This window comes from Ruditapes philippinarum, unplaced genomic scaffold (genome assembly GCF_026571515.1).
Source record: "Ruditapes philippinarum isolate M1 unplaced genomic scaffold, ASM2657151v2 ctg375_1_1_1_1, whole genome shotgun sequence".
Taxonomy (NCBI): Eukaryota; Metazoa; Mollusca; class Bivalvia; order Venerida; family Veneridae; genus Ruditapes; species Ruditapes philippinarum.
In genome coordinates this window covers 258,552-317,043 of record NW_026858123.1, presented here as the reverse complement: position 1 = coordinate 317,043, position 58,492 = coordinate 258,552, and the positions used below count along the sequence as shown (strand labels likewise).

The 58,492-nt window shown below is 32.1% G+C and overlaps 3 protein-coding genes across 5 annotated transcripts; 2 read left to right on the top strand and 1 right to left on the bottom strand.

The window, feature by feature from the left end:
• Positions 1-753: 753 nt before the first annotated feature.
• On the bottom strand, positions 754-4,765 carry LOC132752191 (uncharacterized). Its single transcript, XM_060742494.1, has 4 exons — positions 4,500-4,765; positions 3,746-3,841; positions 2,948-3,054; positions 754-1,555 (listed from the first exon to the last, which is right to left on the bottom strand). Exons 1-4 carry the CDS (start codon positions 4,576-4,578, stop codon positions 1,325-1,327), a joined length of 513 nt encoding a protein of 170 aa, XP_060598477.1. The 5' UTR covers positions 4,579-4,765; the 3' UTR covers positions 754-1,324.
• Positions 4,766-7,135: 2,370 nt separating this feature from the next.
• LOC132752190 (actin-related protein 8-like) lies at positions 7,136-21,889 on the top strand. Its single transcript, XM_060742493.1, has 13 exons — positions 7,136-7,272; positions 8,759-8,929; positions 10,254-10,364; positions 10,989-11,093; positions 11,397-11,570; positions 12,331-12,441; positions 12,634-12,749; positions 16,217-16,367; positions 16,918-17,056; positions 18,706-18,803; positions 19,499-19,757; positions 20,462-20,625; positions 21,671-21,889. Exons 1-13 carry the CDS (start codon positions 7,213-7,215, stop codon positions 21,812-21,814), a joined length of 1,803 nt encoding a protein of 600 aa, XP_060598476.1. The 5' UTR covers positions 7,136-7,212; the 3' UTR covers positions 21,815-21,889.
• Positions 21,890-32,929: 11,040 nt separating this feature from the next.
• LOC132752189 (orexin receptor type 2-like) lies at positions 32,930-57,806 on the top strand. 3 transcript variants are annotated; one of them, XM_060742490.1, is made up of 3 exons: positions 32,930-33,161; positions 53,534-54,824; positions 57,155-57,806. In XM_060742490.1, exons 1-3 carry the CDS (start codon positions 33,127-33,129, stop codon positions 57,254-57,256), a joined length of 1,428 nt encoding a protein of 475 aa, XP_060598473.1. In that variant the 5' UTR covers positions 32,930-33,126; the 3' UTR covers positions 57,257-57,806. The 3 variants fall into 3 exon arrangements, with proteins under 3 accessions (XP_060598473.1, XP_060598475.1, XP_060598474.1); XM_060742492.1 differs by lacking the exon at positions 32,930-33,161 and adding an exon at positions 47,863-48,437; XM_060742491.1 differs by lacking the exon at positions 32,930-33,161 and adding an exon at positions 51,669-51,813.
• The last annotated feature ends 686 nt before the right edge of the window (positions 57,807-58,492 follow it).

The following is a 58,492-nucleotide window of genomic DNA, read 5'->3' as shown; positions in this document are numbered from 1 at the left end:
TTCCGATATGTAGCAGCGTAGTTTGTTCAAAGTATTGTAATTTTACAAGTTTGTACATAAGCGGTACTACATTAAAGCAGCATGCCTCCAGATTCATGCTAATTATTTTCACGAAAATCTTGAAAATGCATATAAAAGTTAAATAATGTGAAGTGAACAAAGAAAGTAATTTACACATTGCAAATTTCACTTACAATTCACGTATATAACCAAAATGAGGTCAAAATATGCAAAAATAGCCCTTAATTACAGCGTTAGTCACACAGTAAAATAGATTGTGATAAATACTGCTCAAGCAGTCATTTATCGCAAAAAAACATATAAATTATTACTTGAATATTGAACTTTTTTGTCTTAAACTCGTAAAAAAATTTTCCAAGTTTGTCTTTCTCGAATTTTTTTTGGTTCATCTGAATGCATGCAACTTTAAAGCTCTATTTAAACATTCAGATACCCAAGTGAGATTCTGTTAAATACCCGATGATACTAAAATATCAGTTTTTGCCACATGTTGATATAAGCTTCGTTTAAGATTTTGTAATACTTGTGTTAAAGCAAATATAAAATATATGAACAACATTTATTAAGCATTAAATACATGCATAATACATTAAACAAATACAAAATGTATATGGCAAAATGTATATGGCAGGTGTAAATTTAACAATATTTTTATAGTTCACGATTTTATGTAAATGTATATAATATATATTCATTCTTTTTTCTCCGCTACGATATTATACATACATTCTGTTTAAAAAATCAACATGCATTGTTTTAGTTTATTTCTGCATTAAAACCAACATAGGTCACACATTTGAAAAAAGGATGTTGGAATTTGTTAAATTATTCAAAGTTAGTTGAATCTAAATACAAATACACTGTACTTTAAACTCTGATTAAAATACAAATGTAGATGTCTCCTTACAAACAGAGGTTAAATCTCATTGTGTTTAGTCACGTGATCAAGCAATAATATCTGTTTATTTATATTGTGTAAGAAGTGATTATACAAATGTAAAAGAAACGAAATTGTCTTTTTGAAAATAGATATGTTTTGTACCTAGGACGAATTTAGATTAGTCTATGCCTATTCCAAACAAATCAAAATATTCTTCATCCAATAACAGGTGTCCATGCCATACACACAAATACAAATTTACATATACTGCTTAAATGTTGTGTAATTCGTGGGTTTACCTCAAAACTGTTGTCTGTTTATTACATACAAGTTACAGCAGTTTTGCGGTCAACCCTCGATATACATGTATATTTTAAAGTTGTTAACATATATGAATGGCACATTTCTTAAAACGATCTATAGCTAATGTTTTTTGCCTTTATATTGATCGTGATCACTCTCGTGCCTACAAATTAGGACAGGCACGTGCGCGTGATGTAGCACGTAATCGCTAACGCTGCCCAAGAACGTGCGCCTCAGCGTCCCCATCCCACGTGTGCCGACAATCGCTAGTGACGCACCGGTTTCCTCGATTCCTTTACACAAACCTTCCCCTGGAGATTCAGCGTGAATACTCTTCACAGTGCCATCAATCTGGAAAATGATTATTATTTATGTAAACCAGATTTAATATCTACATGAATGTAGTAAATATTATTCAATCACAAATGAGCCGTGTCACGACAAAACCAACAACGTGCGTTTGCGACCAGCATAGATCCATGCAGACCAGCCTGCGCATCCGTGCAGTCTGATCAGGATCCATGCTGTTCGCTATCAGTTTCTCTACTTGTAATAGGGTTGGTAAGCGAACAGCATGGATCCTGATCAGACTGCGCAGATGGCTCAAATGCTTTCTCTTCATATTGCACAAACAGCAGGATTTTTAACAGGAGTTTAACATTACTTTTGACATAAATACATTGGTTTTCAGCGATGCATCCATACAGAGGCATCCATACAGAGAACGACTGCGTTTTGACGGTATTAATATGAATCGAATATTTTATACAAAAACCAAAAGTTGAAAATGCCTAAATAAAACTATAATGTTAAGATTATACACTTCAACTATTCCGTAAACGATTTTCAAAGTAAATGAAAATAAGTAAAGAAACACCCCAATCTCACATTGCCGACGACGCACAAATTCAAATGCATTTCTGACAAAATGGACAGAGGTGATTAATGTTTAGTCTAATATAACAGAAGCCTATAAAAGTCAGTCCTCTTCTCAATGGAAATTTTCTTTAAAATCATGCTGTGATCTCAAAAATCTGAGCTTACACTAGCGGTTTAACTTCCCAAATTAAAACTTTTAGTGATAATTCTTCCCAAAATCAAGAGACAAAGACCTCTTTTCAATCAAATGAGAAAAAAAAAAACACTGTCCGGTAACTAATTGCCATTCTATCACATGCTTGTATCTGACAAAATATTGATCATTATGTATACAATTCAACCTTAATATGAAAGTCCTTTCCAACATGAATCTATTCACATTCCATGTCAATTCAACAGCTGTCACAGTGAACATATGAAGTTTTCTTTCATTGACAAGTATACACAATCATCAAATACAGTACTGTTTATACAAAGCATTTTCTAATAAGGTTAAAAAAATAATAATACAAATCCGCCTGCAATGTATATTCTTACAGGGTTTTTTAAGTACAACAATATAATAATAATAAGTTAATAACTTTTATCCATCCTAAATTCAAAATCGTAAAACAAAAGTCTAAAAACAGAAGTCTTTATTTCTTTTAAGCATGTTGTTTGAAAAAAATAATTTTCTACATAAAAATAGTTATAGTTAATAAATTTTCTTGGTAATATATACTTTGCTTCTTATGCAAAACAAACCCTTAAAATTCGCAAAAAATTTGGCAACGTCATCATCTTTAAAAGTTTTCCAAGAAATATAACATACATGTATCTTCATATGTACTACAAAAGAAAATGAAAATCTAAAGAAGTAGTTACCCCTGCATCTTTTAGGAGCACTGCAAACTTCTCTAATTTCTTTTTAATTCTTTCTTTTTCCTCATCAAGTAATTTTATAAGCATGTCTCTATCGAAAGAGTAGGGTGCTGAAGAAACAAAACAAATAGATTTTTTTTAAATATTTATCACCGTCATACAGAAATTATTCATACATTGTGTTGTGTATGATAAAGACTGTTGTAGCTTTCTGGATACGCACGCACACACGCACAAACACGTTCATGCACGTATCATTATAAACAATGCATACTATTTTATTTCTGTACTCTGTGTGGGTGCCAAGCCACCAAGAAAAAAATCTCACTTGATCATTAGCCGCATCAGATTGTACCCATGTGACTAGTGCAGATCAATCCGTGCCATCTGATCATGGTCGGTACTGTTTGCTTTTCAGTCAGTTTATATTTTGAAATTTTCTCCAAAAAAATAAATTTATATAAACGTTAATGTCTAGATTGAACGATGGGCGAGTCCATTTGATAAATCTAGCTTAATATGGGTAAAGATTCTTCTAGTACGGACCACTTTATTTCTAGGTTGGAGATATTGAATGTACTAAGTTGTCTTTATTTTGTAATACTAAAATATGTAGACTGTATAGCTTGTGTTACCTATATACCTTCATTTCGAGACTCTCAATATTGGAATCAAGTTAATTTTTATTGTATCATTTAAGACTTGTTTTGATCAGAGTTTCTCCAAATTGTCATTCTTAATGTCTTAATTATGACAGACATATTTAATTAAACACAAATGTACGATTTATACATTACTTACAATTGTACCATTGTGTTGAATGAAGGACGTGGTTGATTTCTACAGCGTATATAAGGTATACTTTATCCCCTTCTTGTCTTACGTTTGTAAGATAAACTGAAAAAAATTAGAAGAAAAAACAACATTTTGAATCGCAAAAATTTGTAAAACAGTTATATACAATTTTAAACATGCTCAATGGGTCTGCTTTATAAAGATTTTATCTGTTCTTTCAATTGAAGCATAACTTGCAGGTATGTATATAGATTAACATGCAAATACTATATAAATGTTTATGATGCACCCATATAGGTTACACACATTTTAACTTACTTTAGAAGTACAAGACAAACTAGCTATGCTTTTGATCAAAATATCATTATTTAATAAATGACCACAGTGTAAAGTCTTAAGTTGATTCAACCACCTTCATTAGGTAGAGACGTTATATCAGCTTATACATGTATTTAGATAGAATATTCAAGTGTTTATGAATGCTAATGAATGTACATGTATATATGTATACATGATTGGCATTTGATTCGGGTGTTTGACCTGTGGATTTAAACAAGAACTTTTCCTAGCACGGTTCTGACCATAATAGAACCCTCCTTTCCTGGACCAATAGATATATCTGTAAGTAAATAGATAGGACAAACGTAAATTGTGCAGGTTTACAGCTTCAGGTGGTTCCGCTGCTGTGAATCAAATATACCCGACGCGACGTGGCTGTAAATATTAACTCTTTAAGTTTATAAGAACGTATTTTACTTACAATTAAAAGCTGCTTTCGCATTATCACTTCCATCTACACCAATAGCTACTATTCTCTTTGGTTCCGTGTTTTCTGCCATGTTGATGTCCAAAATAAAAGCTCTTTTTTAATTTAATTATAAAATGTAGGTTAAACAAGTAAACATCCAATCTCACGTATACTTTCGTTATACAAGTATAGTGAAGTTCATATAGTCAGTTCCATCTAAACAGTATGGTTAATCAATTACGTGTGTTTTCGAATTATACAAAAGTAAACTTTTCTTTAAAGCGGAATGATGTTTTGAAAGCCTTAGTCTGGAATAAATTTAAATACCGAACTTGCGTAGTCTAGATAAGTGTAAATAAGTTTAGATAAGTGTGAATTTCAACTATATACTTGGTTGATATGATAATTTGTACATGTATGTTAATCTAATCGAATTAACATTGCAGTCATGCATACAAATGTACTGCAAAGTTATTGACAACGCATGTGATCATAATATAATTACTATTTACAATCAGGCGGTTTTGATTATGTTACTTTACTCACGATGAATGTTCGAATTTGACCTAAATGTTAATAAGTTAGTGATCATAAGATGCGCAGCTATACACAAAAAGTGACTTAATTACTCTGTCTATAGCAACTATATATTAATTAAATTTCTTTCTTTCAATTACATTATTCATTTAATATTATCTTGTATGTTTTTATATAAGTTTTAAAAACCGAGTTTGATTAGAATATTTTCTTGAAATTGATGATGAATTAATGCACCAATTTTGGATGAAGTGAGAAACTGACTAAAAATGACATATCGAAACATCTACATGTTTGAAAGATGACTGTGACCTTGACTTTCCAATCTGCATCTGTCTGCTGTGTCATAACTTTCATTATACGAGCTAACTATTGATTGTTTATGTATTGTAATTTCTATCTTGAATACATATACGTTGAGGCATACACCGCATAATATTTTAATAATTATACTGTTCTAATTATCTATTCTTCACAAGTTTAAAGGTCAGTGCACAATATTTAGCTTAACACATGGGCTTTTGGCCTTGTTCTTGAATAATTTGATATTTACATAATGTTTTGTTAGTGTAATTATTAATAGTACCCACAGTAAAAGTAAACTACTTATGCGTTTACATTTAAACGCCATTTTTTTAGAATATTCAAAACTTCAGGTATAGACCTTTAATACATGTTAGTGTTGTTAGTTAAACATTTTATTTAGGCTCAATTTTGAGAGAAAAATAGGTTGACGCTATTAAAACGCTTTAAGTCCTTTTGTTGGAACTAACCACTATTGATGTTATACCAAGAAACATTCATGGATGTGACCAAGAGCTCGAATCCATGGTACCTATACTGAGAGGTAGGCACCCTATTAACAACTAGGCCAAATTAACTCTGCATTTAATGTATTAATTCTCTTGCACATCACATGTCGATGTTTCTTTTTGTAATTTAAATAACACTAGAATTAAAAGTTTGCCGTGCACAGGATAAAAATTTCAGGTGATAAAGTTATGATCCTGTATGTTGTGATCAAAGTGGTAAACCACACCGAGTGGAATTATATATATATATATATATATATATATATATATATATATATATATATATATATATATATATATATATATATATATATATATATATATATATATATATATATATATATATATATATATATATGTACATAATTATGCAAATAAAACAATTTTCAAACATCGAATAATATGTAAAATATGAACTGCAAATATTTGTACATATTTTATGTAATCATTAAAATATAAGCATTCATTTCTTATTGTATAATTTGGCTTAAACTTTATAGCTTTATAGAAAATAATTTTTATTACCTCCCTTTATTTACATGAAATGTTAAATTCGGTAATATCTTTATAAATAATGCTTTTTGGAACCTACAATATTGATAAATCTTAATTTGAGCATCATATTTATGATTTAAACCCATAAAAATTGTGTTACGGGATATATTATAATACATATACATTAATTACAACCATATCAAAATATGTCAAACGGAAATGTTTATCTTTATTTAAGACATTAGATCGATATACATGCAGTAAGGCCAATAAAGGAAAACAAAGAAAGAATTAACCATACAACTTATTGTAACCATTCGATCATTAATTCAAAAATAGTTCTTAATGTAACACGTATTTATAAACTTAATTTACAAAATTAATGTAGTTTACATAAAATTTTGTTTTTCTGCAAACAAGACCATTCATTTAGAAATGACGTTAAATTGTGTCGGACGTGCAATGATTTTTGACGGACTATTGAGACTATATATTGAGATCTTTAGCAGAATGAGTAAAATATTGCTTACTAATTTAAATACTGCAGTAAAGTTATTTTGCATGAAATCTTCGTTGTTTAGGTTTACCACTTTAGAAGGATCAACATTGACCAACATGTATAAAGTAAGGTTACATGCAAACATGTCATTTAAGTAAGTCTTAATCTTTAATAATGCTTTACATTATTTTATGTCATCAGGCCAGGGGCTTTCAAATAGACTATAATGCCTATACCACGTCTTTTGTATCATATTTAATCCCTCATATTTAGCTACGTTCAACCTAAATATTGAATTTAGTACCACTCAACAAAATTGTACACACAGATTGATGACGTTTTACACAGCCGATGGATATTTTATTAGGAAAATAATTTAAAAATGCCAGTTAACACTTCAAAACGTCTTTATACACAGGTAGCTTCCGAATGTATCCACGAGGTAAATAATTTCATTTATTTTGCACATGTGGTTTTAAGTAAACCTTTTATTGACACTTCTAATTTTGATTTTATCATGTGTTTTCGCGACATTTTTTTTTACAAGCTTTTTTGGTCAAATGACGCTATTGATTTTCAGTAGAGTCTTTGCTCCCAATTAAAGTCACTGTCAGTCTTACTGGCTCGGAAGTATTCATGTAGATGTAAACAACAAGGTATTACTATTCTAGGTTTGGTTGTCATATGTTAGGATTTTTTCTGAACAGAAATTGGGGAAAAAGAAGTGTTAAAGTTTACAGTTACAACTGTATGTCATATATTGAAAGTATGGAATTCTGGTCCGTACATGTCTTACTAATGAATAAAAACAACCAAATATATCAGTCATTCTGAAAAGTGCTGGTCCAACGGACCTGACCAGTAAAATTACGTTCCGACCAGGAAAAATTCCGTCCAAGTCGGTCGTCTGTCCGGTAACAATCTTAAGATTTTACAGTCAACTTCTACATAAACCATCTTCAAGATAATATTTAGAATTTAAATAAACATAGTAAATATCAGTATTACATATTCCAAATCAAAAACTGAATCGCTCCAGTGATTCTTCCAAGATTGCTGTACCGAATGTCCAGTAATGTCAAATTACTTTTCGGAATGTCTGATATATTATTATTGATTACATCCTTCAATATACTCCCCCAGTTTCATAAATGGCATTCAATATTTAATACACGAAATGAATTATATAATTTATAGCATTTTGCATTAATAAAAACAACCAATTATATTATAATTATAATTGGTTACACCCTACGACATGTACACAATACACCAATAAACAGTTTCCAAACTTAAGCAGACAAAAGCCTATCTAATCTTTAAATATCAGTTGTTTTTTTAAGTAAAGATAACTTACTGCTATAGTTACCTTTCTGTTGTCTGTATAAATTGTTTGCAATGTGTCTGACAGGTGGTAAGTTTAACAGTGAATGTAAGTACAGTCATACTCAAAACTCAAAATATACCGTATGGCAAAGTTTATATTGATAAGATGCTAAGACAGTTTAAAGACCACTAGTTTTACATTGGTGTAAGAATTTTGAAAATCAGACAGTAAATTGCAATAACCTAGCAGTTTTAAAACGGCGTCATTTCGACTTATTTGTATTGTTCTCAATTTTACTCGCAACTCAGGATAGATAACACTTGATTTTCATTCGGTATTCATTTATGTACTTCATTTAGGCACTGTTTATCTGGATTTGGAATGGGGCATTATATTTTGCCCTGGTGATAAGGAGAAAATGCACAAGTTTGCTTTTATGTTTGTTTGAAACTGACAGGGAATACTAAGACGTCTCATCTTACCATGTCAAACACCACTATATTTTGGTTAGGGCAATGATCGCAACAGAAGTTACTTCTTGAATGTAGAATCTTTGTAAGCTTAGCTTAATAAAATGAAAAAAATTGTTTTTACTTTTCAGCCAGTTCAAGTGAACACAGTAGTAGTCATTCATCCTGGGTCACTAAATCTACGAATAGGTAGAGCATCAGACACTTTTCCTGTCACCATTCCACACTGTATTGCTAGGAAAAGGAAAGACAACTCTATCCCAGAGTACAGAACTCCATGGATGATCAGAAAAGAAAAAGAGGTTATTTTTATTTTTAAAACCTATGAAAGCATAAATACTCCACAACAATTATAGTAACAATACTTTAACAATGATTTTTCATGAAATTAATAATTTTTTATGAAATAAAAAAATTTTCATGAAAAAAAAAATGTTCATGAAAATATTATAGAGGAATTTGTGAAATCAGATAATCAGACAAATAAATACTTTAATACTAAAGGCTGATGCATTCAACCTTCTTGTTTAGCCAAAAGTTTTCATAACAACAGACACTTCATTTTTGAGAAAATTATCTGTTTAGGTGTTTACAAATATGCATGCAGTTATTCAGAACACTCATGCTGTTTAACAAGTGAAAATAGCGCCATAGAAGAAGTATTTGTCACATGCAATTTCATTTCTAATACTGTTTCAGGGCTCTCGATTGACACGGGGATCCGGGTTTTGACTCGTGAAAATTGGGAAATGCACAAATTTGACACGTGATAAAAACTGCTCAAGAGTCAATTTGCCACATGGGATTTTCAGCTATTCAATAATAATTACCTTTAATCCACCCCTAATTACCTATCAAATCCTACATATGTTCAAATGACACTCATTAAAAATGTCAACAGGCAGTATAAGCCGTGTATTAAATGCTTTACACACCACAATTGTTTATACCCTGTGCACTGAAGCGCGACAATTCAGTGGCTGCAATTTGACAGTGCTAAAAATAGCTCTACACAACTGATAAGAATAACATACTTGAGGTGTCTATTAATGATTGCTTTTAAAGGTTTATAATATGTCTTTGATTTACTTGGAGTACCTGTGCATTTGTTATTTCTTTTTCCATTAAATATTCCTGGTACATTTTGGTATTTAAAATTAATATGATATATAGCATACCAGTAAAGATATTTTTTTTTATATATTTTATACATTTAATCAGAAAAGCTGCTGCTTATTTTATTCTTTCACAGCAATTAATTTTTTTGTTTTATTTGTTGTTTGTTTGTTTTTTTTTAGGGGGATATAGACATAAATAATTATGGATTTTTTTTTGTCAATTTAGACTTTGGAATCTCCAAAAATGACCTCCAATACAGTCATTTTTGTAATATAAAAATGATTCATGTAGTCAAATGACACTAGAAAAAAATGATTTGACTCATGAAAATTTTGGCCAAAGAGTCTTTGACTCGTGAAATTCTGACCCTACTGAGAGCCCTGCTGTTTTCATGAGTTAAGACCTTGTTTAAAAAGGTCACAAGAGGTTTAATGACTTTAATGATGACAAATATATTCCAGTGTCTTTAGATCCATATTAATTGTTTTGCTTTTTCATGAAAACTAGCATTCAGGTGCAAGGAAACAAAGAGATCAAGGTCTGAAGGCAGCAAATGAATCCCTGGAAGGAAAGCCAATGGACTCTGGTGAATATAGGCCACCTTCCTCAGTAAAACAGGTATTGGCAATGTTAAGACCAGTAAGTTGATGATATTGATATGATAAAGTTAGACTTAAATGTAGACGGGACGCACTTTGAGTTTGACTCTGATTCTAGATTCAATGCTCTTGCTTCCATCTTTGGCAATTACTATTATATTGAATCATTTAAGAATGATTAAGCAGTTAATGAATAGTTAAAATTTTATATAAAATAGAGTTTTATGAATGCCAAAATGGAGAGTTATAGTTATACAAATCTGTTTGATTTTTAATATTTTTAGATCTGAGAAGTTATTGACTAAAATAATTTTATATTTATTTGAGAAGTGAGGATATCAATCAATATAGCCCCACTAAATAACTTAAAGTTAAATAGACTTGTCCAACTTTTATTCTGTACCAAAATATTTTAGGGAAAGTTTCAAAATAAGTACTGATTGAAAAGAGATCAGTGCAGGCAATGATCAGACAGCACAGTGAGGATGTATGAATCCACATTGTGTTGACTGCCTGGTTATGCTTGACCAATAAGTTTTCTTTCATAATTCATGGTCATGACTTTAAGGAATCTTTATGATTTTAAACATGCATTAGAATGTTTGGTAATTTGTAAAAGGATCATGCTTTTATCTATTTACAGCTACATAGTAACAACGTTAGAGTTAGAGGTCAAAGAACAGATGTGCCGTCTCCATTTAAATGGACAAACACTGACAGAAATCCACAGTTTGTGATTGGAGATGAAGTATGCATTGATATGTACTTTTTATTAAGTTTACTTATTCTTCAAATTTTCTGCAATGCCCTTTTTTTCATACCAGATTTGATTAAGTTTTAAAGGAAGTAGTTTTAGTTGTGCATTTAGAAAAGTGGAGACAATCTTGTTATCACAATTGAAAAAATTTGTCAGAAGTCAAAGTTTCAAAAAATAATTTGGTGAAAAAAAGTGTTGTGTTAATTTTCATTTGTTTAAAAGTAATTGATGCATGTTGTCATTAATGAAACTTTTTCTTCTTATGACCCTCCCTCTTTCTCTGCTGTTTTATAGGCTATGTATATTAAACCTGGGACAGGTTACAGTATAAATTGGCCAGTCAGAAGAGGCCGGCTAAATTTACATGATGGTCCAGGTGGAACAGTGAATGCAGTCATGGCTGACATAGAATCTATCTGGGGCACAGCATTAGAGACATTTTTAGATATACCTGTTAAAGATTTGAAGGTATGCAGTGATTTTCTATCTTTTCTTTACTTACTATCTCCAAATATGGGCTGTACATAGGTTAGAATCTGTTTTTCTTGAATGGGGCGTCAGTGGTCAAGTGGTTAAGGTAATTGACTTCAAACCACTTGCCCTTTACTGCTGTGGGTACAAATACCGACAGGGACTTTGGACTCTTTCATGTGAGAAAGTTATCCAGCTAGCTTAAGTAACATAGGTGGTTCTACTCAGGTGCCCATTTGTACCTAAAATAATGCATCGAAGGGCACCTGAAGTCTTCCTCCACCAGTAAAGCTATGTTGCCATATGACCTATACTGTGTTGGTATGACGTAAAACCCAATCAAACAAACTGTTTTCTTGAATTTTGATTTTAGTACTACTATAAGAGGTCAAATAATTCAATAAAGTGGAAATTATATTATTTATAGGTATTTTTCAAAGATAAGCAAGATTTAATACATGTTTTGTTTTGTAATTTATTTTACATAAATCATATAAGAGCATAAACATGTGTATAAATTCTAACAAGAGTTATTTTGTTGCAGTGGAATAACAATTTTGAATATTTCCAAATGAACTGTTTAAGTTCATTATATAGAAACATGGAATAGTGTTACTTTACCCCTAGAAATATCATAAGTTTTCTAAATACACTCAGTTAGGAAGTTTTTCAATACTTTGTCTATTAATTTTTTTTTTGATTTCAGAAAAAAATCTTTTTTAATACATGTAATAATGTTTTGTTCTATGTCTTGCAGTATTACAAAGCGCTGTTGTTGATACCAGATGTGTATACACATATGCATATACGAGAAATGATGAACGTGTTGTTAAACAGACTGGGTTTTGGTGCTGCAATAGTTCACCAAGTAAGTTGAAATATACATATCATTCCTTAATTGAACAAAGTGAAGCAAAACCTCTCTAAGCTTTTTTACACAATTTATACTTGTTTGACAATCACAGTAAAAGAGGATACTTGAAAACTCTGGAATCTTAAAACAGGTGATGGGATAGTTCATCTGAAAGATCTTGTTGAATATAAATGTATGTTTTTGCAGGAGTCGGTGTGTGGGGCGTTCGGTGCAGGTGTACCCACAGGTTGTATAGTAGATGTAGGCGATCAAAAAACCAGTGTATGCTGTGTGGAAGATGGAATATCACAAAGAAAAACAAGGTTGGTATTGTTAGCTCGACTATTCGATAAGAATAAGTAGAGCTATTGCAGTCACCCGAGCGTCGGCGTCAGCGTAACCACTTATGTTAAAGTTTTTGTAATAGTTCAAATATTTTCAAAGTCCATTGACATATGGCTTTGAAACTTTGCACACTTGTTCACCATCTTGACCCCAACCTGTAGACAGGAGGAGGTAACTCTATCAAGCATTTTGACAGAATTATGCCCCTTTTTCGACTTAGAATTTACGTTAAAGTTTTTGTAATAGTTCAAATATTTTCAAAGTCCATTGACATATGGCTTTGAAACTTTGCACACTTGTTCACCATCATGACCCCAACCCGTAGACAGGAGGAGGTAACTCTATCAAGCATTTTGACAGAATTATGCCCCTTTTTCGACTTAGAATTTACGTTAAAGTTTTTGTAATAGTTCAAATATTTTCAAAGTCCATTGACATATGGCTTTGAAACCTTGCACACTTGTTCACCATCATGACCCCAACCTGTAAACAGGAGGAGGTAACTGTATCAAGCATTTTTAGCTCGACTATTCGATAAGAATAAGTAGAGCTATTGCAGTCACCTGAGCGTCGGCGTCCGCATCGGCGTCGGCGTAACCACTTATGTTAAAGTTTTTGTAATAGTTCAAATATTTTCAAAGTCCATAGACATATGGCTTTGAAACTTTGCACACTTGTTCACCATCATGACCCCAACCTGTAGACAGGAGGAGGTAACTCTATCAAGCATTTTGACAGAATTATGCCCCTTTTTCGACTTAGAATTTACGTTAAAGTTTTTGTAATAGTTCAAATATTTTCAAAGTCCATTGACATATGGCTTTGAAACTTTGCACACTTGTTCACCATCATGACCCAAACCTGTAGACAAGAGGAGGTAACTCTATCAAGCATTTTGACAGAATTATGCCCCTTTTTCGACTTAGAATTTACGTTTAAGTTTTTGTAATAGTTCAAATATTTTCAAAGTCCATTGACATATGGCTTTGAAACTTTGCACACTTGTTCACCATCATGACCCCAACCTGTAAACAGGAGGAGGTAACTGTATCAAGCATTTTGACAGAATTATGCCCCTTTTTCGACTTAGAATTTACGTTAAAGTTTTTGTAATAGTTCAAATATTTTCAAAGTCCATTGACATATGGCTTTGAAACTTTGCACACTTGTTCACCATCATGACCCCAACCTGTAAACAGGAGGAGGTAACTGTATCAAGCATTTTTTTTACTATCAAGCACCAAGAATAGTCGAGCGTTGCTGTCCTACCGACAGCTCTTGTTTTTACTATCAAGCACTAAGAATAGTCGAGCGTTGCTGTCCTACCGACAGCTCTTGTTTTGGGAATTACGCTCATGATATTTGTTCTGTAAACTTATGAGGTTGTAGTTGATTTCTCCTCTCTAAGCAGTTTTAGTGCTGAATATTGAAAACAGCCTTAGTCAGGACAAGGGAGCATGAGAGAAAGGACCAAATATAACCTTGTCCATTGTCAAATACTTATTTCTGTCTTCATAACCTTCTTTCATTACATGCCCAAAGAATGTTCATAACTGATAATGTGATATGCAGACCTTCTTTACCTGGAATTTTTTTCATAATAACTCTTTAAAGGACTTCATTGGTTGTGTTTATATTTGGTTTGCAAGTATATAATATAAAGGTCAATTTTCGGTACATAAACATATGAAAAACTTTGCTAATTAATATATTATTTGTTCTCAGGCATATATTGCTATGTCTCGGTATCACCTTTGGTTATTAATACGTGAAAAGTTTTAGATGAAGATGGGTTATTGAATGTCGTCCTTTCTTGTTATCCCCCGCTGAAAGGCGGTGGGGGATATAGAAATAGTCTCCATCCTTTCGTCTGTCCTTCGTCCCACATTTTTGTCCGGAGCATATCTCAAAAAGTATTTGAGGTATCAACTTACAATGTTCATAGGTGGATAGATCATATTTAGGAGTTGTGCAATGCACAAGAATGATAACTCTACCCTGCATAATTTTTCTGTTATTGCCCTTTGTTATTTTTCAAACTTAATTTTTTGTCCAGAGCATATCTCAAAAAGCCTTTGAGGTATCAACTTACAATGTTCATACATTCATACATCAACATGAACCTTCATAGGTGGGTAGATCTTGCTGTGCACAAGAATTCGTCTGTCCTGCGTCCCACATTTTTGTCCGGAGCATATCTCAAAAAGTATTTGAGGTATCAACTTACAATGTTCATAGGTGGATAGATCTCACTCAGGAGGTGTGCAGTGCACAAGAATGATAACTGTACATTTCATAATGTTTGAGTTATTGCCCTTTGTTATTTTTCATACTTAATTTTTCACCTGATTGGAGCATAACTCAAAAAGTCTTTGCGATGTCAACATGAAACTTCATAGGTGGGTAGATCTTATTAAGATAGAATGTTGTGCACAAGAATGATAACTCTACCCTTTATAATTTTTGAGTAATTGCCCTTTGTTATTTTTCAAACTTGATTTTTGTCCAGAGCATAACTCAAAAAGTCTTTGAGATATCAACATGAAACTTCTTAGGTGAATATATCTCACTCAGGAGATATGCAGTGCACAAGAGTAATAAGTCTACTTATAATAATTTTTGAGATATTGCCCTTTGTTATTTTTCATACTTAATTGTTCACCTGAGTGGAGCATAACTCAAAAAGTCTTTGAATGCTGCCTTTCCTTGTTGATCTTGTGTATCATATTGTTTGAGATGTCAACATGAAACTTCATAGGTGGATTTATCATATTGAAAAGGAATGCTGTGGGCTAAAGATAACTACCCTTTATAATTTTTGAGTTATTGCCCTCTGTTATTTTTCATACCTTTTCTCAAAAGTGTTAGCGGTGTCAACTTGAAACTTCATAGGTGGATAGATCTCATTATGGAGGAGTGCAGCACACAAGAATAACCTACCCTGCATTATTTTTAAGTTATTGCCCTTTGTTATTTTCAGCCATCAGTATTCACATAGGTTTGAAATCTGTAATCACTTCAGCCATCCGTTTTCAGTACCAAAAGACCTCTTAAAATTGAATTATCCTGCTCTACTACATATATGTTCTTCCAATGAGCAAACACATTCGGCGGGGGATGGCCATGTTAACATGGCTCTTGTTTAACTTTTGTTTTCATATTTCATTATTGATATTTAAATCACACTTGTTTATTGTTTAAACTTCAAAACTATTATTTGCTTGCCCCTCTCTACTATAGGGAAACTAATCCTTTCATGTGAGGAAGCTATCCAGCCTGAAATAGAGCATAAAGAGACACCCAAGTTTTCCCTCGACTAGTAAGCTGGAAAGTAGCCATAGGATTTTTGCTTTACTAATGTGAATAAACACACAAGAAGTTAATAAACTTTTGATTATTAGTCCTAACTTGTCATGAATGTAATTTAACATTTATATATCTGCAGATTAACAATGGAAACTGGAGGTAGTGATATATCGAGGATGTTTCTAGAAATGTTGAACACTCTAGGCTTCAACCCAGCCCTAGATCTAAGATTTAATCCAGATTCTCTACTTATACAAGAATTAAAAGAAAAATTATGTCATTTAGATCATGTAAGTATATTAAATAATTAATCATTTATTCTTTTCTGTCTTTTCTCAGGGTTCCTTTATTAAACTGTTAAAAGTGCATATGGTAACTTTAAAATTCCAGTATAGAGCCAGGCTATCAAATTAGTATGTTCTGATTAAAAAATGCAAATTATGGAGTTATTATTTAGTGGTTAAGACTTGGTTGCTCCTGGCCATTATGTGCTGATTGCTTGAAGATGTACATAATGGCCCGAGGGCTGCAGGATCTTAACAGATGAGGCGAGTAAACTCAATGACCAGGGTGTTCACTAGCCATGAAATCCTGAGGGTCATTTTGACTAAGTTTTACCAACTACAAGGTCAAATCCCCATGATTTTAACAAAATGTGACCCTCCAGTTAAAATACTGAGGGTCGAATCAGGCCTTTTGGAAATTTGGAGGGTCAAAGAGTCATTTCAAGGGTCAAACGGACACCCTGATGACAGCCAAACCACATGTAACACCCTGTAGATCTTATTACTATGACAACGCTTTCATATTTAATATTAAGAGCTCTTCATATATTTACAGAATAGATATGGTTATTTAGAAGAATCTATACAGATAAAGCGACCAGGAGAGAATATTATCAAATATCTTATACAGATAGGAGATGAGCTGGTCCTTGCTCCACTCAGCCTTTTCTTCCCAGATATGCTAGCTTTACAAGGTATCCTATTCTATAATTAGACACTATTCCCAGATATGCTAGCTTTACAAGGTATACTATTCTATAATTAGACACTATTCCCGGATATGCTAGCTTTACAAGGTGTCCTATTCTATAATTAGACACTATTCCCGGATATGCTAGCTTTACAAGGTGTAATATTCTATAATTAGACACTATTCCCAGATATGCTAGCTTTACAAGGTATACTATTCTATAATTAGATACTATTCCCCGCTATGCTAGCTTAACAAGGTATACTGTTCTATAATTAGACACTGTTCCCAGATATGCTAGCTTTACAAGGTATATTATTCTATAATTAGACACTATTCCCCGATATGCTAGCTTTACAAGGTATACTGTTCTATAATTAGACACTATTCCCCGATATGCTAGCTTTACAAGGTATATTATTCTATAATTAGACACTATTCCCCGATATGCTAGCTTAACAAGGTATAGTATTCTTTAATTAGACACTATTCCCAGATATGCTAGCTTTACAAGGTATATTATTCTATAATTAGACACTATTCCCCAATATGCTAGCTTTACAAGGTATACTGTTCTATAATTAGACACTATTCCCCGATATGCTAGCTTAACAAGGTATACTGTTCTATAATGAGACACTATTCCCCGATATGCTAGCTCTACAAGGTATACTGTTCTATAATTAGACACTATTCCCCGATATGCTAGCTCTACAAGGTATACTGTTCTATAATTAGACACTATTCCCCGATATGCTAGCTCTACAAGGTATACTGTTCTATAATTAGACATTATTCCCCGATATGCTAGCTTAACAAGGTATACTATTCTATAATTCAACAGAAATGTTTTCAAAATTATATTTTTCGAAGGTGCAGTTTAGATTGCCAATGTACAATTTCTCTTGTTTAAGTAATTATTCCCCACCGATGGAATGGGGGGGGTATTGTTATGTCATTGTCCGTCCGTCAGTTTGTCAGAATTTCAGTCTTTTTCTTTTCTTCCTATGTTGAAAATTCTGGTTGCTATGGCAACACAAAGACTGAAAATATGGCAAATTTTACACATAAACTGAATCCAGTGATAACTGAAAAAGTACTGGAAATATTTTTATGAAACTTGACATATGGGTAGATGGCAGTCTGGAGATTATGCTTGTCTTATCTTTTCTTCCTATTTTGAAAAAATGTTGGTTGCCTTGTCAACAAATAGGCTTAAAACATGACAAATATAACAATATTTGTGATTAGTCAAAAAGAGCTGAAATTTTTTTATGAAATTGCATCTTTAATTTAAGAGTTATCTCCTTTTTAAGAATTTTTCTTTTAAAAATGTTATATATTTGGATGTTTCAAATATTAACTATAGAGTGTCCTTCAGTCTGTCTGTCTGTCTGTTCATAAAAACTGTTTCCTGTGATCACTTTTAAAGAACTTTTCCAACAAATTTACTTAAAATAGAGAAAAATTGAAACATTAATGAATGGCCAATGGCCCTTCAGAATGTTGATGGGGTTCTAACCCGTAGGGGACTTATGGATTGCTTGCAATACTATGATAATTGCTTGTTAAGTCATTAGATGAATGGCTTCATGAAGAATACTCCTTGCATAACAGCTGCTATTATTTTTCTAAATAATTATATTTATAAAGGTGAGAATCTATGTAGACTACAGAAACGTAATGAAGGAGACCCAGCTGACCCCCATGATGATTTCTACTTGAAACAAGTTCAGACCAGACAAGATCCAGTAAGTTTATTAAGACTTTACATTATAAATTTTAATTACCAATGATGAAATTGTAATTATACCTTTGCTATAGAGGTATGTTCACTTACTGCAGTAAAACTAAGTGTCTTACCCGCTCTATGACGAATTGCCTTTGCAAAATTTGAAAGAAAAACCTGTTTCACTTGCTTAATACACTTGCATGATAGTATTATGTTTGATGGAGTAGATTTTACTTGTTAATTTTCAAGTGTTTAGATAATTTATAAAACATTTAACAATAGGTCTTATTTTATTACTGGTTCAAACCTTACAAGAAGATAGTAATTACTATATATGAGCGTATTAGTGCTTCACCAATCATGCTGAAAAGGAATTTTATAGCTTCCCCCACCATTTACCCTTAAGTGATTAACTTTTGCCACCAATATAGACCAGACTCTATACTGTTGGTAACTCAGTTTTTGTATGTTGATATGAAAATCCCTCAATTTTCAAATGGACTGTCCTCAATACAAAGCAGGGTAAATCCAGTAGACAAATTCAGCAAGTAAAGGTTAAAGCTTTTCATTTGACCTTATAATCAAACAAGAAAAACATCACTAGGGTATTTACAAAGGCTTACATCATGATTTCAAAATTATTTGATGTTTAAAAGCCACTAAAATGCCTAAGAGTATTTACAGATGATATTTTAATTATTTGATGTGTTAAAGGCTACTAAAATGTCCAAGAAGAAGGATAATCAAGACACTACAAGAGAAGGTCCAGACCTTACATTAGATGAGTCTGGCCTCAATGTGCTACAAGATGAAGACTCTAATGATATGCCTGAATCAATGGCAATGACTGATACCACAAAAACTAGGCGAGGGGAGGGGGAAGAAGAAATGGAGGAGGAGTCTACAGTTGAACAAGTGACTCCGCCTCTAATGGGGTTGGATGAGGCTGTTCTTTATAGTATTGATAAATGTGGTAAGTTCAGTGTCCAAACAAATAGACTGATTTGTTAGTAATATAACAGGTCATACCTTGTTACCTTTTATAAAATATAGGTTTTTCTTGTAGAAAGCAGTTTTTGTTTTGTATTTACATTGTATGTATAAAGAATATGGGATATTAGTTGAATCTAAATATCTTAGACTAATAGTTATATATATTCTTGATATTCAACATATGGGTAAATCACTAGTTTTTAATATGTTGTGAAGAGTGCATATACAAATTGAACCACACAGTGTAAAACAAATCAAGTTTATGACTGCATAAAAAATTTAAACGCTCATAAGTGTGGAGAAAAAACAGGTGATGCCAGTAATCTGTATATAGCTTTGACAGCCTGTTCAAATAAACAGTCAGACCTGAAAACTACAGGTTACATTTACTACAAAATTCCCCTTTTATAAAAATTTGAAATCGCTTAAACCATAAATGGATTGCTCTAAATTCAAATAGTTAAATGTCCATTACACAAAATTAGCAAAACAAGGATTAATAATATTATTAAAACATGTAAATCAAGAAATTATGAACAGGCCCAAGTCTTCACCAAGCTTGGTGCTAAACTGTTTTAACTCATTCTACCTAAAAAAAGATTATAACTGTTCACATCAAGTCTTCCATTTGAAATATACACCAAGGTTTTTGGTAGTAGAAGGTAAAATAAATTTACCTTACAGATTCTGATGATATGAAGAAGAAGATGTACAGCTGTATAGTTGTGGTAGGAGGCGGGTTTAATTTTGAGAGTACGCAACCATGGTTACAGTATTGTATATGGAAGAATATGCCAGGATATTTCCGACCATTGCTTGAAACTATGGATGTCATTACAAGACCAAAGGTAATAAAAGGTTATATTCCTGGAATCATACATGTTGTGGGTGTATTATATTTGTCCTGTCCGTTTTCTTATTTTTTTTGTCTGCCCATAGGACCATAGACAACTTTGACCTAGGTATCTTTAAAGAGGCCTTCAGCTTTTATTTTCTGTTAGAAAAACAGTTCAGTGTTGTTTCAAATTAACTATTGCAGTAACTTTATCTTCGAAATGTGCATTATATCACATTAAGCCTTTTTCAAAACAGTGTCCTGAGAGTTGTTTATGGCATGTCAGTGACATTATTTCTAAAAATAGAAGATCAGGAAACAAATCATCCGCTTAACTTAATTACATTTTACAATTTACATTTAGAGTGGACCGGTAGATTAGAGGTATCGAGGGGTTTTCTTACTGTTTAAGTATTTAAATGACAGCAAATTTTATTTTCCACTTTAATTCTTTTGATTTGACAATGATATGAAACGATTTAATAAAAAATATTTTTTTCACCTTTAGAAACGCTGAAATCTGCGTTAATTAAACATGTACAAGCCAAAATCTTAATTATAAAGACACAACATACATGTTCCAATGTATAATCTTTTCTAATAGTTTTGACATATTAAGATAATTATGACCTTGACACCCAAATGACCTTAATCTTTGAGGTCAAATATTTATAATTACAATGTTCATAAATTTGACTCTTTTATAGATTTTTCCAACATAGCATGCATTACCTCCCCTTGTTGCCAATTTTAGGGTCATTCCCTATATAACATATGATTAAGAATAGAAAAAAATCCCTCAAAATCAATAATCTGTAACAGTATGTAAAATGGTGAAAATCTTTTACCCTTTACAACATTTTTTCGTTACATTTATAAAAGAACAGTTCACTTAAATCATTTGTTTTCTTTGATTACTTTTTTCTTCAATTATATAAAAATAAATAGTGATCTCAAAAAGGTCTTGCACTTTAATAATATTGTTAAAATAAGGAATAATATATTGTTCAATACACATTTTGAGGGTTGTTGCTTTAATAAAATATCTTTTCTTCTAGGAGTTAGACCCACAAATTGTGGCGTGGAAAGGTGCAGCTATCCTGGCTTGTTTAGATACTACACAAGAACTGTGGATAAAACAGAAAGAATGGCATCAGTTTGATGTGAGAATGTTACGAGAAAGAGCTCCCTTTGTTTGGTAAACACTGTTTAATATGCAAAGGATCCATTTTGACAATGAACCTTTTCAGGGAAAAATGCAGCTTGAATATGGTGATCATACTGACATAAAGAAAGCTCAGTTTGCATAGTTTGTTTGGCAGTCAAACTTAAAAAAGAGTTTAAGTATTGTTATGACAATATTGTTATTGAATATATCAGTATGCAAAGGGAGGGTAACAAAGAAAAACATAGATTACATAAGAGCTCAGTCATTATGGTGGACATACTGCAATAAAAAAAATGTATGGTTAACATACTTCATGAAGGAGCTGCATTTTATGCTAAAATGAATGGGCTTTCCTTGAAAATATAGAGAAATGAAAGGATGTTGTGTTCATAGTAGACAGATAGAAAGAAAATGCATTATGAATATCATAGACTATCACAATCCAAGAACTCTGAAGACAACATTTCTGCTGATTTTTTGGTTTCTGTTCAGATTAAGTACCAGACTGAAAACTCTATCAATTCTAAGGGAGGTAATAATGTCACCATTTTGATTGATATGTGGGAAAGAGTTATCTGTTACAGCATCGGGTACAACTGTGTTTTATAGTTTGGATAGTTAAAGGCTGTGCTATCAGACAGTGAGACTGATTGTTTGTATGAAAGTAGTCCGCGTACTCTTTGCCGCTGGCAAAAACTTTGAAGGAGGCATTTTTACTCTGCTGTGTTTTAGTGGAAAGTAGCAGGAAAGGTCATAAATATAGAAGTCAGTTACAAGACATTTTCCCTCATATATGACCAATGATAGTCAAACCTGTTTTAAAGAGCACCTCCAAATAAAGAACACTGTAAACAAAGACCATTTTTCGATAACCCTCCATTGATTAGATAGAATATAGTAACCTCCAAATAAAGGCCATACTCAGTTTGTCCTTTTGGGTGGCATGGTCATCGGGTTTGACTGTATGTTGAATAAGTATATGTTAATGATATTTGTTTATATGTTAATGATATTTGTTTAAAAAATCAAATAAATCTATTAACTGACATTTTGGGTGATTTTGTTTTTATGCCACCGCAGCATCTGCGATGCGGTGGCATATAGCGATTCACCTGTGTGTTTGTGTGTGTGTGTGTTATATAGATTATATAGTGAACTTAAAAAATTTTCTTGTGTAAAACCACTAGTCCAATTTCAACCAAACTTGGCAGGATTGTTCCTTGGGTGAAGGGCTTCCAAAGTTGTTCAAAGAATTTCATTCCATGCAGAAATTTGGTTGCCATGGCAACCAAAAGGAATTATAAGAATAAATTTAAAAAATCTTCTTGTAGAGACCCAAAAGGCCTAGACCTTAGATATTTTGCATAAGGCATTGTCTGGTAGACCTCTAACAAGATTTTTCAAAATATAGCCCTGGGGTCAAAATTGGCCCTGCCCCGGGGGTCATTGATTTTCACTATGTACATATAGTAAAAACTTAAAATACCTTCTTGTAAAAACCCAAAAGGCCTAGAGCTTAGATATTTTGCATAAGGCATCATCTGGTAGACCCTTACCAAGATTGTTCAAATTATAGCCCTTGGGTCAAAATCGGCCCGCCCCGGGGTCATTGATTTTCGCTATATGTACATATAGCAAAAACTTAAAATACCTTCTTGTAAAGACCCAAAAGGCCTAGAGCTTAGATATTTTGCATAAGGCATTGTCTGGTAGACCTCTACCCAGATTGTTCAAATTATAGCTCTGGGGTCAAAATCGGCCCACCCAGGGGTCATTGGTTTTCCTTATATGTATATAGAGAAAACTTAAAAAAAATTCTTCTAGCAATTGACAAATGCTAGAGGTTAGATATTTTGCATGAAACATTGTGTTGTAAACCCTAGCAAGATTGTTCAAATTATAGCCCTGGGGTCAAAATTGCCCCCCCCCCCCGGGGGTCTTTGATCAATATATACATATAGTAAAAAATAAAAAAATCTTATTGTCTGAAGGTACAAGGCTTAGAGCTTTAATATTTGTTAAATAATATCATCTAAAGGTACTCTACCAAAGTTGTTCAAATTTTGCCTCTTGTGTCAAAATTAGCCCCGCCCCTGGGAGCCATAGGTTTATCTTATATGTATATAGTTAAAACTTAAAAAATCATCTTCTCTAAATTTACAAAGGATAGAGTTAAGATATTTTGCAGGAAACATTGTGTAGTGAACCTCTAGCAAGATTGTTCAAATTATTGCCCTGGGGGTCATTGATTTTCATTATGCACATATAGTGAAAAAAAAATTTTGTCTGAAGGTTCAAGGCATAGAGCTTTGATGTTTGATATATAAATATCATCTATAGGTCCTCTACCAAAGTTGTTCAAATGTCAAAAATTGACCCTGCCTGGGGGCTCATTCTCATTATGTACACATAGTAAAAGCAGAAAATAAAACAAATGTTTTCTGAATGGGAGAAAGCTATAGCTTAGATATTTGACTTGAAATGTTGTTTGGTCGACCTGTATCAAGATTGTTATTAAACCCTTGGGTCGAAATAATGCCTTGCCCAAAAGGAAAGTGACCTACTTTCTTGTCCTTTGATGTACAGCAATGACATTTTGACCATGTGCACAGTTTTAGTTGTAAAATTGAACTTTGACCAAGATTTTGATGATGTGACCTACTTTCTTGTCCTTTGATGTACAGCTATGAAATTTGAACCATGCGGTGGCATAGCATTTTTCTCATTTTAATTTGTCTTTGAAAAAATCATTTCGCATGAACAGGGCTATTGTAAGTAATATCCAAATTAAGTTTGGAAGCTCAATATGAACTATTTACGATTTTTTTGTCCGATATAAAAAAAATGGTAAAACTATTGGTGAAAGATGGATTGTGTTCAAATTGTAACCCTGGGGTCAAAATTACTCTTGCTTTGGGTGGGGGTGATACTTTTTTATGACTTTGTATAATAGAAAATCTTATGAAGGGAGCACTTGGGCTAGAATTTAGATATTTGGCATTAAACTTCAACCTGTGGACCTTTACCACAGTTTCTGATTTGACAACCCTTAAGACGAAATAGACCTGTCCGGGGGGGGTATAGGTTTATATACAGTTAAACTTTCGAAAACTTTTTTTGTGAATAAAAGCATTTATCATCTTAAAGAGAATATTTTAGAATAATTACTGACTGAAAAGCGGACACCGAGATCATGATCGGACAGCTTTGATGTACAAACTGATCTTGGTATGCAGTTAGATGGGTAGATTCAATTGTCGCCAGTAGGCCAAGAGTTGAGACACCTCTGCTTAATTTCATTTGAGCCGCGTCACGACAAAAACCAACATAGTGGGTTTGCGACCAGCATGGATCCAGACCAGCCTGCGCATCCGCGCAGTCTGATCAGGATTCATGCTGTTCGCTTACCAACCCTATTACAAGTAGCAAAACTGATAGCGAACAGCATGGATCCTGATCAGACTGCGCGGATGCGCAGGCTGGTCTGGATCCATGCTGGTCGCAAACCAACTATGTTGGTTTTGTCATGACGCGGCTCATTTTATGTTTTCCCCCGACTGTCGATATCATGTTCGGTATTCAAGCATATTACGTAACCACTTGACAAAGGTTTATGACTGTATCTGTTATCTTTATATTTCTAGGTTACAATATCTTTCTTATTAGTAATCATTCAAGCTTTACTACTTCAGTGAGGAAAAGTAATTGAATAATAACTTTATAAGTATTTAGTTGAAGGGTCTAGTCGGTCTACTAAAGAAGACACCTTTAAGCAGTTACTAAAAACATACAAAAAAAAACTATTCTTTAAATATACCAAACAGCTAGAGCTTATATATATAGAATGAAACATCTTCTAGTAGGTGTCTACCAAGGTTATTTAAATAAAAGCCCTGGGGTCAAAAGGGGGTTATCGATTGTCCTTATATGTATATAGTAAAACTTAAACGTTTTCTTTTAAAAAACCCAGAGCTTAGATATGTAGCATGAAACATCTTCTAGTTAAGTTTGTTCAAATAAAAATTCAGGGTCGCTCGGGGGGGGGGTCATATGTATATATACATATTTTGGAACTGTTTTCCTAACCTGAAATGTTTTTACAGATGCACTAGTTCATATGAACTTTGTAATATCAGTTTAATATTTAGATTTTATATTTTCATTTGTTTATAGTTTACAATATTACTTGTTCCTTGTCATTGACAGTTTTTATATTCAGGTGAGCGATTTCAGGGCCATCATAGCTCTCTTATTTATCTCTTAACCCGATATTTCTAATGGATTTGTCCAGCATTCTGTTTTTGGAACTGTCAATTATTAAGTACGGGGTTATCAAGATGAAAAGTTATAGAGTGGTCAGACTGCACGGACGTTAACGCTGGCATGGCTCTATACATGTACTTGTAGCAAATGCTAATTCACTTGCGGTTCCCGCACAGTTGTTGTATAACAACAGCAATGTACGTTTGTGTGGTAAGATTGCTAATAATAAGATTACCTGCCCAAAGTTATGATTCCTTACACTGTATATTGAAAAAAAAAATCAGGATATCTTCTGAAACTGGATTCCTCTTAGTATTATACATGCACATGTATGTACTTATTGTAGTAAAGGTTATTAAACAAATAACATAACTATCCGCACTTCTATCCGGTAATTTTACCACTCTTTCATTCTAGAATTATAACAATAAGTCGCAATGTGGAGGATACATGTTGAGACATTTATCAATGATTTTCACATTATAAAGGGTTCTTAAATAAGCATTTGCTTGTCTAAAACTGGGATATTTTATGCGAAAAGTGCAAAAAATCAAAGCATATAACACGACCTATCCTTTGTGTCCAAATTTATCCTTTTTTCGGTCATGCATAGGAAAATAATCTTTTTTAAGGGTCAACTCGGTACATTCTTGAATGAACATTTGAAAGGAAACACACACTTCTTTAAAAACTCTTGACATTTTCAAATCGAGTATAGGTATTTACAAACCTTATCCCCCCTTCCCATCACTCTCACAATGTATAAACACTGAGTAAGTGCATATGTTATTTTTTGGTCCATATCTGAACGAGTATCTAAAGTGCCCGGTCAAGTGGATAGAGAATAATTCTTTTTTGTTACTATGGGAAATAGGAAAGAGAAATATTTGATTGAAGTTGACAGAAAACTGAAGGAGGCTGACATCTGTGACATAATCAATATGCCGTATTTATTATAATCTAGGCATTAATGAAAAGTACTATTTTTCGTGCCACAAGTAACGTTTGCAGAAGCACAACAGCACATTTAAAGCCCGAACCCGCCAAAACGCTATATTGTAATCAACGCCCCCGAAATTTGTCCCCTTTTTCGCCTAGTGAGTATACTGAAAAGTGGCAGTAATGGCCCGCGTGCTCGCGTGATTTTATCCGTCTGCTGCAATAATGTGTCACCCGTGCGCCACAGATTAATGCAAGAATAGTGAAGATAAAAGTGCTGAAAAATTTCATCGTCTTACCAAAATGACGACCATCTCTCGTGTAATGAGTAGTTTCACGACGTGAGTTTATATCAAATTGACACGACGTAATATTAAACACGGTAACATTTTGGTGATATTTCGGCTTCCTACTGCCGGAGATTTAAGCAAATCTGTTAATCATTTCAGGCATGAGAGAAATGTTTTATTAAACTTCATTTAACCTGATAACTTTTGTTGTAAATGTTTATAGCATAACTGGAAAGAATCCGGAAGCATAATAATGCGTAATTTCGTTTTTCTCGACATTCCTTGAAAAACAATACTGTATGCATATAACATACTTAGCTTATTTAAAATAGATTCAATTTGAAGTAAAATGGATCAGAAAGTTTATGTTTTTTGATGCATAACGCTTATAAACTCTACACATGTCAACGTTTTGTTACATCTATGGAATAGGAGTCTGTCTTGCAGTCGAAATAATGAGACTACTGTAGGAGGCAATGCAATTTTTGGTCTTAGTTAGACTCAGTCAATGGCACGATCATGATTTTTAACAAAGTTAAAAGAGTGTCCCAAAATAGCATTTTAATTTTGATTATAAATATACGAAAAGACGTTTAGTTTTTCCCCCATAGTTTTGGTGTTTATCACAAATATTTACTCATATTAACATCAGGATAATAAGATTCTTGTAAAGGTCAAATTCTTGTAAAGGTCAAACAAATTCTCTAATAGATCAAACATTAAACAGAAAGCTCGTGATCAGAGTTATTGATTGAGGATCTCTATATGTCACTATTTTTTTCTTTAAAACATTACTTCATGTTTTTAGAAATGTTAACTTCCGGAAATTGTGTGTAATTGTCGGAAATTTGGAGAGCAAAAACAAAACTTTTCCGGCCTCACTTGTTATTGAAAAAAAATGTGCGTGTATATTGAACAAACCATTCAGTTGTCAATAACCAACAGGTACGATTTATTGTTGATATTGTTAAAGTACCACATGTATTATTCTTAAGTTTTTGGTTTGTATCTCTCAACATGAAGTCTGTTTGATTGAAAACAAAACCTGTTCTAGGTACACAAGCACAGAAAAAAGTTGCTATATCTTTCCAATGCGCCCGTAAATCATTGCAATACATTATACTTGGCTTGTTCTAACGTGTATAATTGCCAATTATTACAAAATTATTTGGCAAATTAATAATCATGTAATTTATTTCAAAATTTTTATTTTCAAGTTCCAGGATGTGATATAAAGAATATGGTCTCATTTGTTAAGATACTTGGCGATAGAAATTCCAATAAAAAGAAGACGAAATGTGAAAAAGTTGTTAATTTATGAATAAAAAAAACGATTGACAACTAAACCTAAATTAACACTGTACGTTTGATATAAGATGCTATATTTGGAACTTGTAGCCAATTTCCCATACATAATTTGACAGAGGGCCGACAAGGTTTATAAGATACATGTAAATTGAACTCATATGCCTTAGAAAAAAAATGTATGTTCAAATCAATAACAACTCATTCAAGACACATTAATTTTCGTCATTTCATTATTTAGTACAGTAAATATGGACGGTTAGTACGTAAAACTCTGTGGCCTGTTTTTTGTAATAAAGCACCCGAAAATACGGAATCTAATTGAGAAAAATGTTTTCTTCCATTACTAAATACCTATAAATATTTTATACGGCGTATATACATGCACATAACTATCTCAGTAAAACAAAATAAACATAGGTGTGAATTTCATTCACAGTAAACTACTACGAGGTTATTTAGTTTGATTTCTTGCATCAAATTATAATGATGTATGGCCTATTAACTGATACACAAAATATAAATAAAGGCAAGGTGCAGAATCGGAAAAAATCCTGATACTTTTACCATTGGATAATTATTCCGGAAAAGAACAACACATCCGTGATAATAAACAACGAGAAAATACGATGGAATTTAGTCAGATAATCATCGTTTTACGATGTGAGAATATTTGCATAGATATTGACTTCCTATTGATTTGACTTAAAACATATTGACCATTTAATAGTACTGTTTTAATACCACTTCAACTGTAAGTTATTACTCATGACGTGTAATATTATTGCAAATAGTAAATCAAAACCGTCAAACGACAGTGACATATTATAATTAATGTTAATTCATAATTTTACTTTGTTCTTTGAAGTGGTCCTTTTAAAATGAAAAAAGAGCATCATTAAGTATAGCAAGTAAAACAGCAGTTTATGAAATAAATTTGTTTAGTGTTTCTTCGCTTAAAACAATTAAAGCTTTGCACTTGATCCTAAGTCTTCTGGAACCAAAAGTCACCATTAAAGGGCCATGCTAGCCCACACGTCCATGCAGTCTACTGTTTGCTTCTTATTTTTTTGTATGTTAATAATACAATCCCTTATACTTGTAATGGACTGTTTAAAATATAAATCTGGACAATTCCATGACAAAACTTCAGCAAGTTTGTAACAGGGTTCGTCTGAACGAAATTTCCGGCCATGTTTTTTTTTCTCTTTCTCTCTGTCTCTCTCTTTTTACCATGACATTGATTTGTCAAAAAAGAGAATTTAGGTCACTATTGGAAACTGAGCAGTTATTATATTCAAATGCAAATCATTTTCAAATGATCACTATTAACGATACATTTTGTCTCAGAAACGAATAAATATATATTTTTTATTAGTTTCGTAACGTTTAAATAATAATTTTAAGGCTTATTAGACGCCTAATGTAGCGCCGAATGTTAAATTATTGGTCATAAAAATAGCAAAAGAAATTTGACTTCCTTACAAAATACTAAATAACTGTAAAAATTGCCAAAAATTAGAAAAGTAAGAAAAATATGGTTCAGGTAATTGGCCAATGAGTAACTTTTTGGAAACTATAGCATAAAATAAAAATATTTTGTAAAAAAAAAAAAATGAAAAAAAAAGCATTTCTGAGGTAAAATGAGCTTTAATAAAGTAATGCATTTTTTCCACATACTAAATCATATTATATAACATGATAAAAACAATAGTAAGTATTTGACAGTCCCACTGTATTACATCACAGTAAATTATTCGCTAAGTTCATTGGCCGAGAAAAACACCGCTTTATCTTAGTTCCGTGATTCGATTGTTTCTTTTAATTTACTATTGATGAGATATTGCCACTCCAAGATCCAGCCGTACCACAAACACGTTAAAAATATTTTTGGATTCTTTGGAGAACATCCAGGGACAACAAATAATATGAACTTAACTCACCTAGGCAGTACTAAATAATACCAGGCGTCCTGCGGTGTCTGTGCTTTTCAAATTATATTTCCACAGTTTAATTAAAGGATTGACGCCGTTTAATTTTATAAGTTCAATTTTTTTTCAAAATATGGAAATAATATGAAAAAAGAAGAGCTCAACCAGTTTCTATATTTATGTATTCTCAATGTAGTTCAAACGAGAATTGTAAAATCGTATGCCATATACATATAAACAATAATTTTATGTTTCTCCATTAAACTTTGGACCAATATTTAAATATATGAAATATATGTTTAGTATCTCGTGGAATTGGAAGGAATAGTTTATATATCTTTGTCTACATGTATATGATAAGTAACTTAAGGTGAATGTACTTCTTTAAACAGCTTAGTAATTTCAACACCTGTCGAATGTTTTGTCAAAGCTTTCACCGAGATTCTGAAAATGAAGTAACTTTTCAAAGCTTCCATAATTAAATTATTTTTGTACTACGTGAAGGGTTGTTCTAATGGCCGAAATCACTTATTAAAAAAATCTCTTAAAATTGTGTCTGAAATTGAAAATAATTATGAAATAATTTCTTTCAGCGATTAAACGATGTTACCGATAAATCAACGTCATGTTTTCTTTTATGACGTCAACAGCGTGCATAACGTCATGATTTGGATATGGTCATTCATACAGGTGTGTCTGTATTTTTAGAAAGAATGTTTTAAACATAACATAATTATTTAAACCGTAAATAAATGTACTCGGGAAGGTACTGCCGAAAATAAGTAAATAATAGACATATTTTAGTTTTGTAATTGTGTTCCCTTTGAAAATACTGCGTCGGATGTTTATTTACATGCCGCTCCAATAATTTAATTATTTTTCCCCGTTAAATAGCATAATACTATAATAACATAGGCACCTTGATTATTTAAGATTTCCTTTGTACAAAATGCAAGTCATAAAACAATGACGTTGTTTATTTCTTTAAAGAACATATAATTATATTATTATAATTATATATAGTGTAATTATAAAGGTACATTTTTAGCATTTTTTTTCTAAATTTGGGACAGTGGTTTTATTGACGCTCGGGGTTCAGAGGAAGACTAATGAAGCGTAAATATCGCGAGTTTTCGATTTATTATCGTCAAATTTTTATGCAATTCATTATTATTTGCAACTTCAACACTTTTTTCAATTTTGCTGAATATTGATATTAGTCAGAATTTGATTTACACGAAGCTTACAAAAAAGTGTTCTTAAAAAGGTAGTTCCATTTAAGTCTTCCTAGTTCTGGTCAACTCTTTTATATTTTTTTATATTATCTTTGAAATATAATTTGAAAGACCCGGATGTCAAGCATTTAGTCTTGAACATTGAATGACACAAGAAGAAATTTTCAGATTATACATTTTTTTTTTCTTCATAATATGCCATCTTTTTTGCTGTGATTAATGCAACCTTTTTATTTAATGACGCGGGTGTCGGCCACTGGAGTTTCCAAAGAAGAACTTTTTTCTACAGTTTTTCACATTTACTTTGGGTAGTCCCTATTTTATTTCGATTGAATAACCACGTCAGAAGAGACGTTTTCATTCGTAAATAACCTTGCATGTTTTCATATGTTATAATATAAATTCAGCTTGCTTTTAATTAAACAGTTTATTTCAAAGAAATAAATGATGTAAGAACAGTGCGTATGATTTAAAAAGTAAAGCATGCCACAGGCATTCGCGTAGGCAAACTTCCTGCATGTCTCCGCCTAGTTAAGTGATGGGGATGGCATTTAATAGGTTCAGATCGGTTCATCGATTTGCCTTATACCTAGTTTAATCGGTAGATAAGTCGCTACACAATACATTACAGAGGAATGACTGAATCAAATTAGCCGAAAACATTAAAGTACTTCCGGATTAAGAATTTTACGTTTTTTTGCCTACAAAAATCAGAAATTTTAAAGAGGTCAATTCCATACAAATATGACTCCTAAATTTCTTTTTTTTTTCAAGGAGTGTCTGATGCCATGCCAAGGACCGCACTTCTATGCTAGTTCGTCTTTACCAAAAAGAACAAACATACTATAGTAAGATCATAGAATAATGATATGCTTTAAACACATCTCTCCCAGAAATATCGTGTTCGAAAAAGAATCCTAAATTAAAAACTTAGATGTCCCGCTGATGTTAGTTAAGGAACGAATCGAAATGCTTAATTAGCAAATATTAGAATCGGTTCTAAGTACATATCAATTATTGTTCACGCGCTAAATCCCATCCCAAAATGCCGTTCACGGTTTAATACTGCTGATAAGCATAATGAAAAGTGCTATCTCTTAATACAAGCCGCTGTGGTTTTAATTGGCCCTATTATATATTGTTGATTGATACCGCGATACTGGGATATATAGCGCGCGGCGAATGTTAAACATTCATGAAGGCGTGTGAATCATAATAACTACGGTAATAAGAAACTCATAACCTATTAAAACTGATACATCATCCGTACCCCTTCCCATTTAACTTCTGTACACCCGGCAGGTTTAACCGTAAAACATTTTAGGAGAATTAATTATTACTTACTCGTGAACGTGTTTTCGGTGCATTACAATTCTATGGACAATGGAATCTCTTAGTATAATATTCGAACTTGACAGGTATGTTACATGTTTTGTTTAAATGTATCTATGTTGCATTTCTTTATTGGTATTTGGTATTATATATTATGTTGGTATTATATATAATTCTATTGAAATATTGACATAATATTTAAATATTGACTACATACTTTTGAAATATTGACTATATAATTTTTAGATATTGACTACATAATGTTACAAAATAGATTACATGATATTTAAATATTGACCACATAATATTCAAATATTGTCATTTGTTACTTGAAACTGTATTTTTTTTTAGAAATATAATATCTAATCATATATAAAATGTGCTACTGAGTAGAAGTTCAACTCTGCAAAACAATGTTGTAAACATGTAACCCTTATGGAAAAAAATGTAATAATATACATGTATAATAATTGTTTACACACTATAAAATATAAACTTGAAAAAGATTGATATAAAAAATACAATTCTTGCCGTCTTCAAGTATTTGATAATATATATATTCATAATAATCATAAAATAATGATAATAATCATAAAATAATAATAATAAAGAATATACTATATCTGTCTTACATTACACTGTATTTTAACTTTGAATCTTTCGAATTTAAGCATATACATTTAACTTGATAACTTTAAATTTAGTTGTTTTTTTATCTTGAACACTCAATTTTGATTGTAGTATTTTGAATACTGGTTTTATTTTTATTTGAACTATGAACATTATTACAGCATTTAGTTCATATATTTTCGATTCGTTTTATCATTAAATAATAAAAGCTTATTTGGAATTTGCTTTATGTTAAACATTAACAAAGATGCGTACTTTTTTTCCTTCATAAATTCAATGAAATGTGAGTTGAAATTCAATAAAGTGAAATTATGCTCATTTGTAAGTTGTCAAGTTGAGTTAATTAGCTTATGTTTCAGAAGAGTGACTAGTAAAATGGTCAATGGCCAAAAAATTAATAACCAAATAGTAATTATGAAATATTAAAACTGCCTAAAATAAAAAAGACTGGTCAGTTTTTTTTTATCAATTCAACGTTACAGATATATTTTGAAGGGTTTTTATTTATAGAATATTCCTTGAGTCACGTGGGCAATTGATTATTATCGCGGAAAAAGACTACAAAATCAAAACAAAAAAAACATTCTGGCAAAATGTAAAGATTTTTTTATATTATTTTAATCTGTACACACGCCATTTACACTTAGATGGGCATAATGTCTCTTAAAGACAGCTCATGTTTTGAACGTTTTTTATCAAAATTAACAAAAGTACATTTTTAACATAATTTTGAAATAAAAATCGAATGATGCAATAACGATCTATCTGCTTGTTCATGTTAACAATACCTAATATTGTTTTGCTGCCAGCCTACAACGTCACGGTTTTTATTTACCTATTTAAGTGTGTGTTGTGGGTTTTTGTACCATAAAAATTCAATGGAGGAACGTAACTGAACACTTTAACTGTAGGTGAAATCGGTGTTTAAATTGTTACACTGAACGCTGTATAAACGTAACATAAACAAATGTTCATTATGTACATGTGACGATGCGAAAATACACGAGTTATTCGTGCATGGGTTGCGGTGATTCAAACAAAATTTACAAGTTTATGTGTCATTTATAACTCATAGTTGAATACTTCCTAAAATTTCATCGTTTTATTTTATAAATTTTGAAAATTGATTTTGTTTTTAAAAAACTTACCATAGATTTTTATGAAAAGAAGAGCAGAACAAAATAGAGCCTTTACAAGCACTAACATATATTACAAGCACTAACATATATTACAAGCACTAACATATGTTACAAACACTAACATGTATTATAAGCACTAACATAATATTGTAACACTAACATCTATTGCAAGCACTAACATATATTACAAGCACTAACATATATTACAAACACTAACATGTATTACAAGCATTAACAAATATTACAAGCACTAACATATATTACAAGCACTAACATATATTACAAGCACTAACATATATTACAAACACTAACATATATTACAAGCACTAACATATATTACAAGCACTAACATATATTACAAGCACTAACATATATTACAAGCACTAACATATATTACAAGCACTAACATATATTACAAGCACTAATATATATTACAAACACTAACATATATTACAAACACTAACATATATTACAAGCACTAATATATATTACAAGCACTGACATTTATTACAAGCACTCATATATATTACAAGCACTGACATTTATTACAAGCACTAATATATATTACAAACACTAACATATATTACAAACACTAACATATATTACAAGCACTAACATATATTACAAGCACTAACATATATTGCAAGCACTTACATATATTACAAAGCACTTACATATATTACAAAGCACTAACATATATTACAAGCATTAACAAATATTACAAGCACTAACATATATTACAAAGCACTAACAAATATTACAAGCACTAACAAATATCACAAAGCACTAACATATATTACAAGCACTAACATAAATTGCAAGCACTTACATATATTAGAAGCACTAACATATATTACAAGCACTAACATATATTACAAGCACTGACATTTATTACAAGCACTAATATATATTACAAACACTAACATATATTACAAACACTAACATATATTACAAGCACTGATATATATTACAAGCACTGACATTTATTACAAGCACTAATATATATTACAAGCACTGACATTTATTACAAGCACTAACATATATTACAATTACTAACATACATGTATATTACAATCACTAACATATATTACAAGCACTAACATATATTACAATCACTAACATCTATTTCAAGCACTAACATTTATTACAAGCACTAAAATACATGTACATGTATATTACAAGTACTAGCATATATTACGTGTACACGAATTTAAAATACAAATTAAAATCTGGAGTATATTTCATCATAATTAACTATACGACACCTACTTATATGCCAATAATGTTTTATGCTTTGAGAAAAAAGAGAAGATAACTCAAACGTTTCGAGACATTTGTCTACGTAAGAGTTTTCCCCCTTGTTAAGTTTTTTTTATGGATATATGTACATAATTACATTTAATTATTCATCAAATTAAAAATAAGTAAATATTGTTTTGCTTTTGAAAACGACCAATACAAAATAATATGACTCATGAGACCTTCTGAGAAAGTCAAAAGTTGGAGCACAGCTGTGCTGGTTCTTTCAAATAGAATGACCATGAGCCGTGTTAGCAAAATGTTAAGCATAATTGAGCCGCGTCACGACAAAACCAACATAATGGGTTTGCGACCAGCATGGATCCAGACCAGCCTGCGCATCCGCGCAGTCTGATCAGGATCCATGCTGTTCGCTATCAGTTTCTCTACTTGTTATAGAGTTTGTAAGCGAACAGCATGGATCCTGATCAGACTGCGCGGATGCGCAGGCTGGTCTGGATCCATGCTGGTCGCAAACCCATTATGTTGGTTTTGTCGTGACGCGGCTCAATTGTATGAGATAGCTGGCAGCTTTCAATTTATAAAGAAATCCAATCTGACTTAAGTTTAGATCTGCTTAAGTTATTTCTTGCACGTAGTGTTTATTTGGAGCTGACTTTAATCAGAGCCTTGCGTGTCAGGTTACATTTACATATGGAGCTAAATATGTATGTATGTCTGTGATAATTCCTAACAAATGTTTAAAAAGGGCCATATAAGATGCCAAAAAAAAATATTTTTTTCATTTATCTCATACTTCAAGTATAACAATACGAACATACACATTAACATACAATTCACAGACTCATACCTGTATAACACTACAATTTATGAAAACACCCATTCACTCAATATTTCTACCATATATTCATTCATATCGAAAAATAAACAGAATATTTAAGATAGAAAAAACTGAAAATTTAAAGTAATTTCAAAAATCTTTATAACTAATAATATAGGGCAAAGAAGGGAGAAGTAAATAGAAAAAAATAAAAAGGCAAAAACCTTGGAAGAAGAAAAAAAATAACCGTTTGGGTACAGATGACTTTTTTATTCTTCAAAATTTTATATTTAGATAAAATGAATAAAATGTAACCATTATTAAGTAAACAAAGCATGCATACAGCGAGGCTCTTAATAAACAATATAAATTATAAATATATGATCGTAAACGCTACGTGTTCGGTGGTGACTTTATGACTTCCGGTTCCGGTGATGAATTGTTTCCCTTTTCGTCTCATTGTTTTATCAATACACGTGGGCGTTTGCTAGTTTCTAGTAAGTTAGAGAGATGCAGTAATGTCGTGCTATTCGCTTGTAGAATAAATAAACAGTGCGATATTTTAACAAATAACATATCACTTCCATTAAAGGCGTATAAAAAACAACTTTACATGATTCTACTAATTGTTTACAGAAACATGTTCAGCGAGAAGAAAAACTGACATGCGGTCAAAGAGCTTGTTTTCGAGCTACCTGCATTTGTATTTGAACATTTGCTTATAAGGGGAAAAAATCACAGTCAAGGAAAATAAGGACTTACTTTTTTATGTATCTGATTGACTACTTTTTTTAATGATCTAGTGTGCAAAATTTTAAGAATTGTAAATAGTTATACCTTTTTTATTACCTTAAACCTATTCCAGTTTTCTTTAAAAGGGTGACCTATTTTTTTTAGAGAATTTTCAGTTTGTTTACTTAAACTTGAATACACGAACAAGTCTTAGCTTCTTTAACGGAAATTCCATTATATATAGCATTGACACCAAGGAAAAATGGAACACACAAACAATAAAACGGTTTGTCAGACAATTGTGTACGGTTTCTGCCCCAACAATGACCTTAAAATGCAAAATATTCAAATTCAAGGACACGAACTTGCGGACTGTAATTTTTTTTGTTCATGTAACATGATTTTGCTATCATATTCTAACATTGTGCAAATTTTAAATGAATTGTATTTTACGGTTTCCAAACATGTTTACATTGCTGGAAACTTTTAAGGCTGAAAACAAAGCAGACCTTAAAAAAACCTAAATTGTCAAACGTATGTTTTCTTTTGACATAATATTTCTGAATTTTTATAAACCTATTGAACTAATTTGAATTTTGTTTCACTCATCTATCCCAATTAACTTTGATGTATTATTTTAGTGTATGGGTTTGTTTTTGTATTTTAATACCTTGATTATTGTTATTTCGGATAGAAACAATTGCATTTTATCATCATCGGGAAAAAATATGCTTTTATTTGTCTAATATGTTCATATTTGTCTAGTTTCCTGGACAGTTTTGATACATCAGTTGTTTCCAAGGCAATAAATGGAAATTATCATTTTCCGATCGAGATGTTATTGTTATCTCGTCAGTAGGGTAATAGGGAAGTTGCCAGTCTATACTTGGTAAAATAGGAAATACACCAAACTTGTTCAACTTTATCCCCGTTCTCGTTCGTGATTTTCATGTTTTTTTCTTTCCACAGTAATCATTATTAAATCAAAATCTCGGGTACTGTTTCAAATGATCTATTTAGAATAAGTAGAAATATACCAATGTACCAGTGTAAGGGATATTGCGGGATGATAAAATCAGCGATAGTTTGCGTTGGATCCCTCACCGCACTACATATATTGTGCATGCATTGGTTTTATTTTTGACCTTATTTCTTTTGTGCGAGTTAAAGGACAAATAGACAGACGGAATGCCAGACTGACAGACAATTCAAAAATTATATGCATCTAATTCTCTAATTCAATTTTTGGGAATAAAATGAGACAAGGATAGTTTATAAGACATGAACCAGTTACTACATTTTTTCCTTCTGATAAAAGAAAGTTAACGTTAATTCAAAAACTATTCAAACTCGTAGCATGTAGCCATTTATTCCTTCCTCCTTCCCAGCCTGCCTCTCCCCTCCTTCTCCATCCCCAAAAAAGAAATTAACCAATATAATAGGTCAGAAAGACACCAGATACCTAACTCAGTTCAAGTCTTCATGAAAATAGATCCCGGAAAAAATAAAATAGTCTGACTTCCTGTTTCACTCAACCAATCCCATGTTATATTGCAAACAGATGTTGTAATGTCGTGAGGCAAGATCATCATTACACGTCGTTAAATATTTTTCAAAGAAATTTGCAAGATACTTTTTACAATTGTAGACACTTCTGTTCTTTAAATTTTGGTAGTCCAGGGCGAACCAGTTCTTTGTTTTTAACAAGATAAATGCGGTGGAGCCATAATTAAAAGCCTTCAAGATAATTCTAAATTTGGAGAAGCAATTTATTTAAATTGGTTTAAGCTACGATCCCTTTTAATTTTTATTTGTTTAAAATTCAAAAGTTCGTTTAAACCTTATAATCTGTGACATTTTTGCGTTTTTTTAAAATTACAGACCCTTACTGGTATAATAACAGAAGATAATAATTTTTTCCGAAGATCTATTTCCGCTTATTTCGCGAATTTGAAGATTTTCCCAATTTGAAGATTTTCGCGAAAACAAATGTTCGCTAAACAAGAATCATATAATTTAATTAACTGAATCGAAAGCAGAAATTCGCCAATATTTTTATTCTCGCCAATAAGTCTGAAACGTTGATTTGGCGAAATTTTGACCATTCGAAAATATTTGATTTAACAGTAGAGTGAGGCAAAATGAAACAACTTCAGTTCACACTGTTAGCCCGCTAGACTGCTAGCCCGTTACCCCGCGTACTTCACGGCCATCTTCAAATGGGTGTGTGCATACTGACAAATTGATACAATTAGTACATTCTTGAATGGCATACAATAAGTTTTCTTTGAAGTCTATGTAAGTAAACGTTTATTAAATATATATTGCAACGCCAATGGCATTTTGGAAATCATACATATCGAAAATTATACATATCGGAAATTATACATATCGAAAATCATACATATCGGAAATTGTACAAATCGGATATTATGCATATCGGAAATTATACATATGGGACATTATACATATCGGAAATTATACATATCGGAAATTATACATATCGGAAATTATACATATCGGAAATTATACATATCGGAAATTATACATATGGAAAATAATACATATCGGAAATTATACATATCGGAAATTATACATATGGGAAATTATACTTATCGGAAATTATACATATCGGAAATTATACATATCGGAAATTGTACAAATGGGAAATTATACATATCGGAAATTATACATATGGGAAATTATAAATATCGGAAAATCATCTAAACTACATACATGCTTAAGAACAATATTTGTACCATTTACCAAATTTCATTACGATTCGGTAATCATTTTACTTTGATTTTTTTTTCCAACCAAATCGCAGTTTTCTAACATTTTTGAAAATAAATTATTGTAACGTCATAAAAGAACGCTAAAAAATGTTTCCATAAAATTAAACCACTCAGGCAGGTTCCTTGATGTTAGACATGGGTTTCCACAAATAAAATACATTGTTTAAGAATTAACATTTGGAGAATAGATCTACACGATAAAATCATTACAACTAGTAGTCTGCAAAAACTGCTGCAATGTCAACAACTAAAATAGTTATTGCATAAGCGAGCTTTGACGCATGCGTACTATTTACATTTCATCAGATCATCAGAGCTGTAGGCGAACCGTAATTGCTAAGTTGATTCCATAGCAATTAATTGCGAGTCTCTGTTTAATTGAACAAACTGTTTGACTTCTAATCAACTGGGTTATACTATTTTATACAGAAAATAAATTACTTTTTACAGATCTAAATGGCGACACAATAAAGATCTATCTAGCTAGAACATGAGGACAGATCCCACGTGATTGTCATAGAATGTATTTATAGAAAATATCCCTTTTAATGACTGACGATACTGAGTACTTTTATTTGACGTATGCGACCGATCCTCAATAAGTAGCAGATATCGAGATATTGACATATTTCTGTGACAAATAATGAAAGAATTAGTATAAAGATATAATTAATGGTTCAATGATTTGGGATCATTATCTGATGTGATTGTGTATAATTGCAAAGCCTGTAGCTAGCATAATTTCCTAATATGGTCAAAGTTTGTACGATAGAAAGAACATAAATTCGGTTCCAATTCATAACATATCAGATCACACATTTCTTATCATGGTTAAATTTTGACGATTAAAAGTTTGAATTTTATTCCTACAAGGCAAAGCAACATGAGGACAACATTCTGCCTGCTATATATAATTTCTCTGATTGTTTACAGTTTCTACCTTAATTGCTTAAGTAAAACACCATTAGAGAAATTAGAAAATTCCTACATTATGTTCAGGAGATGTTCTTAATTTCCTGGAAAGTATCTTTTTTTTATTTCTTTAATGGTTTAGTAAAAGTTTAGATTATTGTTGGAGATGTTATTACAACAGTATATAATTTACCGCTTTTACCATAAAGGGTTCTAATAATAACAATTTATTAAAGTCTCATCTTTAAGTACTCTTAAGCAGTGTAAGACTCAGATACGAAAGACTTGTGAGGACATTTCAACTTCATGAATTCCCGATTTCATCTTCATGAATTCACGATTTTAACTTCACGAATTCACGATTTTAATTTCATGAAATCACGATTACTTCTTCACGATTTCAACTTCGTGTATTCACGATTTAAACTTCGTAGATTCATGATTTCAACTCCACGATTTTAACTTTACATTTCAACGTTACAAAAATCGTGAAATTGTAATCGTTAATTCAGGAACTTTAAATCGTGAATTCATGAAGAAATCGTGAATTCGTTCAGTAGAAATCGTAAATTTGTTATGCTGAAATTATGAATTTGTGAATTCCGTATGATGAAATCGTGAATTAACGAAGTTAGAATTCACGAAGTTGAAATCGTGAATTCAGACAACTCTGATCCTTAATTCTTGAAGTTAATATCGTTAATTCACGAACTTGAATTTGTGAAGTTGAAATCGTGTATTCATGAAGTTGAAATCGTTAATTTGTGAATTAGAAATCCTAGATTCGTTAATTCCGTATGTTGATGAAGTTGAAATGTATCCACCGGCTTATTTACAAAATGCTAAATTACTATAACTATACTTATTGCCTAAAAGCCACAAGGGTAAAAGACGGTCCAAGTAATTGGTCAATTATTATCTTTTCAGAAACTAAAAAAGGATAAAAATAAAAGATTTTTAGAAATAAAAACGAAAGCTTTTGTAGGGCACAATGGGCCTTTAAGCGGTTCTGTCCTAGTATATTATCAATATTTTGTTATTCGGACACAAAACTCCCTTTTAAAAGATCATCAGGATCGTGCTGTTATGTAACATAATATTATACATGCAGCACCTTTTATGTCTTTTTCTATTGACTTTTTAATAATAAAAACTCCCACTTGAATCAGAGTGATAAATTATGAGGCTTAAATGCATATTAATATTTCGTTGAAGATATTTTTCTCAAAGTACCACGCCCTTATATAAATGCATGTTTTTGTACGAAATATTTGACATAATTATCTAAAAAGTTGATCAGAAGTCAGAAAGTCGTGGATGATTTCCCAAAGTAAATGCAATGCACTTTAATTAATGTAACGTAAAATTACAACGGTATTTAGTTCCATCGCAACATACTGTTCAATTGTTACGCAGAATCTCGTTTTAATACCTTTTTTATCAACACCATCATCGCTTGACATTATTGGCAAAGCTCTTCATAAATTCTGTACAACACTTTTAATACAATAAACCTTCCCGACGACAAAGCCTTTTATACAAAAAAGATAGATCGTTCATGTAACAAATATTAACGCCAGTATTTATATTAATATCTGTCTATAACTTGATCTGAACGATGAGAAGGAAATAATATTAAAATATAGAACTTTATCATGGAATCTCCTGAATGTAATCCTGAATATGTCTGCATTTAAATGATCCATTAGTTACTAATACAAATCTATTTTTGTCCTCTTTATTTTGCTCCCTATGCGCAGTCATTATAAACAGGGGACATGTAGTTCCACTAAATTATCCGTTTTTGTTGTTTTTTTCCAAAAACTATTTTCAATCAATGTTGCCGTTCCGATTTTATAAATGATTTTATCGTACCTTTAAAGAGGAACATTTTTCACTTCATTTTTTTTTCAGTATCCACAAATGGACCTGTGATGTTGTTATTTTCTCTTATTTTAGAAAGAGGATGTATTTATGTACTGTATCAAACATTTTTTAACAACATCATTGATGTTATAAAATTATAATAGTCAGACACGTTTGTGGTCTACATTTAAAGGGACTCGACTGAATCTGTTTGACATAATAGGACTGAAAATTTTTTTCAGTGATTTGTGTACCATTTGATGTAGATCTGGACCAATCATTTGTGTGCATATATTCAAATCATTCCCTCTTTCCGTTTTTCCACAATATTCAATTTTATTGCGTAAAATGATCAAAAAATGAACAATCGTTGCACCGCTTTTCACTCAAACTTGGCTCGAAATCGCACAAAAGAATTGATGTAAATTTAATTCATACTATATTTCTTTATTATTCTTTTGCTCATTTGTCCACTTAAAGTGCTTCACTTGATCTATATAAGAATTTTAAATGTTATGTTTTTAGGATTTTTGACCTCAATTTCAAGACAAATAATAATAATACTTGTCATAGAAGTCTTGAATTGTTACATGTTGTTAATCACATAATACAAAATCCAATTTTCAGAATTGACAACTCCAGTTGTTATGCTTAAATTAAACCCGTATTGTAAACAATTTATCTGTTGGCACTAGACTGATAATTTGTGCGGTATACGGGCTGATTTACAAGAATGATTTTGCCCTTGTCCTGGTTGAATTGAATCTAGAGTAGTTCGTTGTTAATAGAGTAGACAATGAAGTTGATCCTACAGTAGATAATAAAGTTGTGACTCAAGCATCCTTAAGTCATTAAGTTTTGTTAGAATATCATGTAAGTTGTACAGGCATGTGTGGCTAAAGTTGTGGAAATACTACTAGCAGCAGCCATAAACATTATATTAAGTTATATCAAGCCTGCATACCTTTAAGTCAGTACAACTATTTTTAATGTGCATGTACATAATTATTAACATTGAAAAAGTCAAGTCTTGCTTTTGATAAAAAAAACTTAACATTAAAAAGTCGATAAATCGCCAGGATTTGATGCATTTTGTCATAAATGTCATAAGTTTAAGTCTTTTGATGTTGTTTTTTTTGTTGTTGTTGTTGTTGTTGTTGTTGTTGTTATAATTGTTATTGTTGCTGTTACTGTTGTTGTTTTTGTTGCTGCTGCTGCTGCTGCTACTGCTGCTGCTGCTGCTTCTTTTGTAGTAGTTGTTATTGTTATTGCTGGTATTGTTGTTTGTTGTTGTTTTTATTATTAATTTTGTTGTTATTGCTAATGCTGCTGCTTTTGTTGCTGCTGCTGATGTTGTTGTTGTTTTGTTGTTGTTATTGTTGTTTTCTAGTTATTTGATTTTGTTTACAAATAAGATACATTGTGTTCGTCTATACTTTACAATCCTGGTAAAAGAACACAGCATGCCTTAATTCTCATTCATGCTTCTGAGACAGTATTTAAACATTATACGAGTATACTTTTTTCCTTTCTATAAAATACTGTCCAGTTTGGGAATATTATTTTCAATCAGTTAATGCGTTTTCATCAGACAATACCACTAGAAGGTTTCCAAACATCGTTTTTAATTACTTTTGACAAATATTTCATCTCTCACAAAGTATATCAATGCGAATTGTAATAAAAATGTGTGTAATGATATTGATGGATTAAAAAGATAAAAAAAACTATAGCGTAAGGAAATCAGATCAAGTTTTTTTATTATTCCCAGAAGTAAAACAAGAAGTAAGGATAGCGGTGGCCTCTTGGTTAAGGTGTCTGCCTCTCAACCCGTGGATTATGGGTTCCAGCCCTAATCGGGGTCTCGACCATGATTCTTCATGTGACACCAGTAGTGGTTGGTTCCTGGAAACAGACTCGAAAGTGATTAATATAAGTTGAAAGAACTTGTTCCGCAATCGGGCTTAACTAAATATGTTTTAACCAGAAGTAAAATAATATTTTTCCCGTATGACATAATGTATCATGAATTCAGTATGTTATTTCATACGAAACAAAAGAAAACACCAGCACGTGTTACTTCTAATCACTGTTCCTTTCTGCGAGCATGTACATTTAAACTTGAAAATTTCTTGTAAAAAAATGAAAGAAGACACGTGTTTCTGATTTGGAACGGGTTAGTTCAAGGAGACGGTATCGAAAGTTAATGCACCCGTGTGTATGTTCTATATGTAATAAGGGTCTATCCAATCCGCCCGCTCAGGCACTGAGAGTACGAACCCCAAAAAGTGTACCCGATATCACCTTTTACCTTTTATCACGATCGCGCTAAAAAGTATGTTTAAATTGAACTAATTAGATAGATCTTGTTTATGGTTTAGTTTCGAGTATATATGGTCACACAGTTAACAATTGAAAGTACTTGTAAAAGTTCATTATTCAGTTCAATGACCGGAACCTGAAAGAGGTCGGTTTCCCCTCGTCTATCTCAGATATAGATCTTGAAAATATTTTTCAAAACAAAATATTCTAAATTCTTCCTCTTTCATCAATACATTTGTGTAGTTTAAAGTCACGATAACAAGTGATGTTTAGTGTAAGTTGCAAGGAGAGTTTGTTTGTTTTTGTTAGTTTGTTTGTTGTTTCTTTGTTTTTTGCTGGGTTTTTTTTGTTGTTGTTTTTTTCCAAATAATTTCTAAAACAAAGTTATCAACCTTATAATATAAAATGAATGAATTAAGATTTCATACTTCAACATTTTGCATTTTTAAATTCTAATTTCACTATTAATGTCCCTCCAACATCTTCTTTCAACCACTGTATTAAAGTGAATATAAGTCTATATACTGGTAATGTGTAGTTAAAGGAGCTTCACTCAGGTCCAAAACCTTAAAGACGAAAAAATTGAATTACTTTCATAAATCGGCTGGGGCACTTTAAAAAGAGATATGCAATATATATCTAAGAAAAATAACCGAAACTAAATTGAAATTCGTGTTTTTGTGCTTTAATTAGACGTGTTTTTGTGCTTTAATTAGCACGATTTGAGTGAAAGTCGTTGCAACGCCTTTCAATTTGGGGTTTTATTTCACAACAAGAATAATTATTCTGAAAAATAGGGAGTAAGCAAATGATCTGAATTTTTGCACACAAGTTATTGGTCTAGACCTACATCAAATAGAACATAAATCTGGAAAAAATATTTCCAGTCCGGTCACGTCAAAACATTCGTCGAGTCCCTTTAATGAATATATACGTAAATTAACTTTAACCTGCTATATAAAAAGGCAACAGATTCTACCCATGTCACCAGAAGAGAGGCACTTGTCGTCTTATCATGGTCAGCTCTGATATCGCTATTTAGTCAATACATATTTTGATTTTTTTGTAAGTAAAGATAACATGGTTATCTTGTAAGATTGACATGTATAGGGAAGGACCTTAGCTAGCGACAACACGACACTGCGTCAAACGGCGCGTTGTCGGACTTTCGTCTTGTCCTGTCGCTAACGATACACGCCGAACGGCGCGTTGTCATGCGGCGTGTTGTCGCGATGCCACATTGTCGTTCGGCTCAAATCGAAGGATTGGCTTATAAGCAAAGTGACAGGGCAACGTTGCGACAACGACAACTAGAGACAGGGCGACAAGACGAGAGTGCGACAATGCGCCGATTGGCGCGTTTCGCTAGCGACAAGACGACAAGAAGAAAAGGCGAGAACAATAAAGGTTGTGTTGTCGCTATCGACAACGCAATACGCAAAGTGTACCAAATCAGCCACCATAATTTTCTGTTGATTTATCATGCACAAATATACTGTAAAATAGTACTAAATGAACAAGTCAATTGGAGATATTTGAAGATATTTAGATATTATGCGTGGTAAGGGTTAAATTCCAACAGGGAAAATCCTAATAATGTAAAATAGATTTTTCCCGTAGATTATTTCAGAAAAATTATTGTTTTCATTTAGAAAGGCAAATTGGCTATATAAATCGCATATATTCATAAAGGAAAGAAAAAAAAATGTTTTTCTTAATATTTGTTAAACAAATTATCAACTTTGCCTTTAAATATAAAAGAGATAGCACTAATAATGAAGGAATTGCAAGCATTAAAGGCCCATTTATCCACACTGTTAAAGTTATTTAGTATTTTGTATGGAAGTGAAAATACCACCTGTTTCACGTTATGCTACAAAATATTTCACATTCAGCGCTATTTTTTCAGATGATCAGCATCACACATGTTCTTAATCTATCACTACAACATTATAAAACATAAACATATATATCTCCTTTCTGTCGAATGAAAAAAAATCTGATTCTCAATGTGCTTTTATTATGAACCATTGTTTTAAACAGCTTGTTTCGGATACTGCATTGTTTGCATGTTTATGATTCGTATTAACAATTTTGATACTGGTTAGAACATGGTATGCTATACATCATTTTCATTATCTCTACGGATCATCTGACATGTATGTCCGAACTTATTAGTTACAATCGAAGTTGATAACATGATATTATCACAAACCGCAGAGTATCATTTCCGAATTTCTCGGTATCATCTTTCATTATTTATTGATCTAAGGACGCAGTTTGTATATTAAAACATCCACTAATTAGACCACTGAAAGTTTGCTCTAATTGGTTATCGCGTTTTTGTTAAAAGATGGACACTTCTGTTGTCTGACCTTTCACTTATTTAAGTATATAATCGCATTGATCTGTTTCATATTTAAGTGTTACAAATGCTTTTAGCATTGTTGATCGGTATACGCCAAGGGGAAATAGTGGCAGTGTACTTCTTTGATGAAGTGGTCTGACCTAGTTCCTTTACAAGGTGGAATCGCAATATATTAGGAAATCTGATGAGCTTTGATGGTTTAAGAGCAGAAAACGGGAATTGTTGACATAAAAAAATTAATTCTGAGAAAGACAACAAGTTTTAGATACCTGCTACCTGACATCTGTCACACAATAACTCGATAAAAAAAGAAAACAAAACACGCGATAAATACAGGACATCGGAAACGAAAATATTAGGGAAAATGTGTTTGTTTGTTTTTTCTCAGCGTGACTAATTATCTGGATTTATGAAATCAGGATATTCAGCAACTGACAACAAAACAAAACGTGTGACCGTATTATATTACGGAAAATAGTGGAACTGATATGTCAAATCCAAATTTGAAAGGAAAAAAGGTCAGTCAAACAAACAAGGAAAAGAATTTTCGAATTAATGTATTTGCATGATTATTTCTATTTATTTCATTTTTTTATTTATATCGTAAAAATATTTTCCGAGGACATGTAAAGAAAATGGAGGACAGTAATTGTATAATCGCTATATAATATTTTGACAGATTACTTCTTATTCAAATAACTTCTTGTTCATTTAGATTGCATCTTATCTAGATTGCTTCTTATTCAGATTACTTCTTATTCAGATTATTTCTTCTATTAATTCATTAATCAAAGCAGCGAATAATTTAATAAAAATCATTGTTCGCGTCAAAAATCGAAATGAAAAAAAATAATGTAACAAGTAAGGTTTATATTACATTCTCGTGTGAATAGCGTTGCAAAATGTTTTATGGTTAATTACGTTATAATTGAGCCGCGTCACGACAAAACCAACATAATGGGTTTGCGACCAGCATGGATCCAGACCAGCCTGCGCTTCCGCGCAGTCTGATCAGGATCCATGCTGTTCGCTATCAGTTTCTCTACTTGTAATAGGGTTTGTAAGCGAACAGCATGGATCCTGATCAGACTGCGCGGATGCACAGGCTGGTCTGAATCCATGCTGGTCGCAAACCCACTATGTTGGTTTTGTCATGACGCAGGTACGGAGATGTATATAATAAACGGGTTGATATAAGACTATTTCTTGATATACTTCTTGCTTTTGTCCCTCATAAATTTCACCAGAATTGGCTAAGTAAAATCATCCAGAAAATTCCCAGATTTAGATAGTAATTTGATAACCCTTTTTACCATATATGGATATTACCATACCAACAACCTATTCGCAATACAAATTGCTTTGCAAGATGACCTATAAGACTCGCACTGAGTTTGAAACTTCTTAGAATAATTATCTCTTCTGAAGGATATATATTATAACATCTTACAGTTAACTCGTAAAAGAGGAGATATTTTCTTTAACTAACATGTTATTTTAGGAATATGTTTGTTTGTCACGTACGAGACGCTGTTTTGTATTTTTAATTTGAAATTATGCGCCCCTTGCCTTTGACAAGAAAGTTGCGTTTTTCCCAAATGGTGAAAAACCCGGTTATAAAAAATTTAAAAATTTTAGCATTTGGGCAAAACTTTTAAACTAAAAATTCAAAATTGTTCAATTTTTTTAATTTTGGGCCCAAAAATTTGGGTATTTTTAAAGAGCTCAAAATTTCTTAATCGTTAATGCAAAGTTGCTTTTTCACTGGCAAATTATTTTCCCGGGAAAAAACAAATTTTTTTCCTAAAAACGATTTTGGGTAATTTTAAAAAAAAACTTTTTTATTTTTTAAAAAATTTTTAATTATGTATTAAATGGGAATAATACGGGGGAAGTCAAAAAACCCTGCCCCGGAAGCGGCTTTCCGGGGCCTTTGGCTTCCCCGGCCCTTTTAGGATACCTTTTTTGTATTTTTTAAAAAGGAAATTTCAAAAAAAAATTTTAAAAATTTTAAAAAAAAATTAAAATTTCTTTTTTTCCCCCTTTTCAATAAATTTTCAGTGTCAGTTTTTAGTCGGGCCCCGGGCCTTTTACAATTTAACTAAAATGATAATAGGCGGGTTATTTCCTGATAAACGGAACCCAAAAATCTCAAACTTTTTTCGGATTTAAAAATAATAATGTTGAGGGTTTCCGACATGAAAACCCAAAGGCGGGTGACATGTTAAATTTACCGAATGACACCTTTAAAACGGAAAAAATGAAAGGATTTTTTTAACGACTTCCACGTTAATAAGCTTTGCTTAATTTCATATTACTATATTCAAATTATTCCATTTATAGACTTTATATGAATATCTTACTATAGAAAATTTTATCAAAAATCACAATAAGAGGATATTGAACGAGTATGAGTTCAACATTGAATTAAAACAAAAATGAACGAGTTGAATTATAAGAATCTTACACCGGCTGCCGGTACAAGACCCGGAATATTCTAGCTCGAGGTAAACCTAACTTTTAAAAACAGCGGAACGGGGCTTGCCCGATTTTCCCCTTTTAAAACAGTTCCCCGAGAGTTTAGATTTTCCCAGCCCTTTTTTCCCAAACAGCCGGTGTTTGATTTTTTTTCTTGCATTTAATGTTCATTATTTCGGGAAAACAGAAATTTTTTAAAAAACCTGAATTCTCATTAGGGCCCCTTTTTCTTAATTACGATAACTTTACAACTTTCCATTCAAAACCGGAAAAATGCGTTTTCAAAAAGAACACGTTTCTTTTCTTTAAAAAGTCCCGGGCGTCTGACTTCTTTTACAGCACGGGACCTTGTCTTTAAAAGGGGGGGTGTAAGACAGGTTTCAAAAGGCAGGGTAAAAAAAGGGGGTTTTAGTTTAATCCTTTTTTGGGGTTTGCAAAAAATTTTTATATTAAAGGGGCCCTCTGGCAAACAAAATATTGTTGTTGTTGTTTTCAACGAGGTCAATAAATTTAATAAATTAAATCTACATGAATATAATATTCTTCTCATCATATTACTCAAACAGTGTAAACGAATCACTTTTTCATTGACGCGCTTAGATAAAGCGTAACGCTTACATTTTACGCGTAACGCAAATGACGTCACGTCAAAATAATATGCAAGGCTATGCAATGCTGTTTTTACGGAGTCGCAAAAGCGGCACTGTTGTGTGATAAAATATTGTTTCTTCATAAACTTTAATTGCAATTTATTTCAATTTCGAAGTCTTCATATGGAAAGCAATTTCATTTTATATTACTTTTTCGTTCATTTCATATAACTTTTCGAATTTTAATTTACGTAGAAACGATTATTTTTAACAGCCCAATGCTTGCGAAATTAATTACAACTGACAATGTATCAAGATGATTTCAAATATGCTTCTATGGCATTCCTGATACAATTTTTTCTTATCAAAATTAAAAGAACTCAATGCAGTTTTTTTTATGATCAATGATTCTCATTGGCTAAAATGCACCAATGAAAAATCCTGACACAATGAATGTCATGGCATTATTTGTATAGCGTTTAATAACGTGCCTCGCAATTTTTTAAGCATTACCTGATGCGGATGATAAGGCATTGATGAAGCAAATTGATAGCACTGCTTTAGAAAAACAACTATCCGAACAAATAAAAAACCATTTCTGATTCACCGTTAGCGGAGTCACGTTGTATTGATGGAAATTTAAAAAAGGAAGGACATTTTCTCTGGTGTCATGTTAAAGTAAATGGTATTTAAGCGCGCCACAGCATTCAAAATTGCGCATATCCTCTGAAGAGAGGACTATTAAGCGTTTAATGGATAAATAATATGATATGAAAAGGAATATATTGATTATAATTATATTTAATTTGAATTTCATTGGATAAATGTAAGAATACTCATTTATATTTTTATTCATTTTTTTTGAAATATGTCGAACTAAATGGCACCAAAGCATTTTACAATATTATTTTTTAACTTTTGTATATATTTTAGGTAAATTCAAAGTACTTTTTAAAGGTCAATTCTAATTTTCGATTCATTCGGATACTTTCGAATAGCTAGATTGATACCTTTTAGTATTTATTTAATCTTTTGATAAAACTTTCATCTACTTAATGATCGTTTAATCTTAAAAGGTCAAGTACGAAAATGTTTGAGGTCAGGTACGAAAATGTTTGAGGTCAGGTACGAAAATGTTTGAGGTCAGGTACGAAAATGTTTGAGGTCAGGTACGAAAATGTTTGAGGTCAGGTACGAAAATGTTTGAGGTCAGGTACGAAAATATTTGAGGTCAAGTACGAAAATATTTGTAAATCGAACATTTTGTACATTTTGCATGATTTTATATATTGATAACAAATTTAAGGTGGGCATTATTTCATTAATTGCTAATGAGTGACTGATATTTTCATTACATAAGTTCATTACTACAAAATTAATGTGTTCGTATTTTTTCTTATTTTTTTTTCATTTTTTGATTCTTTCGATTGTTTTAAAAATAAATACTAGTGTACAATTTTGATTACTGCTGAGAGTGTGTTATGTCTTGTTTTATACGGTACACTTCTAATGAAAGGTTCGTTGTATTTTTTGAAACATTCTGTAAAAGTATTCAAGCACTGCATTATTTTCTTTCTCTTTAACATTTGAGCCGCGTCACGACAAACCAACATAATGTGTTTGCGACCAGCATCCGCGCAATCTGATCAGGATCCATGCTGTTCGCTTACAGACCCTATAACAAGTAAATAAACTGATAGCGAACAGCATGGATCCTGCTCAGACTGGTCGCAAACCCATTATGTTGGTTTTGTCGTGACGCGGCTCATTTGATAAAGTCAATGAGTGTCAGACAAATTTTATCTCGAGCGCGTGACAAAATATATCACATAACGCTGAGTTCTGAGAAAAGCAAACAGATTGGGTACCACTATATTATTTTAAAAATATTATTTCTTAACATCAAGTTACCCAGACATCGTATTTATTTCATCGTTATAAGCGGTTACACGTGATGTATAGAACAAGCGGTGTCATGGCAATATTAAATGAGGCATAAATATACTGTTTAGCTAGAACTTTTTGACTGATTTACATTAGCTTCTGTAGACATTTAAAATTGTCAGTTTATTTTGTAACTGTCTGCCGCCTTTAGGATTTTCACAAAAACAATCAATTTGCCTTCCGTTAATGTTGAGCCAATTAGCTATGTTTATTTGTATCATAAATTGTTGTATTAAATCAACTATAATGATGAAGTTTTCCAATTGTGGCTAAGGGATTACATTTAAAGGTTGAGGCACCGGAATCGCAGCCGCCGGTTATCCATGCGTAATCGTAAGAGGCGACTTATTGGATTCGAATAACTGGTGTCTATGCGTCTCTTAGCCTCAGTAGGTGAGGTAGTTCTGACCCTTAGTGTTGCTTTAAGTTTGTAACACCCGAAGTCAGCCACGACCATCGTGCCATATGACCTAAATTGTGTTGGTGCGCCTTGGAGCCAAACAAAGCAAAGCAAACAAAATGACGAAGTTTCGACTTATCTTAATTTATTCTAGCATCTTATTTTCAATAGTTTTATTATTATTCTAAACTTTTCGTTTCAGGGACCAACAGGTTACAACACGTAGAATGAGTACAAACGGCACAATGGATAGTGCGCCGACTTTAACCACTACAGTGTCTCCTGATGACCTTGAAGACACATTGGACCATTATAACGAAGTACAGGCTCTTCGATATTTCCCCGTCTTCGTTTTCCTAGTCATCGTCATGGTCGTTGGTGCAGCAGGCAACGCCCTCGTTCTTTACGTTTATTGTAAACGCTTCAGGAAAACGTCGTCGAATTATTTCATTGTTTCAATGGCGGTGTTTGATTTGCTCGCGTGCTTGATTGGACTTCCTACGGAACTCTATGATCTGAGATTTTCATATACGTTTTATAACTCGGCAGCATGTAAGATTTTCAGATATACTAATACTGTCGTTGTTTACGGTTCAGCTATTATTCTTGTTCAAATCGCGTTTGACAGATACTTTAAGATTTGCAGGCCATTGATGATGATTGAACTGTATAAAATAAAAGCCATGTGCATTTCGGCGGGAGTAATTGCCGTCCTGATTTCAATACCGGCATTAATACTTTTCGGAATATCCCGTACACCAACTCCGGACAAAAATTACCAAGGATATGATTGTTCTATAGAGGAATCGTACAGGAAGAAAACATTTTCAAAGGTCTATTATTACCTACTTGGTATTGTTTTTATCACGACTGTGATTGTTCTTACGGCCTTATACATCCGAATATGGATTGAAATTAAGCGGAGACAAAAGCTAGTTATAGGTGACCCAGTCAGAACACCATCTCAACGCGAGGCTATTCCAATGACCCAGTCTAGAGTATCTGACTCCAAAACCAAAAAACTTCGAGTAAGATACTGCTCCGAATACAGTGACGACGACACGCAAGAAAATGCATCACGGACTATTTTCAGACCGAGGCTACAAAGTCTCGCTCAGGCGATGACGAGATTTCGCGTGAGCAGAACTACAGTAGTGCTCTTTGCAGTAACTGTAGCATTTGTTATTAGCTACATGCCAGGCTTGATAATCATGATTTGTAGATCGGTAGTTAAAGACTTAGAGAGCAAGCAAAGTGTTGCTGAACAAGTACTAAGCAAACTATTCTCAAAATTCTACTTCTTGAACAATGCCATTAATCCTATTATTTATAGCTTTTTGAACATAAGTTTTCGAAGACGCTGTGTCATATTGGTGAAACAATTAATATTTTGTCAGCGGACTGAAATTATGAGGAGACCTGTGCCAGATAAAACTGATTCACAGAAAAGCAACAAAAGCACAAAGAGCAACAAAAGTACAAAGAATGAAGAGGTATAGATACACATGTATATAAATATATTAAGCATGAACATTTGACATATCATTTATTCTATATTGTACTCATATTTGCTCATGTAGTTTATTGGTTTCAAAAATGTACGCTTTTTTCCTCCATGCAACTGTGAATAGTGTCCATTGTAACATTTTGATCTCGAGGCTTTTAAAGGGTACTTTGTTGATTTTACAATTTTTATTATGGATTCTATATTGATTCTATATTTCATGAAAAGTTTTTAAAGCAATAATTATGTACCTGCACCGGTGTTAATGTAAAGAATGCATAATAATCTAACGTACATGTATGTATATCATTTAATTAAAGAAACCTTTTTTAAAGGGACTCCACTGAGGTTTTTTGACATGACAGGACTGGAAATATTGCTCTATATTTGTATACCATTTGGTGTAAGTCTGAATCAATAACTTGTGTGCAAATTTTCAGACCATTTCTTCACTCCGGTTTACTGGAAAAAGCATTTGTATAGCGCACCCCCCCCCCCCAAAAAAAAAGCGTTACAACGCTATTTCACTCAGCTTAGGCTAAGACTTGCACTAACTTTTGATTTTCTATTTGGTTCGTCATGATCCTTTGCAGATTTTTTTAATTTTAAGTGCTACATGTACAGTTGATAAATGACTATATTTTGAGGCTTTTTTTTACCTGAGCGGAGCTCCTTTAACATATTGCTTAATATAAAGTATTATATCAATATAAACTCTCTTACATATAAACATATTGTTTTCTAGTCTATTATTTAATAAGGAATACATGTATATGATATAACAATTACGAAAGACCGGTGGGGACATTTCAACTTCATGAATTCCCGATTTCATCTTCATGAATTCCAGATTTCAGTTTCACGAATTCACGATTTCAACTTCATGATTTCAACTTCATGAATTCACTATTTCAACTTCATGAACTCACGATTCTAGTTTCACGAATTCACGATTTCAACTTCTTGAAGTTGAAATCGTGAGTTCGTGAAGTTGAAATCGTGAATTCATGAAGTTGAAATCGTGAATTCGTGAAGTTGAAATCGGGAATTCATGAAGCTGAAATCGTGAATTCGTGAATTCCGTATATTAAAAACGGGAATTCAGGAAGTTAAAATTGTTAATTCATGAAGATGAAATCGAGAATTCATGAAGTTGAAATGTCCCTTCCGGTCTTTCGTATATAATAGATGTTGTGTATCGCTGAACATGTGTATTATGCATGATGCATTTGATATTGTCACATCATCATTATCATTTGTTTGTTTCACATTTATTCAGTTAATTGTGTTTTATCCAAATGACATATCTCTTAGCTCATCGTCGGATACCAAAGGCCGAACCATTAACATTTAAATCATGTTATTAAAAGTTCTTGATGACATGTTAATCAACCGTAGGTATCCGGCGAGGATGTTAACCTGTTGGCTGCTACGTAATCTACACATGCGTCAAGTGCAGACCAAATTTGGGCGGCACACTCGTTTCGTTTGAACATGGTCTGCACTGTTCGCTATTCAGTTGGATGAATTCTATTGTCCAGATTAAAGAACATGAGTTTATTTATGACATTTAACGGGATAAGGGTTAATGTGTATACAGATAACAAAATGATATATATTTTATCATTGATATTGTATATTAAGACGTATATATTTAAGTTATTTATAGATTACTGTTGGGATATATGGGAAAATATAGCCTGTTCTCAGATCTCAGAAGGTCGTGTATCCCGCCAGCGACTTATGTAACGAATTTATAAAATTATAGACCTCTTACGGGGATAAATTCTTCAAACGACTGATATTGTATTTATATATATAAAGAGAGAGGCTTTTCAAGTTTTTTTTTCTATAAATGCAGGATTTATTTTCATTGAATGGTATGAAAAATAGTTCATGAGTTGCGGTAGTCACGACTGAAATATGATAATTTTCATACCACAAGATGAAAATAAATCCTGTATTTATAGAAGATAAAACTTAAATTTGCTGTTTAGTATATACATTTTTCCTTTTTTTGTGAAAGACTGGCCCTTAAATTGTGTGTTTTGGCTGAATTTAAAAGAAAGTAGTCCGTCAAGACACTAGTGAAAATATAGAAAATGTATTTCACATCAGTGAAAAATATTTTTTACAGTGAAAATAAGGAAAATGAAAATACGCACTTTATTTATTTAATATTTCTGAATATTTCGTTTAGTATAATCATAATTAATAAGACTATTACAAAGAACGAGGACATTCAAGGAAATGTGCATAATCTATGGTATAGTATATGTTTTTAAGGCGAATTTGTCAGTAAGTTATTCTATTTTTCAGCGATTTATCAAGAACAGTTTACCAATGTGGTTTGATATAAAAGTAGCCCAAGTGGACCCGAAATCTGGCAATCAACCGAAGTTAACAATCTATATAAGATAGAAAAAGAACATATTATCACTTTTATTATCACTTTTACATAAATTGATATTATGAACAAGAATGTTTGTCAAAAAGCGTACTTTTGTTATGATATGTTTTTGTTATAAAGTGTATTCGTTTTTATCCAAAAAAAGTATTTTTGTCAAACAGTGTGGTGTTATTGAGAAATATCTTTTTGCCAAAATGCTATTTTTACAAGAATGTTATATTTTGTCAAGATAAGTATTTTGCAAATTTGTTATTTTATCCTAAAAAAAGTATTTTGCCAAGAGAGATATTTTGTCAGAACGTTTGGTTTTATTGAGAAATATCTTTTTTGCTTTTTTTGTCAGAAGTGTTTTTGTTTGTTTGTTGTTGTTTTTTCTTCCTCAAAATGGGTATTTTTTGCCAAGTTCTTGTTTTTTTCGAGAAGTGTATTTTCCAAAATTTTGTCAAGAAATGTATTTGGCGAAAAAAGTCCGTTAAAAAGGGTATTTTGGACACCAATAGGTGGATTTTGTTTAAAAAAAAAAAAAAAAAAACAGTAACGGATTTTTGAATTTTGAAAAACAAGAAACATAACATATTAATTTCTTAACATGACGACTGTTCTAGGAGCATGCCTAATTTTCATGAAGCAGCATGCTAATTTCATAAACATTTTGAAAATGTATTTTAAAGAATTTAAAAGTTAAATATTGTGAACGAAGAGAGTAATTCATACACTGCAACGGAAATTACAAAAGAAGAGGTCAAAGTATTTAAAAATAGCCATAACTGCGTTAGACACACAGTAGCTGAATGGTCATAAATACTGCAAAATCAAACACAACATGTAAATCATTACTTAAATCTAGATTTGAGCCGCGTCATGACAAAACCAACATAGTGCGTTTGCGACCAGCATGGATCCAGACCAGCCTGCGCATTCGCGCAGTCTGATCAGGATCCATGCTGTTCGCTATCAGTTTCTCTACTTGCTATAGGGTTTGTAAGCGAACAGCATGGATCCTGATCAGACTGCGCGGATGCGCAGGCTGGTCTTGATCCATGCTGGTCGCAAACCCATTATGTTGGTTTTGTCGTGACGCTGATCATTTCTTTTTTACTTTTCTTTAAATATTTAATCTTAGTTCATATTTCTCAAGTTATATTTTATTGGAATACATTGTATTTTGGTTCATCTGGAGGCATGCAGCTTTAAGCAGTGTTTTATATAACGTTATGTTATATAACTCATTTTTGCCTTCATTAATA

What these genes read in the sequence shown, in the direction of transcription:
- LOC132752191 (XM_060742494.1), bottom strand. Translation starts at nt 4,578, where the DNA reads ATGGCAGAAAACACGGAACCAAAGAGAATAGTAGCTATTGGTGTAGAT. An exon ending in TGCGAAAGCAGCTTTTAATT is followed by an intron (nt 3,842 to 4,499) that starts GTAAGTAAAATA and finishes AATTTTTTTCAG; the next exon opens with TTTATCTTACAAACGTAAGA. An exon ending in TTCAACACAATGGTACAATT is followed by an intron (nt 3,055 to 3,745) that starts GTAAGTAATGTA and finishes TTGTTTCTTCAG; the next exon opens with CACCCTACTCTTTCGATAGA.
- LOC132752190 (XM_060742493.1), top strand. Translation starts at nt 7,213, where the DNA reads ATGCCAGTTAACACTTCAAAACGTCTTTATACACAGGTAGCTTCCGAA. An exon ending in AGTTTGTGATTGGAGATGAA is followed by an intron (nt 11,094 to 11,396) that starts GTATGCATTGAT and finishes GCTGTTTTATAG; the next exon opens with GCTATGTATATTAAACCTGG. An exon ending in AGATATGCTAGCTTTACAAG is followed by an intron (nt 17,057 to 18,705) that starts GTATCCTATTCT and finishes ATATTTATAAAG; the next exon opens with GTGAGAATCTATGTAGACTA.
- LOC132752189 (XM_060742490.1), top strand. Translation starts at nt 33,127, where the DNA reads ATGGAATCTCTTAGTATAATATTCGAACTTGACAG. An exon ending in ATAATATTCGAACTTGACAG is followed by an intron (nt 33,162 to 53,533) that starts GTATGTTACATG and finishes TTTTCGTTTCAG; the next exon opens with GGACCAACAGGTTACAACAC. An exon ending in AAAGTACAAAGAATGAAGAG is followed by an intron (nt 54,825 to 57,154) that starts GTATAGATACAC and finishes TCTATTTTTCAG; the next exon opens with CGATTTATCAAGAACAGTTT.